We start from the raw sequence: 72,089 nt of genomic DNA on the forward strand, positions 1-72,089 counted from the left end.
GGTCACAACACTCTCCTCGTTCATCATCTCCGCACGCCACACCAATGAAATTTGCCCAGCTTGGCAGGGAAACTCCATCAAGCCAAATCATGGGAAAATTTCTAGTAAGGGACTTCTCTTGCGGCTCCCATCCTCTGTCGGCGGGTTGTTTCTTGCATGCTTGCATGCCATAGGAGTTTTGCGAGCTTACCATAGCACAGAGAGAGAGAGAGAGAGAGAGAGAGAGAGAGAGAGAGAGAGAGAGAGAGAGAGAGAGAGAGAGAGAGAGAGAGAGAGAGAGAGAGAGAGAGAGAGAACGAAGACCCATGCCTCCATGCTTGAGAAGTTCCGTATCTCCACGCTCCTCCCAGGTCCTCTCCCCTGAGCTCTGATACCGATATGAGACAGAGGGGACTGACACATGCAAATCACCACCCAACCATGCCCTATAAAGTCCCTTGGCCATGCTATTTATAGGACCCCCTTTATCACATGTCCGTCCTGGCCCTTGGCCTGCTGCCTGGTCTTACCTTAGGCCTGACCTCAAACACACACACACACAATAGCCTACATAGGAAGCTACTTAGTGGGACCACTAGCTTAGATACTTATTAGGAAACTCCTACAAAGCTTGGTTTAAACCCAATAAGGGCAGTGCATCATGGGGATAAATGGTTTTTGATACCAAATGTACCTCGTTATAGTACTACATGTGTGGACCACTCCACTACCTTGGATGTTGGCAATAACCCACTTCTTTTAACCCCATCATCCCACTTACCCACTACCTTGCATGGTGGAAAATAACCCACTTCTTTTAACCACATCGGCCCACTTACCCACAACAGATGCAAAAATCGTCTGCCCCTCAACCATGGACCTACCAACCATTTGGTATTTAAAAGTAGCAATGTGGAACCCTCTAATCCTAAGGATATAAGAAATTATCATTGGACCCTACACTGCCATCCGCTCTCTAACCATGGCCAATCAGGTCCCTAAAATCCTCAAACCTCTCTATGTGGACATTTATAACACATGATTTGATCTTTTGACACTTGTAGCCCATAAACTAATCCTAATGCTCTTGGTTTATGATGGAAGAAGGTAACAAGATAGAAACTTGCATAGTAGGATGTTTTTGGATCACTTGCAAGGGCGAACACGTACTTTTCATACTTATGTTCTTGTACACAGTAGCCTTCTTAATAAAAGCATCACCTTTTTCCTCTCATACTATATATAGACTTGAATGGTGTAGTCTTTAATTATTTATTGCTTACACACAGTAATGGTTATTGTGGTTTTAACACCATCAATTACCCTTTGATCAAACTACACTAAAAAGTTCTTATGGTATGTAGGAAATTGTGCAGACGTGGGATGTTGCACTACAACCCTTGGGTTATGGAGATAGGCTGCCAACGATCTCGAGCCTTATACAAGGGCTATGTTTATTCATCAAGGACCCATCTTCCACAATACCATTACCCATCATGATATGTAGAACTTGGATAATGAAGAGCATTGTGAGCTCATGCTACTTACAATACTCGACATACTCGCATGGCTCAAGCTATATACTATGGCTAAGCAGAATCCCATTACTGCTATTGCTAGATAACAAGATTTGATTGCTAATATCAATACCAAACAAAAGGAGTGGAGAGAACACTCCCCCTTTGTCATGCGTAGGTTCATGGAACTTCATGGGAGAAAATTGAGGAATGACCCTTTAATGAGGCAAAGAAGCAGAAGTATGCTGCAAGGGGCCCCCTAGTTCCCCTTAACCCCCCCTATGTACCCAACAAACAACCTCATCCTTGAATAACTTGAGGTGATGAAGTTGAAGTGGTCATGTAGGAGTTCACTGTCAATGGAGCCTACTGGAGAAGGTTACTCCTCCCAAGGATACCTACACTAACCCTTTCATCCTTGATCGGCTACTTGAAATAATGTTGCAAGATACGATCCAAAAGGTATGGGCATTCAGTAATTTTACCTTACTAGCACCAATAAATGAAGAGTTTCTACTTACAATTCTCAATGAAAATTGGGCTTAATCAACTTTTGATGACTAACTCTTCTGATGTCATAGAACCCTTCCTAATAGGATGCCCCTTCACCATGTCAATCTTTGAGACACAAAGATGCTGACAAGATCTAGGTTGTGTATTGGGGGTCAAAGGGGTGATCTCACTCTCTGGCCGAGTGGTTGTGAGTTCATAGGTGAGTCTTGTCCTATGGTTTGACCACCCCTTGTGGCTCATGATACACAAAATTTAGGTTTTTTTCCTATTGACTCTCTAACTGAAATTCTCAAGTGGGTTGCTACAGAGGGCCAAGAGGCCATCAAAGCTCTCCTAATACATGTGATGTATAGAGAAAGACTTAAGGCCTACATCAAGCATGTTGCCCTCTTCCAACAATCACCACCAAATTCCCCTAGAGGTGAATCGGGGTATTTCTAGAAAAAGCTATATTACCCTCGGGACAGGATAATAGAGGTGGAAAGAGAGCTAGGTGGATTCATACACTCGAGGGAGAAGTGCTATACCAAGGAACCAAAATCCTCGGTATCTGACTCAACCACCCACCCCTGCATGGAACCCCCCCCCCCCCCCCCCCCCCCTCTCCTGATTCATCGAGAAGCTACGCCACGGTCAATCGCAGCTCGTTGACCCCTGACCTCAATCTCCACCATGAATGAAACTCCCTCAAACCTACCTACTGCCTGCAACATATCTGTATACACCCCAGCATGTGCTCAATCGGCTATGAACCTCTTATATTTTTTATTGCAAGAAGTGATTGTCAGGGATGAAGTCGGGAGAAGAAGATTAACCTAACACCAACCTACAACCACCCCCTTGATATATCACCTCAAAAACTTGAACGCCTATTTAGATATCAACTTTGTAAGAATCTTTCTTAGTCTTTTTGTATATGGCTTGAGTATTAGGAATGTGTGCAAGCTAGACCAAGTTTGTTTTGGATGGTCTTTTATGGAGTCTATCAAGGATAAATTCTATAATGCTAAATCGGTCTTTTGTTTTGAAACATGACACATATGCTTATGTGAACCGGTACATAAAGGTTTCTTGGAAGAAGTGCAACATGTACTAACTTATGATCTTCCTAATGTTGATCCTTATATTCACAAATTTTAACATAAAGGATCAAACCACATACTCACCCAACCTTTATGTATTGATAAGACAAGAGAATAATTATGGACTATGCTCATCACTTTAATAACCAACAAATTGATTGTCATAGAACACCCTATGGATACCATTAAAAAACTCTTTTGGGACTTTTCCCACATTAACCTACCAAGGCCAAAGTCTGTCAAGAGCTAAATAAGGAGATCAATGAGATCAAAAGGAACGTCTTTGTCACATGCTTAGACAAAGCACCTAATAACTCGGTGCTAGTATGCAAAGCATATATGTTAGAGCAAGCCAAGGTTAGGCGAGCAAGGACAGACTTTATCCACATAGTGAAACCCAAATTGAGGCCCTACAAAGAATATATCTTACATGTGAACCATTTCTCATCAAGAACACACACTTACTACCCTACCTAATGGCCACATATAACGCTCCCAAGAAAGCCTTTAGATGGATAACTAATGGAGGAAATTGTTGCTTCTTTGAGTTATCTTTACTTCTAGCTTGCATCATAAAAATATGTATCCTGAAAAGAGAGCATTCACTTTAACCAAAAAGCTCTCATATGCCATAATATAAAGATCCAATCTTGGTGGATTGTAGACTCATTATATGATGTAACCTTGAATCTACCCACAACAACTAGTGCCAAAATTTTAGGTGACATCAATAAATGCTATGAGAATATCCCACATGAAGGGGTTATTGGACTTAAACGTAGAATAGCCCAGCACTCTGACATAGAGTACAAAAAAGGTATTTCCATTACTAAACAACAAGCTATCTTTATTAATTCCTAGCTTATTGACAATATTATTTTCCAATGTAATGGCAAAACCTATAGACAAATCAATGGAATTCCTATGGGACTAGCTTACTCACCGGTATGGTGCAATCTCTACCTACATTCCCTAGAATATGAATACATATCAATGAGACTACAAAACCCCATAACTAGACACAAGCTCACACTACTTCAAAAAGAATTCAGGCACTTTGATGATATATTATAGGTTGACAATCATAGCCATACCTTTTTTCTTCAATAAGATCCAATTAAACCCCCTTGTCTAGCAATAGACCACAGTGCAACATCGTTCAAAGTGGGATAGGAACTAAAACCACATTCTTAAGCATGCAACTTGAGATTGTAAATGACAAATTAGAAAGAACAAAGGTGGATAAGGACATCACTTCTCCAATACAAATCTTCAATTACATCCATAAAGGCAACAACAGACCATCAGGATGGGCCCACAAAGTGATACTATCCCAAATCAAACCCATCCTATTCTCCAATTCTTCACAACAAAAGACAGCCCAAGATTTTAAGAAGCTAGTACAAGGCTTTTGTGCCAATGGTTTTGAGTGGAGGCTAGTAAAGGGATACCTACTCAACTATCAACAATCAAAGATCCATGATACCTCAACAATCTTACAACTGCTCAATGGTGGGCACTAGGTCCCTTTGGGGGCCTAGTGCCCCCTCCGGACCTCCTACAATAATTCACTACGGGAAGGAAGGAGGGCCTATTTTTTTCACAATAGCATATAGGAAGCTACTTGGTGGGAGCACTAGCTTAGCTACTTATAAGGAAACTCCTGCAAAGCATAAGGGTAGTGCATAATGGGGATAAATGGTTTTTGATACCAAAGGTACCTTATGAAAATACCGCATGTGTGGACCACTCCACTACCTTGCATGGCGGCAATCTTTTAACCCCATCACCCACTTACCCACAAAAAATGCAGAAACCGCATGCCCCTCAACATAGACCTACCAACCATATGCTATTTAAAAGCAGTAGCATGAAACCCTCTGAGCCTAAGGATATAAGAAATTCTCCTCGACCCCTACACTGCCATCCGCTCTCCAACCATGGCCAATCAGGTCCCTAATATCCTCAAACCTCTCTATGTGGACATCTATAACACATGCTTTGATCTTTTGACACTTGCTATCCATAAACTAATCCTAGTGCTCTTGGTTTATGATGGATGCATGTAACAAGATTGAAGCTTGCATGATAGGATGTTTTTAGATCACTTGCAAGGGCAAACACTTACTTTTCACACTTATGTTCTTGTACATAGTAGTTTTTTTTTTTTTTTTTTGTAGAACTCACAATTGTGAGTGAACTATATTAATCAACCCAAAAAATTACAAGGTCTTGTCATTCTCGTGTTGAGCCATGACATCATCCAGGGACCATAATTACATCGGCAATCAGGGTAGTCATCCCAACCAATTCGCCCCCTTATGCTTGATACATAAGGTCCATTATCATGTTCTTCTGAGATCTTTTAATTACTGATAGCCAAGATTTTCCCCCATCCTAGGCATACCCTCTGCTGACAACAAGGCACAAGTAGTCCTAGACCAATCCTCTAAGTGTTGCTTGCGCCCGAGCGTCCAAATTAGCACTTTTCTTTCTTGTATAATTTCTGTGAAGCTTGCCACCTCAAGACCTCCTTCAAACACATGGCGGTTCCTTGTCTACCATACATTATGCAATAAGAAGTACCTGACGATTTGAGTGCTATAAGGAGCATGAGCTTCCATGGCAGCCCTCTCTGCCATCGCATTTTTCTAGAACCCTATTTGTAGTCTTGCACACATGCCCATTGCCTCCCCAAATGCAATCCAAGTAGTCGCCTACCGTATGAGGGCGTTGAATCTCTACAAGATTTTCCAAAGACAACATACATCCACACACTCACACCGCACACACACACACACACACACACACACACACACACACACACACACACACACACACACCTACATGATGGGTTGCTTTTTGGGAACACACGTGAAGAGATTTGTTGGACATGATAGCATAGGTGAAGGAGAAGGGCTGATGAAGCAGGGTTTGCAAAAGTTGTGAGTAGGGAGCTTTTCATGGAAGCTTTTTGTGCATCCATGAACACTTTTGGATGTATCTTAGACATTAAAATATTGTGCTCAACCATTGTGAAGGTGCGGCCACAACCTACAGGACATAGAATCTGGATAGTGAAACTCTGACTCTAAGGTCTTCTCTTCATGCATGAAAGCTAGACACTATAATTTCTACACAAATAAGGAAAGAAATCTCCTTGGTTGCTAGGTAGAGAATCCCTAAACCTTCTCTCACCTAAATGCAAATGTTTTTACTCTCGTTCTCCTAATTTCAAAACAGCTTAGAGTTCTACCATTTCATGCTTGGGCCCTGCCTATTCTAGTGAATGTGGGGTGTATGGACCTTGCTAAATGGGACACTTAAGAATTCATGGTTTGGATTGGAGCTCCTCTTGGTGATGATAGGGGCCTACATTTTTTCATGCTTGGGCCCTACCTTTCTAGTGAATGTGGGGTGTATGGACCTTGCTAAATGCGCCACTTAGGAGTTCACGGTTTGGATTGGAACTCCTCTGGGTGATGATAGGGGCTTGCATTTTTTATGCCCTTTTATAGTCCCTTTGTGCTCCGCTTGCCCTCATGACTGGGAAGAACCTTGCTTCGACTTACTCTCTTTTATTTGTTAATGATATTGTCTTTGTGTGAAAATGTATATGGCACAGGTCATGAGTACCATCTCTACGAACTGCCACTTTGGATATCGATAAAGTAGGAAACAAAATTGTCTTACCCTATTTGCACACTTGCAAGGTGTAGACAATGGTTAGTAGCTACCATTAGTAGCAATGCTTGATGATTCAAATCCCTGTATCTGTCCACTCATAGTTGTCTCCCACAATTCAAGCATTAAGGAGATTCGTATAGAGATGGGCCAGTTGTAATGGAGCTAGTCCCATGTCTTTGACTAGCTTGCATTTTTCCCTTTATTTGAGGGTTACACTGGAGGACACATACCAAATTGTAGTCTCCATAGGGGCAAGGCTAGGGATGTTGACCTCTCACAACGATGGGGAAGGGCCACTACAATACTAGCATGATGTCATATTGGTGAGGGTTCTCGGGCTCAACATGGAAGCTTAGCTGAGTAGTCTTTGGACTCTACTAATCACATATTTCCGATCCACAAGGCCACGCATCTTAGAGTAGTAGTAAGGTGAGATCAATTCACATTATTCGTATAATTATTTTGAAAGACATATTAGAAAAGGCCTCTCTTGTTTTCTGAAACTTGTACATAGAATGATGTATGTACTGTAGTGTTATAGCTTGCTATCAACATTCCCCCACTTTTTTTTGCTCTTAAGAATATGTACTTGAGCCCTTGTGCAGCTATAGACCATTGAAATTGTTGTTTAGGCACTCATGTTTGTCTAGCTTAACTCATCTTCTTTTGGGTCTTTTTTGCTCCATGCATAAATCTAATGGCAGGCCTCGTGATTTTATCACTTGTTTCTCTTAGCTAAAAACAATGACTAAAACGACTTTGAATTTAACTTGTTTTTTAGTATTGATTATAACCTTATATGTTTTATATTTATTTTTCTTAAGGAAGGCCATTTTAAATCTTCATTTAACTTGTTTTTTTTCGAACTAGCACAAGGGAATGGTACTGAGGGAAGCCATTTACAACACAAGCCATGGGCCGAAATTTGCAACCACATTGTTCTAATTTCAGGATGAATTACCGTGGAGGTTGGGACTTGAAGGCAAAGATTGGCCCTCTTGCAAAGCTGGGTGAGCTATCCCTTGCAAGCATGGCACAACCCCCCCTCCCTCCCCCCCTGCCCCCCCTCCAAAGGGGAGGGGGTAGATGCTAGTTCCAAATACATGGTTGCACGGGACTTAGGTTATGCAACCAATGACTCAACCGAACTAAAAGCTACACTTACTGGATGTTGCAAAGGTTTTTTGCAATGTGTTTGAAATGGCCACCCGTTTGCTATGGCCTTCACATACGACCAATGCCCACTGATGCACATGAAAAAGGCTTTTCTCCCAATCAATAGTTGTGTGGACATTTGGGGATGCACATCATGCTCGTTCTAAATGGTTAAGTAGCTCTCTTTGGACCTAGCCAAACGTTGCTATAAGCGCAACACGGAGGAGGTTTCAACATTGCCCTTCGATGACACAACGTTGTGGCTCGCATTTGTTGACACATTTTGATAATTCTCTTCATGGAGGTCGTGTGATGACAAGCATTTTACTCATTTTTGGGTATTTTGCCCTTTTCTTGAGCTACCCTTTAAAAAATACACTAACTTGTCCTTAGAAATAGATAATCTGCAAGGCAAGGGCACCGAGACATATCACAATATAAGTAACACTAATAAATTAAATATTTGTGAGAAAATTCACTTATAATGATAATGAATTTAGGAAAAATTACCAAAATACTTCTCTAAATTGTGGAAATTCCCAAAATACCCTTCAAAATATCCCAAGTATTTTGTCATAAATTCCCAAAAAGCCCTTCAAATTTTCCAAAACTCCCAAAATACCCATGGTTGTGAGTTTAAATTTCTCCATAGATAAAAAAATATGTAGCTTTTCATAAGAAGAATGATTATCTTCAACACAAGATGCTAAAATTAGAATTTGAGCTGGTTATGTAGGCTTTGGAGATGAATGGCTTCATTTTTTAAAGACATAATTGCCTTTTTTTGCAAGGTAATTTGTGACACAAGATGCTAAAATTAGAATTTGAGCTGGTTATGTAGGCTTTGGAGATGAATGGCTTCATTTTTTAAAGACATAATTGCCTTTTTTTGCAAGGTAATTTGTGACAAATTACATGCTAAGCACTCAAAAACGGATCTCAAATATAAAAAAGGAATAAAGATTAAAAAAATATCAAACAATTTAATCAAAATAGATACAAAGGTATTTCCACATATTAGAAGGGTATTTTGGTAATTTTCCTATAAAGTTATTAATTTCCCGGCCTCTCTATTTTTGGCTCATTTTCTCTTCACGCAACGAACGATATAAAAAAGGAAACTAAGCCCTTTTCTTTGCTTTGCCTCTCGTACGTGGCTTTTCCTTTTCTCCTTCCCACATTGCCATTGCCATCGCTTGCTTATGAGGGCAAAACCTCCAACGCAAGACGAACAACTTCTTCTACACACACAGGGACCTTGATCAGTGGCAGCGGACTCCTTCCATCGCCATAGCCAGAGCTCCTTTATGTAGGCAGTAATCCGCCCAAGAAAAATCCACCTTGATCACATCATCCATCTTCACAATCATCGTCTTCTTCTCCATCAGCGATCCGAGTCCTCTTCAGCGGAGGAATGCCCTTGAGATGCAGCTGTGCTTTTGGCATGTAGCTGCCGTGCTCCAGTTGTCTACCAGCTCACCATAGCCGGATCCCGCCATGAAAGCAAAGAAGAAACGGGGTGTTGAAGTGGTACGCTCCCCATAGCTGTTTTGATAATATACTGTTGTCTTTCTCATGAACGGCTATGCGAAGAACTTACAAGCTTTCCTGAGTGGTAAGAGCGGGGCAAGCGAAACCACGTATGTTTATGTGTAGCCTGGTTTTCAGCTGAAGGAAGGCAGGGAGACTATTAAACCCCCCCCCCCCCCCCCCCCCCCCCCCCCCCCCCCCCCCCCCCCCCCCACATACACACCCACACAGTGACATGCAAAAATTAGAGTCCCAGTAGCAATGCCTCTACTTGTTTGCCACGCAATCCACCAATCTCTTAATGCACAATGATATTTGGGCGTCCGTAGCCACCCTTACTAAAGTAATTGACCATGTTTACTGATCAGTCCTATGCAAAATGTTATTTAAAAGTTGGTATTCAATGTTTTAGTTGGTTACGACTTCTTTGTTTCTTCCTCATCTTTCTCTGGAGAATTTTCTATGACTTGTATCTCTTGCTCTTCTGAAATGTAAATTTGTTTTCTTTGGCAAAGAAAGACGATTTAGTTCACATGGAGGATCCAAAACCTACAGTCAAGTGATCTGCTTACAAGCCACAAAACGCTGTTCAGATGATGAGAGTGGTTTTATGGCTAGAGTATGGAATATCCGACCCAGATTTATGCAGCTTGGTAGGGAGTGTCACTGCACAGTCACGTGGGGCATAGAGTACTTCTCTATGATTTCGGATTGTTCATGAGGTCTTAGTGTGCTTCGAGTGAAGAATGATACATGAGCATAATCTGATTGCTAAAAGAGTGGTTTCTTCCTCATAAAAACTTTTTGGAAAAATCAAGTAGATGACTATAGATGAAATGAAGGTGCTAGCAGCCAAAGATGTGAGGCCGACAATGAAGATGTCTGTTGTATTGTCCATTGAAGAGAAATACTTCACGAGTGTAAGAGCAATCTTGGGAACCCCAAGTTTCAAGAGATATCCGTAGTAAGATGCATGCAATGTAATTTACCTGTGCAAAGGAAAGGTATGCTCCAAGAGGTAGGTCCCGAATTCTGTGAGAACTACTCCTTAGATAGACCTACCATTCCTAAAAGGATGTGCCATGTTATAGGCTTGGACTCTCCAAGCGAGAAATCGGCTCCAACCGAGTTTATTAAGGGGGGCTGGGAATAGCAACACATGAATAGAAACTGCAAAACCACTGAACTTGACGCGAGAGAGAGAGAGAGAGAGAGAGAGAGAGAGAGAGAGAGAGAGAGAGAGAGAGAGAGAGAGAGAGAGAGAGAGAGAGAGATGGCACGGCACGACACGACTGAGTTTCGCGCCCAGATGCACTGGCCCCATAGAGTGGTGCCACTTCCGGTATTTCTTTATTCTTGAGTCGCAACAGTACAACTCCCGAGGGTCCTCTGCTCTTAGACTTTGCGTCCAGACGCATTGCAGAGTGAGAGGCCCAAGGGTTCTTACAAGCAGGACAAGGGATGCCCTAAAGCAGAGCCCTGAAAAGCTTGAGTATTAAAAGCACAACACCCAAAAGCCTCTGCTTACAAAAAGCCCACATAAAATTGCAAAAATTTGTCAGCGCAAATTACGGAAATCCATACAGGTTGCCACATCAGCACAACAACGTAATACACGGAATTTCGTACAGTCTTGCCACGTCAACAGTCCGTGCCATTCTGCCACATCAGCAGTCAACACGATTTACGAAAGCGGAGTCTAGAGTTCAAGCTTTTGAATTTTTAGGGTTAGGCCCCTCAGCCGGTGCTCCATAAGTCCTATAGGTCAGTGGGTTAGGATTTTAAAAGCCTAATGCCTTTTTAGGCCCATCGGCGACAACTCTTCATGTTGTTCTGGGTTCAGTTTCTCCTTGTCCTCTCGGCCATTTCCCTTTCAGTTGGGCACACCACATCATCACTTTGTGACATTCCCCCCTCTTGAAAGAATTGTAATCGCCCTTGATTATACCTGCAAAACAACCATGGGACAGAAACTTTCTTTAGTAGACATTGACTCTATGTATTCATGCAGAAGACTCCACTAATCTAGTGCTTCTACAAAGATATCACTCATTGATCAATCACATTTGTCACGTGACACATCCAACCCTATGTGTCCGTGGACAAAGCTACAACATGATCAGGGTTCAGTTCAGTCAAGTCAGTCTAGAATAGGAAGTGATCTGGCACTTTTGTGAGTCTGTTTGCAGACGTATCCAGACACTTAGATTAGATGCATATTCTCTGGTTGCACGCAGCATGACCATCAGATTCTAGTTAGATCCCACCGGTAGCATTTTTACAGTGCATAGGCCTATTTTCCCTATTTTTTACATTTTCCACTTATTATTTTTAAGTGACTTTTGTTGGAAAGTAGGTAGGGCAATTTTGATAAGTTTGTATAAATAGAAACCTATTGCTAGCACCTTCTGGTAGAAGAGGTAGCAGGAGCACCTTGCTCAACAGGCAACTTCTCAGCAAGACCAACACCCGCAGCAGCCTAGCGTTTTCTCTCCACAGAATACCTAGCGTTTTTGCATCAGATCAGCCCTGGCGTTTTGTGCACAGCAGATTAGCCCCGACGTCCTCACGACACAGCAGATCAGCCTAGCGTTTTGCATTTGTAGAACATCCGGCGACAACAAAAGACAATTTCAGCCATAGCGTTTTTGGTTTGCATCACAACCTCAACGTTTTTGCAAATCATCGCCACGGAACATCAAGAACCACCAGCGTTTTCAGGTCTCAGCCTTTAGACATCGCAGAAGAAGTCCCGAACCTCGCAGATCTCACCTTCCCGTAGCAGTTCCTCGCCGCACAGTCAGTTTCCGCAAGGTTTACAATTTCAGCCGGGAAAACGCAGATTTTAGCATCTGCGTTTTCAGCGCGTCGTCGTCGTACCGTTGTCATCGACATCGTCACCGACATAGAGTTAGAATTCAGCAGATAGAAGATTTGCAGATTTCAGCCCTTAGAGTTTTCAGATTTCAACTTGTCTTCTCGTCCTCATTGTCGTCGACATCGTCGGCAAGTCCCAAGCATTGTAGAGATTTGTGCAATCATAAGTAGACCGCTCTCGCCATAGAGAGTGGGGCCTTCGGAGGAGGGTTTTACGACGTCTCTGGTGTCGTATTTTCTTCTCTCTTTATCTCTCAGCCTCATGCACTCCATTCACAGTGTCCATTCACTTTGTTTGTGTCCATTGCACTCTCTCACTAAAGGAACGAAAGGCTCTCCCTTCCGTAAGTAAAAGGAACCTTGAGCACAGTTCGGAGCACTCATCTTGAGCAAAGTTCAAACATTCATTCCGCTGCACCTAACATTGGTATTAGAGCTTTGACAGTGTTCTGTATCACTCAAGGAAAGAATCACAAGAACCATAGATTTTTTTTTGCTTGTTGAGGTCGCACGAACCCAATTTCACTTGGGCGTGTCGATTCCTAATTGTGTTTTTGAAGAGTGACAGGAATCCCAGGAAAGAAGGGCTTGTCCAGCCTCCCCTTGTGTCTCTTTTCACTCATTGAGAGCGGACTGTGCACTTAGCAGCCGGCCAATTGACGTGAGGTGGGAAAAAGAAACCTTGGTGTGAGCGCAAGACCGCCAAGGGGTGCGCCCGCGGAAAAGAGCAGAACTCGGGTGAAGAGAAGATCCTTCTCTAACACAGATTGCAAGCGAAAGAAGAACCTCAAGAACCTCAAGACCCGCAAGAACTCAAGAACCCCAATAACCAAGACTCCCAAGAACCCAAGTTCCTCGTGAACTTAAGAACCCAAGAACCCACAAGAACCCACAACTTCAGTGGATGGTCATCACTCGAAGTGGATGGTCATCACTCGAAGAAGAATTTTCCCCACCAGGAGGTTTTTCCGACCCTCCCCTGCAACCAGACTTGGACACTCCAAGTCTAGAATCAATCACGACAGCACCAAATAACCACTTCAAAACAATTCACATATCACAATAGACTTGCACTGGCCCGACGGAGTTCCGTGCCTAGAGATATTGGCCCCAAAGATTGGCGCTCCTTTCTGTATTTCTTTATGTATTAATCAGATCAAAGTACAAGAGAGCGGTTAGGGTTTCACTCTCAGACTTCGAGTCCAGATGCCCTGTAGAGTGAGCCCAAACCGCTTATTTATTATTGTTTACAAGGGATGCCAAAAGCAGAGCCCCAAAAGCTTCAAAATCAAAAGCAAAATCTTCTCTCTCATCCAGTTGCGGATTGAGACGGGGAGATACAACGGAGTACCAGCAGAGGACAGGACATGCCCCTTGTGTAACATGGAACCTGAGACAGAGCTACACTATACATGCCGCTTCCCCGTCTACTACGAGATACGAGGCCGCTTCCATTGCTTGTTCAGAGAAGGTTTTGGACCACCCTCAAGAGTCATGGGATACGAAGATCAGAGATGTCTGGGTTTGTTCTTGCTCGAGTTGCGCAGACACAGAGATAGCCTGATGAATGGCGAGGCTACCCAGTCTCAAAGACGGATCACAGACTTCTTCAGAGTAGACACGGGACAGCCGCAAGAGCCACTCCCACAGCAGAGCTCCCCCTCGTCTCATACCAGAGGCACACTGATTGACCGAGCGATATAACTGGGGAAATCCAGGCTCCCGCGACTGCGAAGAACTACACAGCATCGACGGAGGCTACGACAGAAAATTCGGAGCACGCTGGCCAGCCATGCACGACGCCCGGTCAGACTACTAACCATGGAGGAAATTGATGAGATTCGCCAACGACCGATGATTCAGCTATCCCAACAAGTCGCCCATTTTTTGCTTGGTCTTTTGCTTGGTTCACATAGATCAACTTAGGACCCCATAGTATATATCTTTGTTTGTACTGTTGTTAGGTTATTTTGTTACTTTGACTTTGTATCAGATCCACCACTTTGTAACTTTCGGGTCTCATAGGTCATTATGGCCTTTTGAAGACGTTAATATAACATTTCATTTCATTTCATTTCTCTCTCTCTCACACAAGAGAGCTTCAATAAGATAACGCAATGGAATCTTCTCTCTCTCTCTCTCTCTCTCTCTCTCTCTCTCCTTGTATTTATGTAGAAAATAAAGCATGGGCTGAAAAACAGCACCGCAAATTCCGGATGCTTTTTTCGTACGGTGCCACGTCAGCATGCCATCGTATTATCCGGAAATCTGTCCTTGTTGCTAGGGTTAGGGTTACGGTTTAGGACAGGTTTTAGGGTTAGGGTTACGATTTCTGGCAGGTTTTAGGGTTAGGGTTTGCAGAATTTAGGGTTTTCAGCAGCAGTCAAGGCTAGGGTTTCTTGCATGCTCTCGGGCAGACACGTCATCACTTTGTGACATACCCCTCTCTTGAAAGCATTGTAATCGCCCTCGATTACGCCCGCAAAACAGACAGAAGCCATAAACTGTCTAGTAGACACTGACTGTTAGTACCTACGTACTAGGAACACACATCTAGCACATGTACCAATCGACAGTCACATCACAGGACATCACTCGACATCACATGACATCACATGACATTCAACATTCATTCGGATCTTAGAGCATGATTTATCGGCAATGTAGCTAGCAATCGCATCTAGATCCAATCAGGACCTCATCGATGTTCGATTGACTAACCCCTATTGCAACCATGTCTATTTGAGATCAGTCAGACCAAAATGCTGCAAGTCATTTCGTCTATCAGTTCCTGCACTTAAAAGAAGTCAAGAACAAATCAGTATCATAATCAGGAATTCCATCTCATAAAGTCATATAGCAGAATACTGTCAGCTTTCAGTATCCTTGAAGCTCAAAGAGACATCAGTGACTCTAGTATCTAAATCAAGGCATTTGTTGACAAAGGAGCGGAGTGACTCCCCTCTTGTGCATCCCACTGCACCAGATCTCCGACCAAGCTGAATTCTGGGTTCCATTTGGAGTAGACTATGCTAAACCAAAAGCATTGAGGTAAAGTTTCACAATCTGAGGAGTATCTGCCAGGTCCTCCTCCTCCATCCACTTCGCATCCAATGCAAGATAGTTCTTGACCTTAACCAAGAACCGCCTTCGGACTTTACCTTTATTCTTCGTATCCTTATGTGCCAAAATCTGTTCAGGAACAAGGATCTCCTCGTTTCTTCCACTTCGGGTTGCTCATTATGCTCTCCATCATCAGGCACATCACCTTTAAAAGGTTTCAAGAGACTCACATGAAATGCATTGTGAATCCTCCAAGTGTCAGGCAGTTTCAGTTGGAAGGAGACATCATTTATCTTTTCAGTGATGTGGAAAGGTCCGTAGTATCGCATACTAAGCTTTAGAAAAAGCCTCTGCTTTCCCTTTTTCTTTCTCAGGCGTGCCTTCTCATATAAAAAGAAATACCGAAAAGGGCGCCAGTCTTTGGGGCCAATACCTTTGGGCACGGAACTACACTGGGCCGTGTCATCTTTGTGAACTGTTTTGAAGTGGTTCTCTGTTGTGTCGCGGTAGAATCTTGACTTGGGGTGTGTTACAGCCACTCCTCCTGAGCCTCGCCCTCTGTGCTTTGATCGTGTCTCCAGTCTACAGGCTGTCTCCCATCCGTATCCACTAATGTGAGGCATAGACTACCCAAGGGCCTAATTTGTCTTAGAGTAGAAGATGATGTCTCTCTGTAACAGACTTGGACACTCCAAGTCAAGAATCGACCGCGACAACACCAAATAACCACTTCAAAACACTTCACAGTTCACAATTGATTTACACTGGCCCGGCTGTAGCAGGGCTACAGTGTCACTTCACAGCAGGCAGACAGTTGGACAGTTAGTCATAGTTGGTCTGGTTCACACTGGACGGACCCTCTAGGCTTGGGGTGACGTGGCAGGGTACCGACGGTGACATCGTGGCCAGGTCACCACCACCACACAGTTTGGAGATAGACTTAGCTGACTGGACATTTATGAGCCGTTGGTGGTTCTTTATGGTTGTGCATATGAGTAGTCGTTTGGGTCATTTTTGGGATTATCTTGTACGTAGTCGTCTTGGTAGCGAGTCTTACACAGAGCACTGCTTCACCATCCCTGCACATCTGAGCCTCGACACCCCCATTTGTACCTGTGAGTCTTGGGCTGGAGCTGAGTGTGCTGCCACGCCAGAGTCTGTACATGGTTCTTTGAGGTAGTCGAGTCCACATGTTCGGGTCCACTGTTGTGTCTCTGTTGTTCAGTTGTTATCCATTGTTTCTGTGTTTCGTTCTGTTTGAGTGAGATTGTTACGCACATTGCACTGAGGGGCACCCACACTGTAGAGAGCACGACACATTATCCGCGCTACACCGGCGGAGTTCCGTGCGTAGAGATATTGGCCCCAAAGAGTGGCGCCTCTCTCGGCATTTCTTATTGTATTAATCCGAGTTCAAAGTACAAGAGTGGTTGGGTCTCACTCTCAGACTCTGCGTCCAGATGCTCTGCAGAGTGGGAGCCCAAACCACTTATTTATTTGTTTACAAGGGATGCCAAAAAGCAGAGCCCCAAAAGCTTAAAATCAAAAGCCTTGGTAAAAATAAAGCAAGGACTCTTTCTCTCTCTCAAGCTTGACTAAAGCAGAAAAGCTTCTCTCTCTTGCTCCTTTAAAGGAAAATAAACGTTGCCCAAAAAGTTGCCAGGCTGCCGCAAAATCCGTTGCAATTTCCGGCGCGATTTTCGGGTGTCCGTACTACTGCCACGTGTCATTTCTGCCGCTAGCAGTTAGGGTTTCAGCAGCAGTTAGGGTTTGGCAGAAATTAGGGCTTCTACAATTAGGGTTTTCAGCCACGTCATCACTTTGTGACATACCCCCTTCTTGAAAGCATTGTAATCGCCCTTGATTATTCTTGCAAAATAGACAGAGGCCATAAACCGTCTTAGCAGACACTGACTGTTAGTACCTACGCACTAGGACCACACATCTAGCACATGTATCAATTGACAGTCACATCACATGACATCATAGGACATCAGTAGACATCATAGGGCATCACATCACATTCAACATTCATTCGGATCTTAGACCATGATTTATCAGCAATGTAGCTAGCAATCACATCTAGATCCAGTCGGGACCTCATCGATGTCCGATTGACTAACCCCTATTGCAACCATGTGTATTCGAGATCAATTATACTAAAATGCTGCAGTCATTTTGTCTATCAGTTCCTGCACTTAAAAACAAGTCAAGAACAAATCAATTTCATATTTAGGAATTCCATTTCATAAAGTCATCCAACAGAATACTGTCAGCTCTCAGTATCCTTGAAGCTCACAGAGACATCAGTGACTCTAGTATTCAAAAATCGAGGCATCTGTTGACAAAGGAGCGGAGCAACTCCCCTCTTGTGCATCCCAGTGCACCAGATCTCCGGCCAAGCTGAATTCTCGGTTCCATTGGAATAGACTATGCTAAACCAAAAGCTTCGAGGTAAAGTTTCACAATCTGAGGAGTATCTGCAAGGTCCTCCTCCTCCATCCACTTCGCATCCAATGCAGGATAGTTCTTGAATTTAACCAATAACTGCCTTCGGACTTTACCTTTATTCTTCGTATCCTTAAGTGCCAAAATCTGTTCAGGAACAAGGATCTCCTCGTTTTCTTCCACGTCGGGTTGCTCATCAGGCTCATCATCAGGCACATCACCTTTAAAAGGTTTCAAGAGACTCACATGAATTGCATTGTGAATTCTCCAAGTGTCAGGTAGTTTCAATCGGAAGGAGACATCATTGATCTTTTCACATGAATTACATTGTGAATTCTCCAAGTGTCAAGTAGTTTCAGTCGGAAGGAGACATCATTGATCTTTTCAGAGATCTAGAAAGGTCCGTAGTATTGCATACTAAGCTTTGGAAAAAGCCTCTCCTTTCCCTTCTTCTTTCTCAGGCGGCCTTCTCAAAACGTAAGAGCACCCAATCATCCTCCTCCAATTCCACATCGCGACGATGGCGATCTGCTGCCTTTTTCTGTCGTTCTTGAGATTTCTGCAGACCTTGGCAAAAGCCGTGTCTAAGTCGCGCGTATACTCATCCGCTTCAAAAATCTTATCTTTCGTGCTTAGGAAGGGTGGAACCTTCACAGCACCTTCAATAATCTCAAATGGTTCCTTCCCCGTCGAAGAGTGTATCGTGTTATTGTAGGCAAATTCAACCAAAGGTAGATACTTTTCCCATTGACTCTTCTGATCCGAGATATAAGACTTTAATAAATCTAAAACCATTGAATTGGCAATCTCAGATTGCCCGTCAGTCTGCGGGTGGAACGATGACGAGAACTGCAACCGCGTGCCAATGTTCTCCCAAATTGCCTTCCAAAACAAACTCGTAAATCTGGGGTCCCTGTCGGAGACAATCGTTTCAGGCATTCCATGTAATATGAAAATCTGGGCCACAAACAGTCTCGCTAAGTGATCCGGCTTGACTGTTTTCTTCACTGGAATGAAATGAGCTTGCTTGCTAAATCTGTCAATAACAGTCCAGATACCATCGTGACCGCTCTGTGTTCTCGGGAGATAAAAAATGAAATCCATTGCAATACTTTCCCAGGGGTGGGTGGGTATGGGCAAAGGTTGGAACAATCCCTGTGCTTTATGCCTGTCAAACTTGACCTTCTAGCATACCAAGCAACTGCGCACAAACTCTTCCACATCCTTCTTGAGTCTCGGCCAAAAGAAGTATCTCTCTACCCCTTTCATGGTGGTAGCAATGCCGCGGTGACCCGTAAAAGGTGGACAGTGGCATTCAGTCATAACCTTTTCCCTCAATGGCCGTGTAACGCACAACATGGTTTTTCTCATAAGTAGCCATCCCGAATGGAATATCCCGCTACTGTCTCCCCTTGCTGTATTCAACTGAATACATCTGCAAAATCTGTTCTGTGGCGTACTGACCGACCATATCCTTGAAGTTCCTATGATGTATCTCGGAAATAGCCAGAACCAACGGCTTTCGGAACAAAGTATTTGCCACCAATTTCTTCTGTCCCTGCACATGGACAATCCGGAAGTAAACCGTGACAAGAAGTTTTGCCCACTGCATCTGCTTTTTTCCCATAGCTGCTTTCGTGACAAGAAGTAGTGTAAACTTCCATCATCTGTGAAAACCGTAAAATCGGCTTCGAGTAGGTAATGTTGCCACTGAATAAGAGCATGGATAGCCGCCAAAATCTCTTTCTCACAAATCTGTGCTTTCAATTCTTGCCTTGAGAACAATCGGCTCTCGTAGGCAATGAGATTGGCCTTCTTGCATTAAGACCGCATCCAGACTACGACCACAAGTATCACAATATACTACAAACGACTTCTGCAAGTCCGACAAAGTCAAAACTGGTCCTATAGTCAATTTCTCTTTCAAAGTTTGAAAGGCAGTCACCTCTGTGGGTCCTCATGAGAAAGGGACTCCTTTCTGTGCCAAGATATGCAAAGGGGAAGCAACCTCTGCAAAATTTCGAATGAACCGCCTGTAGTACGAACATAGTCGCAAGAAGCTTCTAACTTCATGGACATTCTTCAAATCGGGCCAATCACGGATAGTCTCTATCTTGGTCGGATCCATTTGCACTCCTGCTGCTGACACAATGTGTCCCAAAAAGTGTATCTCTGGTAGGAAAAATTCACTTTTCTTTGCATTAATCACTAACTTGTGATCTCGTAATGCATGAAAGACCTGAAGTAGATGATCTCTATGTTTTGCCTCATTCTTGGAGAAAACAATGATATCGTCAAAGAAAGTGCCAACAAATAGCGTGTACTCTCGAAAAATCCTGTCCATCATCCGGTTAAATATCGCAGGAGCATTGGTTAAGCCAAAAGGCATCACCAAAAACTCAAATAACCCAAAAGTCGCCCGAAAGGCTGTCTTGTAGACGTCTTCCGACGCGATTCGGATCTGATGATATCCACTCTTCAAATCAATCCTGCTAAAACACGAGGAGCCCTGTAATCTGCCGAGTATATCATCGATCCTAGGAATCGAAAATTTGTTCTTGATGGTGATTTTGTTGAGAGCTCTATAATCGATGCACATTCTCCAAGATCCCTCTTTTTTCAAAACCAACAACACTGGAGAGCAAAACGGTGAAGTACTAGGCTGGACAAGACTCTTTTTCAAGAGGTCTTTCACTTGGTTTATAATCTCTTCGTTCTGGGCTCGGCTCACACGGTAAGGTGGCCGGTTCGGTGGTGTGCTTCCTGGCATCAATATAATCCTCACGACGAGTTGGTGGTAACTCACCTGGTAGGCCCTCTGAAAAGCAATCGGTATGAGTGTGGAGAAAATCTTGGCGTTCTTTTGTTCAGGTAAAACATATCCGACCTTCATCCATTGTTCAATTCTCTCCCAAAAAAAAGTGAGTAAAGAAACTGAAGTTCATCAAGTCCAATCTCTGAGCCCTTCATTTGTCAAAGTCGCATTCTCGGCCGGTAGTCAACCACGGCGTTGTTCTTGTGGTACCAAGGGATTTCGAGTAGAACGTCACAACCTTCCAAGGTAATTACGTAAAACTCCGCGTGCTCTAAACACCCCTGTCATTGCAAACGAAGTTTGTCAATGCTCGGTGTAATGGCAACATCCCGTCTGGGTGCCCTCTCGAACTACCTCCGCCTGTGGCCTCAGCCTATCGGGCGTAATTCCAAATCGAGCCGCCAATTCAAGAAGTTGGCCTTGGCTCCTTCAAAAGAGCTTCCTGATCTTTCACTTTGCCCTAAAAGCAGCAAAGTTTGTACTTTCATTCATTTGATTCGGTTCAGGCCCCACGCGATGTGGTACCAGTTCTGCTTTTTATCTGCCTTCTCTGCCACGTCTCTCAACTGCTTTAGAACTTTTTGGCCTTTCTTCATCCTGTTCATTCGGTGCCTTGCTAGGGTATTTCACGGAGATATGGCAAGTTTCCCCGCATTCAAAGCACTTCCCCTCCTTTATGTAGAGAGCCCCGTTTGCCGTTTGCCTGCCCGTAGTAAGCTTGGGTCGTGCATCCTTATCTTTCTGTTCTGGGTTGCTCTTTCTCTTTCTACTTTCATTTTTCGAAGTCTGTTCGACTCTGTGTCATGATCTCATATGTGGGGTAGGTTAGACTGCCAGAGTGAATGGCAAAACCCCGTTTCGCATGACTCATCAACTTCTGAATGGAAGCTGACTTTTGTTCTAAGCAGTGATCTCGGATCTTTGTAGGTAGACCCAAGGTAAACCGCTCAATCTGCTCCTTGAACGAGATCTTCTTTGTCTTTTTCTTGCCCTTTCCGAAGCGTTGCTTTTTACTTCGCTTTTTGTCTTTTCAGGCTTCTTCGCTTGAGTTAGATGAACTAGAAGAAGTATCAGAAGGAGAAGAAGAAGAAGAAGAACTTGGTAATCCTTCAAATCGAACACGCTTCTTCTCTTTCTTTGCCTTTTCAAATGTCGACTGACGACCCAAATAACCTGAGAAGTCAGTGCCTTTCTTCTGCTTTTTGCCGTGCTTTTTAGCTTTGTTTTGCGCGTCAAAAAGCTGAGCAATCCGTGCATCAACCACCTCTTCTAATTCCTTCTCTGAATACTTCTTGTGAGCAGAAGGTTTCTTGAGAGCGGGTTTTGGGGGTGGTGGTGTGGTTTTCTGCCACTGCGCATGCACCTCCGGGAAAGAAGTCTCGGTCATATATTTTGCAAATTTTGGGTCCTTCGTAAAATTGAGCATCATCTTTGTTGCATCGCCGATCAATTGACAACGCTTCATCTCTAGACGCTCCGCCTGAGTAGGCCGAGGTGGGCCATTATCCATACTCCTTGCCTGAATTGTGGTTGTGATTCCTTCGCGCATCTCCGGATGCAAAGGGAGTCCACTGATCTTTGCTTGAAGCCATAGGTGCCGCGGAAAAAAAATTCGGATCGGATTTCCCGTAGAAGAGAAATCGGCCGTGCTCTGATACCACTGTAACAGACTTGGACACTCCAAGTCAAGAATCGACCGCTACAACACCAAATAACCACTTCAAAACAGTTCACAATTCACAATTGATTTACACTAGCCCGGTGGAGTTCCGTGCCTAGAGATATTGGCCCCAAAGACTGGCGCCCCTTTTGGTATATCTTTTTGTATTAATCTGAGTTCAAAGTACAAGAGTGGTTGGGTCTCTCTCAGACACTGTGTCTGCAGAGTGGGAGCCCAAACCACTTATTTATTTGTTTACAAGGGATGCCAAAAAGCAAAGCCCCAAAAGCTTAAAATCAAAAGCCTTGGTAAAAATAAAGCAAGGACTCTTTCTTTCTCTCTCAAGCTTGACTAAAGCAGAAAAGCTTCTCTCTCTTGTTGCTTTAAAGGAAAATAAACGTCGCCCAAAAAGCTGCCAGGTTACCGCAAAATCCCCCGCAATTTTCGGCGCGTCCGTATTGTCGCCACGTGTCATTTCTGCCGCTAGAAATTAGGGTTTCAGCAACAGTTAGGGTTTGGCAGAAATTAGGGTTTCTGCAATCAGGGTTTTCAGCCACGTCATCACTTTGTGACACTCCCGGTAAAACTCTCCTCAAAAGCACCCACATCAAGGCGCATAGATCCATTACAATTCTAGGTAGCAACTCTGAGTGTGGTCCCATAGGCCTCACACCGTCATGTGGAGCGTGGCTCCAATATCACCACTCTGTCATCTCGGTAAAAAGCAATCTTACCTTTTTCTCCTGCCGCTCTAATCTCTGGCATTACCTCCTGCCTATGGGCGACCTGTGAGACGGTAAGGTCATCCTCGAGAACGATACCGGTCTTCTTAAGAGTCGTTTTTTCTTCAAAAAGTCCTTCGCTTCCATGGAGGGAAAACGAAGGACGAGTGCCCTTTCTTTCGAGGGGGTTTCCCCCTTGCTCCCATTTTTCTTGTTGCCCACTCTCCAAGCTCTTGAGTGCATCGGCTCATGAATCCCCATCAAAGCCATGCGTTCTTTTACCTCTTCGTCTTTGCCTTTAAGGCTGCAAATTCTCACATGTAGAGAGCGTACACGTTTGCTTTGCTCCTCTTCTAGTGTCAAGTTGATAATGGTGGGTGTGAATGTTGTTTCCTTGCTTTTCCCATTCTTGGCAATGTCAATCCATTTCTCAGCCTCATTTGCTTTCTGTTGAGTCTTTGTAATAACGACCACCCAAGAAGTCGTCATTTCTTTATGTTGCTCTTCCCCCTCTTTGTGGCTTGCACTTGCTCTTTGATTGTGTTGAGTTCTTCTATTGCATAGGGTGGCAATTCTCTCTCTTTAAGCGTGTTTCGTGATCTTGCCTCTGCGAGCTTCTTCTTGAGTGACGCAATCTCTTCGTCTTGGGCCGTCACACGATCTTCCATTATAGTAATCTTGCTTTCTTGGGCCAAAATGCGATCTTCGAGCATTTTTATTGTCCCTAATAGGTTGCGGTTGATCTTGTTAATGGTTTCGGTCATTTCTTCTTTGCACTTTTGAACTGCATCTCCTAAGGGGTTGGGCTTATCATTCTGCTTCCTCATGTTTGGTCGTTGCCAAAAGCGAGAGGAAGTTTTGCGGTGGAAGGAGACACACGCACAAGTGCTTCCACATTATGCATACATGTTCTCCCATATTAAGCATACATGGCGAACATTTTCTACAATTTTTGCAAATTACAACAAAAGCCCGCTTTATGTAATTTTTGCAAATTTTGCACCTCTGCAATTTCTGAGAAAAGACTGAATTTTGAATTTCGAAATTCTGCAATTTTTTTGAAAAGCATCTTCTGCTGTAGCTTTGGGGGGGGGGGGGCAAAGGGGGAATGCGAGTTGGACGAGGCTAGGTAGGAGGCAGCATAGAGAGAGACGGGGGGGGGGGGGGGGGGGGAGGTTGGGCAACATGAGGGAGCGGGGCTGTAGGGGGAGTGCGAGGGGGTGGGGCTGAGAGGGGAGCGCGAGGGATGCGGGGTTGGACGGGCAGCGTGGGGGGGGGGGGCTGTAGAGAGAGAAATGAAATGTTATATTAACGTCTCCGAAAGGCCAAAATGAGCTATGAGACCAAAAAGTTACAATTGGTGAATTTGATATCATGTCTGAGAACGGAAAGTACAAAGAACTAACACTAGAAACATTAAGGAAATGAATCTGAAGCTGATTCGGAATTGAGATTGAGGGGGGGGAGGGGTTCTGGTGGGTTCAAATGAAATCTCTCATCTGTCGTTGTCGAATATCATCAACATCCTCCATGGTCAGCACTCTGGTTGGGCGTCTTGCATGTCGAGCTAGAGTAATCTCTATCTTTTGCTGCAGCCTTCGTCGATGGTGGGAGACCCCTCTAGGTCGTGGGCGTCTGGATCTACCTAGCTCAATGGCTCGGTCAATCAACGTACCTCTAGGATGGGTGGGCTCTGAGATCTGCTGTGGTGACTGCTCCTCTGCCTCTCCCCTGCCTTGTGTAAAGAAATCTGTGATTCGTCTCTGAGACTGTCTCTCCCCTGATGTCCTCAGTAAGCTTGCCGTGGGTCTGCGTAGCTCTAGCAGGAACAATCCGAGACATCTCTGATCCTCGTATCTCATGACTCCAGAAAAGTCCGAAGCCCTCTCTGAACAAACAATGGAAGCGGCTGCGTATCTCATAGTACGTCGGGCAATGACGTGTGTAGTGCAGCTCTGTCTCTAGTTCTAAGTGACATAGGTGACATATCCTAGCCCCTGCTGGCTCCCCTCGAAATCGGCCAATCTTGATCTGGAGCTGATGTTTGGGAGGGGGGGGGGGGGGGGGGGGGGTGGGGTTGGTGGGTTCAAATGAAATCTCTCATCAGTCATTGTTGAATCTCATCAACATCCTCCATGGTCAGTACTCTGGTTGGGCGTCTTGCATGTCGAGCTAGAGTGATCTGTATCTTTTGCTGCAGCCTTCGTCGATGATGGGAGACTCCTCGAGGTCATGGGCGTTTGGATCTGCCTAGCTCAATGGCTCGGTCAATCAACGTACCTCTAGGGTGGGTGGGCTCTGAGATCTACTGTGGTGTCTGCTCCTCTGCCTCTCCTTTGGCTTGTGTAAAGAAATCTGTGATTCGTCTCTGAGACTGTCTCTTCCCTGATGTCCTTAGCAAGCTCTCCCTGGGTCTGCGTAGCTCTAGCAGGAACAATTCGAGACATCTCTGATCCTCGTATCTCATGACTCTAGAAAATGGTCTAAAGCCCTCTCTGAACAGACAATGGAAGCGGCCGCGTATCTCAAAGTACACCGGGCAATGACGTGTGTAGTGCAGCTCTGTCTCTAGTTCTAAGTGACATAGGTGACATATCCTGGCCTTTGCTGGCACCCCTCGAAATCGGCCAATCTCTATCTGGAGGTGATGTGAGGATGTGCGTATCTGCCCAATAGTGCATCGTATCCCATGAGATAAGTGCGTATCCATGTATGCAGGCCTAGTCACAAAACCGTCCTCTGTGAGTTGGAGAAGATGCTCTCTGTAAAAGGCCATCTTCGTTCCCAACTCATGTGTCGGCTGTATCCATGTGCTCTTGGTATCTAGCTGAATGAGATCCTGGCGTATGAGTTTGGTGATCTCTGTCCGTGTGAGACAGGGAGGGTGCATCCAGGGAGTATTGAAACGGAGGCAATCTATTCATGCTGAAATCATGTGACTGAAACCGTGATGTTGTATCTTAGCGCTAGTTGTTGAGATGACTCTAAGGCAAGCCGAGCATATCTCTCCCTGGGGAGATCTCATCAACTGTTGATAAAGGATACTGATCTAGTAAATGCCTTAACCACGGGGGGGGGGGGGGGGGGGGGGGGGGGGGGGGGCTAGCTCGGCTCGAATAATCTCATGCGGCATTGAGGCCTTAGCCCGAATCATCCGAGCGATCATAGAGATCAGAGGCCTCTCCATACATCTCCATCCATCTGTGTTGCTAGATCTCCCATGATGGTCTATTGAGGGACCCCATACCTGAACTCCGTAGAGCATAGCTGAGGTCACTAGAGTGTCAAAAAGCCATAGCTTTGTTTGCGGTTCCTGAAACTGAACCTGCGAACACATCCTCTCCAGTCCTCCCAAGGTTGCATATGCTCTCTTCAGTCTAGTCTCTGATGCTCTCGTCGGTGAAAACACCAGTCCACCGAAAACTACTCCAAGATAGGTATATGGATCTGTGTACTCCACAGTCTCCTGGCCATACGTAAATGTGGGTGCTGGCCTCCTGACCCACTGTGGTGTGGTGTTGAACACCATAACCTTGGTTTTCCCAAGGTTGACAGACAATCCACTGTCTGCCGACGATGTCGTTGATGATGAGACGGGCTGAAATCTGAAAATGCTAAGGGCTGAAATCTGCAAATCTTTATCTGCTGAATTCTGACACTATGTCGATGACGACGATGCAACGACGACGCGCTGAAAACACAGATGCTGGTATCTGCGTTTTCCGGCTGAATGTGCAAACTTCGATGGATCTGACCGTGCGGCGAGGATCTGCTGCGAGAAGGTGAGATCTACGAGGTTTGGTGGTTCTACTGCGGAGTCTTGATGCTGAAAGCTGAAAACGCTGGTGCTACTATTGATTCTTTCACGATGGAATTGCAAAACGCCGAGGCTGATGTGCAAGCCAAAAACGCTAGGGCTGAAAGCTGTCCTTGCTGAGGAAATTTGCTTACGCTAGGGCTGATATGCTATCTCTGTGGAATCTGCTAATGCTAGGGCTGATCTGTCCTTTGCTGTCGCCATGCTGATGCAGATGCAAAAAAGCTGGCTGATCTGGGTTCTTGATCAAAAAACGCTAGCTCAATTGTTGTGATGCAAAAACGCTAGAGAATCTTGAGGGTCCTGTTAAGAAGTTGCTTGTGAGCAAGCGCTCCTGCTGCCTCTTCTACCAGAAAGTGCTAGCGCTAGGTTTCTATATATACAAACTTAGGAAATTTGCCCTACCTAGTTTCCAACAAAAGTTACTTAAAAATAATAAGTGAAAAATGTCAAAAATAGGGAAAATAGGTCTATGCACTGTAAAAATGCTCCTAATGGGTTCTGATGGAAATCTGATGATTATGCTGTGTGCAACTAGAGGATATGCATCTACTCTTAAGTGTCTGGACATGCATGGTCTACTGCGAACAGACTCACAAAAGTGCCAGATCACTTCCTATTCTAGACTGACTTGACTGAACTGAACCCTGGTCATGCTGTAGCTTGTCCACGGACACATAGGGTTGGATGTGTCACGTGACATCCCCTCCTTTTCAAAGTGAGTTACTGGTATCGACCTGTATGGCGTAGAGGGAGATCGCCAATAACATCCGGAATCCTGGAAAGGACTTTCGCCGGCCCACTCTGTTGTGTGGGTCATGCGATACTTGAACTTCATAAAGGTCTGCAACACTTGCTTCTTTGGGCAGCGCCGAAAGTGACACAAAGTCATCTGTGGCTCCTTCAATGCTTCAACTCGTCGATAGTCATACGTCTACCTTCTTCAAGAATCTCTGAGGATGAAAATTCCTGAAACCACTTTCAACACAAAAACATGAACATACCCATTCCATGTAAAGTGACTGGAAAAATACTATTCCTTCGGACAAACTGTGCATGCAATGCAGATGAACAAAGTGGCGGAGTGCTGAACCGTTCATCAAACACACGCAAACAATAGGGGTCGAATCTTGACTTTCTGATCTAAATCAATCAACTGTGGCAAATCACAATGGAAATGCCGATGCTTGATGCTCAATCCTTCTTGTGCTCTTTCTGATACTGTGTCATATCAAGAAAGAGACATGGAATGTGAATTCCTTGGGTGCAAACATTTCATCTTTTCATGAGTAATCCGCATACATTCGTGCTCATTCATGAGGGAATCGTGCTCAGCGTACAATATGTCATGCTTGTGAAAAGGGATCACATAAGGACGGTGACTAAAATACAGGAAAGCATCACGAATGAAACACTTGAACAATGCGTGCTGACTAATCATTCGAACACATGTGGACCTCGACTCGAGAGCCAAGATTGGTTCTTCGTGAGGGGGTTCTTTGGACCTAGGCTCGAGAGCCAAGTTCGGTTCATCTTGATTGATCGAATCTGCAATGAGGTTAGCGTCACTAGAAAAAACTAAACCATCATCCTTGTGAACAATCACGTCTTGATCATGCAAATCATCATGCTCGTGAGAGATCACATCTTGATCATCATGCAAATCAACATGCTTATCATTGTCATTCAAATCATCATGCTTGTCATTGTCATCTAAATCATCATGCTCATCATCGTCATTCAAATCATCATGCTTATCATGATCATGCAAATCCTGTGTGTCTTGCTTTGGAGAAGAAGAGATTGAGAGTCTCCTTTTCCCGAATCTCTTGCATCTGTGCCTGAACTTGAGAAAAGAATCGTAACAAGGCGGTGCTCATGCTCTATTGCTGCCATTCTTTCTTCAGCCGCCAAGCGCACTTGCTCACACTCACGCTCAATAGCTTCCTTTCTTTCTTCGCGTTCTAACTTCATTTCCATAAACAACTGCTTCAACTTCTCCATAGGAGCTAGTGCAATCCTTGGCGTAGATGGGGAAGGGGGAGGATGGGAAAAATCTCATGGCGGGGAAAATTCTTCTTCACCACCCTCATGCTCATCACCTCCATGCGAAGTATCCATGCCGCTTCGGGTGATGACCATCCATTGAAGTCTTGGGTTCTTGTGGGTCTTGGGTTCTTGGGTTCTTGAGTTCTTGAGGTTCTTCTTTTGCTTGCAATCTGTGTTAGAGAAGGATCTTCTCTTCTCCCACCCGAGTTCTGCTCTTTTCCGGGGGCGCACCCCTTGGCGGCCTTGCGCTCACACCGAGGTTGCTTTTTCCACCTCACGTCGATTGGCCGGCCGCTAAGTGCACGGTCTGCTCTCAATGAGTGAAAAGAGGCACAAGGGGACGTTGGACAAGCCCTTCTTTCTTGGGTTTCCTGTCACTCTTCAAAAACGCGATTAGGAATCAACACGCCCAAGAGTTCTTGGGTTACGTGCGACCACAACAAGTAAAAAAAAATCTGTGGTTCGTTCCTTGAGTGATACAGAACACTGCCAAAGCTTTGATACCAATGTAAGGTGCAGCGGAAGTGAATGTTAAACTTTGCTCAAGATGAGTGCTCCGAATTGTGCTCAAGGTTTCTTTTACTTACGGAAGGGAGAGCCTTCCGTGCCTTTAATGAGAGAGTGCAAAAAGTGGATAAACACTGTGAATGAAGGTGCATGAGACTGAGAGATAGAGAGAGAAGAATACGACGCGAGAAAAGTTGTCAAACCCTCCTCCGAAGGCCCCACTCTCTATGGCGAGAGCGGTCTACTATTGATTGCATTAATCTCTACAATGCTTGGACTTGCCGACGATGTCGACGACGATGAGGATCGACGAGACGGACTGAAATCTGAAAATGCTAAGGGCTGAAATCTGCAAATCTTTATCTGTTGAATTCTGACTCTATGTCGTTGACGACGGTGATGACGATGCAACGACGACGCGCTGAAAACGTAGATGCTGGAATTTGCGTTTTCCACGTTGAATCTGCAAACTTCGATGGATCTGACCGTGCGGCGAGGATAAGCTGTGGGAAGGTGAGATCTGCGAGGTTTGGTGGTTCTACTACGGAGTCTTGATGCTAAAAACGCTGGTGCTACTACTAATTCTGTCGCGATGGAATTGCAAAACGCCGAGGCTGATCTGCAAACCAAAAACGCTAGGGTTGAGGAAATCTTCTAACGCTAGGGCTGATCTGTCCTTTGCTGTTGCCAGGCTGATGCAGATGCAAAAACACTGGCCGATCTGGGTTCTTGATCCAAAAACGCTAGCTCAACTGTTGTGATGCAAAAACGCTAGAGAATCTTGGGGGTCGTGCTGAGAAGTGGGGGGGGGGGGGGGGGGGGGGGAGGGCATCCTACGCGTAGAGGAAGGGGGGACATCCTACGCGTAGAGGGTATAGAGAGAGGGGGGTACTTTACGCGGGCAGCGGGGGAGCAGCTAATGGCGGGGCTGTGCAGGCGGGAGGGGGGCGGGGTTGCGAATGCAGCGTGAGGGGAGGTGCGGCAGAGGAGGGGGGGAGCAGGGCGCAACAGAGGACCAGCGCGGCAGAGGGGCAGCCGGGAGGAGGCGCTCAGAGTGCGAGGGGCAGGGGAGGGCAGCGCGAGGGGGCAGCAGAGGAGCGCGAGGGGGCGGCACAGAGAGAGAGAGAGAGAGAGAGAGAGAGAGAGAGAGAGAGAGAGAGAGAGAGAGAGAGAGAGAGAGAGAGAGAAATGAAATGAAACGTCTTCAAAAGGCCACAATGACCTATGAGACCCGAAAGTTACAAAGTGGTGGATCTTATACAAAGTCACAGTAACAAAATAACCTAACAGCAGTACAAAACAAAGATATATACTATGGGGTCCTAAGTTGGTCGATGTGAGTCAAGCAAAAAACTAAGCAAAATAATGGGCGGCTTGTTGGGATAGCTGAATCACAAGAGATCTAGCATTGGTCGTTGGCGAATCTCATCAATTTCCTCCATGGTTAGTAGTCTGATCGGGCGTCGTGTATGCCTGGCCAGCGTGCTCCGAATTTTCTGTCGTAGCATTGGTCGATGCTGTGTAGTTCTTCGCAGTCGCGGGCGCCTGGATTTCCCTAGTTCATCGCTCGGTCAATCAATGTGTCTCTTTTGTGAGACGAGGGGGGAGCTCTGCCGTGGGAGTGGCTCTTGCGGCTGTCCCGTGTCTGCTCTGAAGAAGTCTGTGATCCGTCTTTGAGACTGGGTAGCCTCGCCATTCATCAGGCTATCTCTGTGTCTGCGCAGCTCGAGCAAGAACAAACCTAGGCATTTGTGATCTTCGTATCCCATGACTCTTGAGAGTGGTCCAAAACTCTCTCTGAACAAGTAATGGAAGCGACCTCGTATCTCGTAGTAGACGGGGCAGCGACATGTATAGTGTAGCTCTGTCTCAGGGTCCATGTTACACAAGGGGCATGTCCTGTCCTCTGCTGGTACTCCGCCCAGTCTCAATCCGCAACTGGTGAGAAGATGTGCGTAACTGGCCAATAGCACATCGTATCCCATGAGACAAGTGGGTATCCATGTATCTGGGTCTCGCCACAAAACCATCTTCCGTAAGCTGGAGGAGGTGGTCTCCGTAGAAAGCCATCTTCGTGCCCGATTCCTGTGCTGGTTGTATCCATGTCCTCCTCGTGTCTAGTTGGGTCAGGTCTTGGCGGATGAGCTTGGTGATCTCTGACTGTGTAAGAGTGAGAGATGGTGCATCCAATGAGTACTGGAATGGTGGTAGCCTGTCTATGCTAAACCCATGTGCCTGAAACCATGATGTCATCTCCCCATACCAACATGTTGTATCTCCTTGTATGGCTAGCTGTCGAGAGGATTCAAGTGCTATGCGAGCATATCTGTCTCTAGGAAGTGCCCATGTGCGGTTTATGAAGGAGACTGATCTGGTGAGCGCCTCCACCACAAGTGGGGGGGCCGCTAGCTCTGCTCGGATAATGGCCCGTGGTACTGATGCCTTGGCTCTAATGAGCCGCGAGAGCATAGAGACGAGAGGTTTCTCCATGTTCCCCCATTCGTCTGAGCGACCCGGCCTCCCGTGGTGATCCAGTGAAGGTCCCCATATCTCGGTTCCATAGAGCAATGCTGAAGCCATCAAGGTGTCAAAGAGCCAGAGCTTCGTTCGGGGCTCCTGGAATTGAACCTTCGAACACATCCTCTCCAATCTACCCAATGGTGCGTGGGCTCTAGTAAGTCTGGTGTCTGCTGCTCTTCCGAGTGAGAATGCAGGTCCGCTAAAAACCACTCCAAGGTAAGTGTAAGCGTCTGTGTACTCCACAGTCTCCTGGCCGTATGTGAATGTAGGTGCTGACCTCCTGATCCACTGTGGGGTGGTATTAAACACCATAACCTTGGTTTACCCAGGTTGATAGACAAACCACTTTCGTGGGCAAACGTATGCAAAGCATCCAATTGACGTTGCATTCCTTGTGGGGATTTGGAGATCAACACTATGTCATCAGCATATAACAAAAGTGGAATCCATGTCCCTGCCAACTGAGCACCTTTATCCCCATCGCTGTCAATGTAGTCAGAAACCTCATCCACATACATACCAAAAAGAGTAGGAGAGAGCGGGCAGCCCTACTTCACCTCAATAGTGGAGCGAACCGGTGTAGAAAGTCCCTCCGGGGTGCGTACATGCCCTACGAATGATCTGTACAATGCCATGATCCCCCAAATGAGTTCTGTGGGTACTCCCATTTCCTGTAGTCTGCGCATCAGTCTAGCTCTGGGTACCGTGTCGAAAGCTTTGCGGAAGTCCACAAAGCTACAATAGATCCGTCTGCCATGAGATCTGCCTTCTTCGATGATGGCCTTGAGTGTTAGGATATGGTCAAGAGTAGAGAAGCCTCTCCTGAATCCTGCTCGCCCAGTTGCACGTATCCCTTCCCTCTGTGCCCATCTACTAAGCTGTTGCTCCAGAATGGATGCATACAACCGTGGCAGTGTGTGCCCAATCATAATAGTGCGATAATTCCCAGGCTCCATGGGGTCTCCTGATTTGAAGATAGGTACGATCGTAGATAGGCTCCAAGAGTCTGGTAGGCCCTCACGCATGGCCCGGTTAAACATAACTGCTAGAAGCTCTGCTAGTAGGTCTTTGGCATGCATGAAATGCTCAGCGACTAGGCCATCATGATCATATGCTCTCCCAGTCTTCATCCTGTCAATAGCTTTCTTCACCATCTCAGCAGTGAAAAAGACACATGCGTATGGGCATGGATTGGGGAGGTTGGGGGGGGCCGGCTGTCCAGGTACTCTGTACAAAGATGATGCGTACTGCCCCCACGTCTCTGTGGAGGAAATAGCAGGGGGGGGGGGACTGCTCATGAAAGAGCCGCCACGCCCCACGCGAGTCCTGACTCAAGAATAGCTTATATAGATCCTGCTCGAGTCGAGCCAAAAAAGCCCTCTTCTTCCGCCGCACCAGGCGTCGGAAGTCAATCTGTGACTGTCTGTGAGTGACGTCCCCCAACAGCACCTCCCTCTGAAGTCTGGCTCTAGTCTGGTGGCACTCCTCATCGTACCAGCTGTTCTGAGGCATGCTCCCTGATCGGCGGCTCTGCTCAGGTTGGGTGTGTGGGTATGCTTCTGCTGTTGCCTCATGTAATGTCTGTGTCAGTATAGTAGTTAGCTCCTCCAGAGGTCGCCCCGGGTCTTCAGTGCATAGTCGTCTGTAGATTCCGTCCATGTATACAGAATCCGTCTCTCGTGTGAATCTGTAGCGAGTAGGGGCTGCTACTCATGGCGTGTGTGCTACACTGAACTGGAAGGAGATGGTCATCGACACCAGAGCATGATCCATTGCCACCCCGATCGGTCTGGGCTCAACTGTGAGATCCTGGATACTAGAGATGAGATTCGGGTGTGCCATGACATAGTCCACTGTGCTGGCTCCATGTCTGTGTGGGAAGCATGTAAAACCTCCCGAAGCAGGAAATCTTTGTAGGCTGTTCAAGATGGCCAATCCATGTGCAGTGCCCATGTCTATCAGGTGTCGCCCATACTCAATACATTCCACATCGTGTGATAGTCTGGAAAGTTCCGTCTCTGCAACATCTAGCTCTCTTAGCATCTCCTCTGAAGTATCATAAAACACTGCCTGGTGATGGGCAGTCCTAGCATTGAAGTCCCCTAGGATGATAATGTCACCGTCCCTGGAGAACTCCCATATGTCATCATCCAAAATAGAGAAAGGGGATTGTCCTCTGGGTGATGCATAAACTGATGTACTCGGGGGAAAGTAGCAAATAGCTAGATAGAGGTATCTGCCTATCTCTGCTTTCAGTCTCACCCACATGTACCTAGCTTGCTCGTCCCTGCGGGCTATATGTATCAGTGGCTGCAGATCCTCTCTAAATAACACTGCCACTCCCCCCGAGCCCCGCCCTCTGTGCTCTGAGCGTGTCTCCTGTCTGTAGGCTGTCTCCCACCTGTATCGACTGATGTGAGGCATGGATTGCCCTGGGGCCTGGTGTGTCTGAGAGTAAAAGATGATGTCTCTTCCAGTAAAGCTATCCTCAAAGGCACCCACATCAAGACGCATAGATCTTGCAGTTCCAGGCAGCTACTTTGAGGGTGGTCCCATAATTCTCGCACCATCATGTGGAGCGTTGTTCTAGTATTACCACTTTTCCGTCTCGGTAAAAAGCGATCTTGCCTTTTTCCCTTGCCGCTCTAATCTCCGACATTACTTCCTGCATATGAGCGATCTGCGAGAGGGTGAGATCATCCCCGAGAAAGATGTGTAACAGAATTGGACACTCCAAGTCAAAAATCAATCGCGACAGCACCAAATAACCACTTCAAAACAATTCACAGATCACAATAGATTTGCACTGGCCTGGCGGAGTTCCGTGCCTAGGGATATTGGCCCCAAAGACTGGCGCCCCTTACGGTATTTCTTTTTATATTAATCAGTCAAAGTACAAGAGAGTGGCTAGGGTTTCACTCTCAGACTCTGCGTCCAGATGCTCTGAGAAGTGAGGCCCTCACCACTAATTTAAAGGTTACAAGGGATGCCCAAAAGCAAAGCCCCAAAAGCTTGTAAAATAAAAAGCATCAGTTCTCTCTCTCTCTTAGAGAGTCTTTTCTCTTTTTTTATAAAAAAAAGCAAAATTCGCGTCGCTCATCATTTTCCAAAATTTTTTTTTTCAAGCCTCCGCGATTTCCGGAAATTAGGGTTTTTGGCAGAAATTAGGGTTTGCAGGAATTTTAGGGTTTCTGGCAGAAATTAGGGTTTCTGCTGTCCGCCACGTCATCACTTTGTGACATACCGCCCTCTTGAAAGCATTGTAATCGACCGCGATTACGCCTGCAAAACCGACAAAAGCCATAAACCGTCTTAGCAAACACTGACTGTTAGTACCTACGTACTAGGAACACACATCTAGCACATGTACAAAATCGACAGTCACATCACACGACATCACAGGACATCACATGACATTCAACATTCATTCAGATCTTAGACCATGATTTATCGGCAATGTAGCTAGCAATCACATCTAGGTCCAATTGGGACCTCATCGATGTCCGATTGACTAACCCCTATTGCAACCATGTTTATTCGAGATCAATCAGACCAAAATGCTACAGTCATTTCGAGATGTTTGCCCATCGCATGTGCTTCTCAGACAACTTCGTCTGTGTGAGAAAATATCGCAAGGTTTGATGATCCGTTTGGACAACAAAATCAGCCCCTAGCAGATAGTGTTTCCAAAGAGCATGAATTACTGCCAGCAATTCTTTCTGATAGATTTGCAAGTTTCTTTGAGTCTTCAAAAGAATTCTGCTCTCATATGCGACTACTTGGCCATTCTGCATTAGCACTGCACCAAGACTATGGCCACACGCATCACACTGAACCACAAAAGGTTTCGAAAGATCTGGCAAAATGATTACCGGATCTAAAGTCAGCTTCTCTTTCAAGTGTTTGAACGCTAAAATTTCCTTGGCTGTCCACTTGAAAGTAACTCCTTTTGCTTGTAGTGCATGGAGTGGAGAAGCAATCTCAGCAAAATTTCGGATGAACCTCCTGTAGTAGGAACATAAGCCTAGAAAGCTTCGAATGTCATGTACGGATTTCAAGTCTGGCCATGACCTAGTTGCTTCCACTTTAGCGGGATCCATGCGTACCCCATCCTTTGAAACAATGTGCCCAAGGAAGTGAATTTCTTGCAAAAAGAATTCACTCTTCTTCGCATTAATGAGTAGCCTGTTCTTACGTAACTCATTGAAACTGCAGTCAAGTGATCCCTATGCTCCTCTTCGGACTTCGAATAGACAATCATGTCATCAAAGAAGGTACCCACGAAGTTTCTATGTGGTCTAAAAATTCTGTCCATCATTCTATTAAACGTGGCCGGAGCATTTGTGAGACCAAATGGAATAACAAGAAACTCATAGAGACCAAATGTTGTCCTGAACGCAGTCTTATGGACATCTTCTGGCCTAATGCGTATCTGATGGTAGCCACTCTTTAGGTCTATCCTTGTAAACAATGACGCTCCCTCAAGCCGATCAAGAATGTCATCTATCCTCGGTATGGGGAACCTGTTCTGGATGGTATTCTTATTCAAGGCGCGATAGTCAATGCACATGCGCCATGAACCATCCTTCTTCTGCACTAAGAGTACAGGCGAACAAAAAGGGGATGAATTGGGCTGAATCAGCCCCTTCTCTAAAAGCTCGTTGACCTGACTCATAATCTCTTTCTGCTGGGCTGCACTAACCCTGTATGGTGGTCTATTCGGTGGACTAGAACCTGGCACAAGATCTATGGTATGATCCTCAGGTCTCTCAGGAGGTACCTCCCCTGGCAAAGAGTCCGAAAAACAATCACTGAAACCACTCAAAAAAGTTGACCTGTCTTTATCTAAGGTAGACAAATCAGATACAACTTGAGGTACTTCTTTTGCAAAGATCAAGTACGCAGAAAGATTATTCTTTATTACAGATGAAATAGCAGAAGCAGAAACAATTGGAACAGACTCGCCTTTAAGCTTTACATCAAGGACATGAGTCTTTCCTCTATGTACAAGGGTAATCTTTTTGTTGTAAGTATCCACCATAGCATGCAACCTGTAACACCATGGGATGCCCAGTAACACATCACAACCCTCAAGTGGCATAATATGAAATTCTTCCGCATCCACATAGCTCTGAATGTGCAGACGAAGCTTCCCCAAAATGGGAGTAGCGGGCTCTGAATCACCTGGGCATGCCAAACCTGCTTCCCCTGTCATACCCATCTCCTCTGCACGAATGCCCAACTTTGATGCCAATTCTGGTGATATGAAATTTGCACGGGCTCCTGGATCAAAGAAAACCAGCACTGTCTGGTCTCTAACTTTGCCCCAAGCTCTGCACAGCTCTGTGGCTGGTCTCCAACCAAATCTGGAACAAGTCCTGCACTTGGCTTTGGCTTCTTCCCTTTATGGTCTGACTTGTCATCCTTATCCTGTGACTTCTTCTGTGGGCATTCATTTGCAAAATGTCCTTCGTGTTCACAAATGTAGCATTTCTTGGCCTCCCTAAGAGCTTTCTGTTCTTCAAAAGTTTTGCCAGAAAAATGCCTCTTTTGTCCTTGTCCTCGTCCCGAAGAAGACTTAGACTACTTCTTGGACGTATCACCTTCTTCAGTGGAGGGCTTCTTTGTGGGAGGCTCAGAAGGCTTTGTTGCAACATTGCCCTTGGCAGAAAACTATTTGCCCTGGGATCCTTTCTTGTGGCTATTAAATCCATCGGAATCTACCTTCGACAGATTGCTGGCCACTCTTGCATTCTCTATCAACTGAAACATATTCGTGACAGTAGTCTTTGTGCAATAGTCCCTGATTTTCTTGGGCAATCCGCAACAGTACTTCTCAATCTGTTCTGACAATGGCACAAACTTGTAAGAGGTGATTGGCAGCAGTGCGGCCCAAAACTGTTTATTGTACTCTTCCAGATTCGCACACTGTTTAGCATTCAACTCGTGCCATTCTGTCATCACATCCACTTCAAAAGTGTTTGTCAACCATGCAGACGCAAAAAGCTGTTTGAATTGGACCCACGTTGTTGGGGCTTGACCCTGGTTCAACAATGCGGTCCACCATTGAAGCGCATTCCCTTTCAAGAAAGTGGCAGCCTTGCGTATCTTTGAAGATTCCGTGAAGTTTCCTCCAGCATAAGCTACATCGAACTGCTGTATGAAGGTCAAAGCCTTCAATTGATCCTCAGTTCCTCTGAAAGTTTCAAACTTCACTCCCTGCCCACCTTCCTTGTAATCCTTAAGCTGACTCAAAGGAGCCACATTATCATAAACAGGTACTTGTAACAGTGGTGCTCCATGGTTGTTCATTCCAGCACTCGCATCAACTGTTTTACCTGTGGTATCTGCATTTGGTACGTATTGCTGCGAAAAACCAGCCATACCAAATTGTGTTCCAGGCACTCGAAACTGGCCATAGGCATCTTGAAAACCTGGTTGGACACCCATGTTCGCGTACATAGGGTTACCCATGCCTGTTTGCATTGTCCCGAACACATTCCCTGGCATATAACCTGTGGAAGGTCCAGCCATAGCTTGAAACACTGAACCACCTCCAAAATAACCAGGATGAGTATTAGGTAATGGAAGGGTCTGGCGCATAGCGTGTTCATTACTCCCTTGACCATTCACAAACGGTTCCTGTCTAGCTAAAGCAAGCTACTTTGGATCATTGGACTTCGCTAGTTGCTCAACCACATGGGCTTTCCCTCGAGCATCATGAGTCCTCTGCGCATTGGAAATCTCCTTTTCCTGTAACGGCTCAGTCATGCCCTGTGTAGGAGGCTGAAAACCCTATGTCAGAGCTGTAAAAACTCCTATATCCTTGGGTTGTTAGCCAACTGCTGAAACATGTCCATGCAGCAACGCAGTTGAGTTCTAAACAACCTGTCCTCTTCTTGAAGAGTTGAAGGAACTTTCTCCGTGCCATGTGAGGAAGATCCCTCTTCAGGTACTTGGTCTCTCTTCTCTGCCATAACGACAAGCTCTGTGTTGCTTTCACCCACAACAATCCACGCTGCACTTTTTGAAGAAAAAGTGACTATCCCGTCGATGGAACCATATAACCGGCCTGTACAACGTAGAGGGCGGTACTATTTCAATCACCTGTTAACTTTACACAGAGCATTGAGAAGGGAAGAGAACACAGTTGCGTCCAGCGACTAGAATGTCACTGCGCACACGAGACCGACACCCTGTAGGCCCCAAAGACTGGCGCCCCTTTCGGTATTTCTTTATTCAAATTAAGGTAGACGATCCGACCACTTCGCACAAGCTTTCACAAAGCTGTCCAAACCTGGCGAGGGCTGAAAACGCAGGTTTTCGACCTGATTTTCGCAGCATAACGGTACAAAACCCCCTGTACGTCAAAAGCACCTGTCTAGGACGGATTCCCTCGTATCTGGAAGCTTTCTAGTGAGCTGTCACAGAAATTCAGCAGGCTGTAATTCCTTGTTTTTCACTGCCGGGTGCCCAAAAGCCTGTATACGCATCCCAAGGCTCTCACGAGGCTCCCCCGGTGTTCCCTTGCAGTTTAGGTGCGAAACCCTAAACCTACAGAAAAACACAGCAGGCTGTAATTCGCTGTTTCAGATCGTTTTTAGTGGAGCGAACGCGCCTACGCGTGTCCCAAGGGCTCCCGCACGCAATGGGACAGTTCCCCTGTGAATTGGACGAGTTTTCACGCGAGAAAACTCTCCGAACTTGCAATCTTTCGCGATGGAACTGTGCGTACCTGCGGGAGATTAGCAATTAGCTAATCCGGTTCCTGTTCAGAACGCTCTTGCCTTGGCAAACGCGCATAAACCCCCAGAACTGTACATGTTCAACTGAGTAGCCCAACTAGTGGGGCATTACCATATGTGCCAAAGGGGAGAGAGAGATGCACGAGAGCAAGTCATCGTGCTACATGAGACAGAGGAGAAGGCAAGCTTTCCATAAAAGCCGTAGACATGCACCCACTACTCACACACACATTGTAGCTCACTTATGATGAAAAATCAGCCTCCTCTCTCAAATTGGGCGCCCCCTCTTCAGCTGGAAGTAGCAAACTCTCCAGAAGCCGCCATGTGTCCAGTTTGCCCCTTTTGAGTTAATTCTCTAGTTCCCACTGACTTATAAAGTTATAAGTGACTTTCCGAGTGGCCCAGACTTCATTTGGCGCACACAGGCTTCCATACTCATCAGAATTCAGTGCTACTTGGCTCGACCAGTTTGAGACTGACCGACCCAGACTCCCACTGTGAGAAACCTATTCGGCCACAGCCGTTTCACACTGGCCATGCAATGTCCACTTGCACCTTTTCAAGGGTTCTGGGGAAAACAAGTAAAAATAAAATAAATAAAAATATCTAGTACTTATTTACGGAAGGCAACAGGAAAAATACACCTCCTGGTGACACTCCCCAATGCCGAATGGGCTCTGGTCAGTCTAGTCTCTGCTGCTCTCCTCAAAGAAAATGCTGGTCCACTAAAAACCACTCCAAGGTTAGTGTAAGCATCTGTATATTCTACCGTCTCCTGGCTATATGTGAATGCGGGCGCTGACCTCTTGATCCACTGTGGGGTGGTATTAAAATTTTAAATACCATGACCTTGGTTTTACCAAGGTTGACAGACAAGCCACTCTCATGGGCAAACCTATGCAAAGCATCCAAGTGACGTTGCATCCCCTTCGGAGAGAGTCGGAGATCAACACAATATCATCAGCATATAACACTAGCAGAATCCATGTCGCTGCCAGCGGTGCACCTCTATCACCATCTCTCTCAATGTAGTCAGGAACCTCATCCACATACATACCAAATAGAGTAGGAGAGAGCGGGCATCCCTGCTTCACCTCAATAGTGGAGTGAACTGGTGTAGATAGACCCTTTGAGGTGCGTACATGCCCTACTATTGATTTGTACAGTGCCATGATCCCCCAAATGAGCTTTGTGGGTACTCCCATCTCCTGTAATCTGCGCATCAATCTAGCTCTGCGTACTGTGTCAAATGCTTTGCGGAAATCCACAAAGCTACAATAGATCCGTCTCCCACGGGATTTGCCTTCCTCGATGATGACCCTGAGCACACATTCCCTCCCTCTCTGCCCATCTACTCAGCTGTTGCTCAAGAATGGATGCGAACAACCGTGCCAATGTGTTTCCAATCATGATAGTGCGATAATTTCTAGGCTCCATAGGGTCTCCTGACTTGAAGATAGGTACGATCGTAGACAGGCTCCAAGTATCAGGCAAGCCCTCACACATGGCACGGTTAAACATACTGCTAGAAGCTCTGCTAGTAGATCTCTGGCATGCATGAAATGCTCAGCCACTAAGCCATCATGATCATATGCTCTCCCATTCCTCATCCTGTCAATGGCCTTCTTCACCATCTCAGCGGTGAAAAAAGCACATGTGTGTGGGCATTGATCGGGGGGTCGGGAAGGGGCTGCTGTCCAGAAACTGTGTACATACTACAAAGATGATGCGTACTGACCCCAGGTCTTTGTAGAGGTAATGGAAGGGGAGGGGAGACTGCTCATGAAAGAGCCTCCATGCCTCACGCGAGTCCTGACTCAAGAATAGCTGGTATAGATCCTGCTCTAGTCGAGCCAAAAATGCCCTCTTCTTCCGCCGCACTAGGCGTTGGAAGTCAATCTGTGATTGTCTGTGTGTGATGTCCCCCAAAAGGACTTCCCTCTGAAGTCTAGCTCTAGTCTGACGGCATTTCTCATCATACCAGTTGTTCTGAGCATAGTAACAGGGAATGGCCGTTTTTAGGTCTCCGTTCCGCGTTCCCATTCTAAGTTTCCATTCCGAATCCCTGTTTCGTGTTTCAAACATGAGTACTCGTAACAGGGAATGGCATTTTGTGGCAGTTGCCGTTCCGCGTTCCCCGTTCCGACTTCCCGTTCCTTGTAACTATGGTTCTAAGGCATGCTCCCAGAATGACGTCTCTGCTCAGGCTGTGTGTGTGGGTATGCCTCTGCTGCTGCATCTTGTAATGTCTGTGTCAGTATGGTAGTAAGCTCCTCCAGAGGTCGTCCTGGCTCCTCAAGTGGATAGGCGTCTGTAAATCCCGTCTATGTATACAGAATCCGTCTCCTGCGTGAAGGTGTAGCGAGTAGGGGCTGCTACTCGTGGAATGTGTGCTACACTGAACTGGAAAGAGATGGTCAGCGACACAATAGCATGATCCATTGCTACCCCCACAAGTCTGGGCGCAACTATGAGATCCTGGATACTAGAGATGAGGCTCGGTTGTGCCATGAAATAATCTACCGTGCTGGCTCCATGTCTGTGTGGAAAGCATGTGAAGCCTCACGCAGCAGGAAATCTTTGTAGGCCATTCAACGTCTTCAAAAGGCTAAAATGACCTATGAGACCAATCCGTTACAAACTGGTGAATCTGAGACCATGTCTGATACAAAAAAAGAGAGACTAAAATGGATCTAGAAGTGCTACTAGCTGGAACTGTGTGGGGTATGTGTGATCATTGATACAATGGGTGCCCAATATGGGTCGTGAATCTATCCTCACCTGAGAGAGGGGGGGGGGGGGTGTGCGTAAACTTTTTCTGTTTTCCTTAAACTTTGTCTATTTTCCTTGTTTGTGGCTCTGCCGATTTGCCAGTGCTTTTTTATGACCTGCTTTTTCCCTGCTTGAGTTTTGTTCATCCAGCGATTCCCTTGTGACGTGAGTGGCTGCCACTTGGATGCAATGCACCAGTAAGCAATCCTGCGCTTATTGTGTAAAAGCTGGGTTTATGTATGTTCTCTCACTATACAGATTTTTTGCAGCTGTCAAATGTCTTTGTAGCCGTTCCATTTTGATTCGTAATGGATGGTGCACTCTGAAATTTTGAAAAAGCACTTAAAATAATCATGCTGCTGTTTTTTGTCCGAGCTCTTTTTTTTTTTTTGTTTTACTAGCTGATTTTCCGATCGTGGTTTTCTTTTCTCTTTTCACAGCCCCAAAAGATACAAGCATTCATCATTAGTGTGACAAGTCTTCCATTGGAGGACATCGAAGCTCCTCTTGCAAAATTTAGTTGGGATTATGACAAGGTAACTTTATCATTATTGGATGGCTTTTGATTACAGGATATTTGCAGTGGAGAGAGACTGCTTTATATATGTGCAAATAAACCCCTCTTAACTTTCTAATTTTGTCCAGGGGGACTTCTACCACTGGGTGGAACTTATGAATCATTTCGATTCTTTTTATGAGAGTCACATTCGGCCACGAAAGGATCTTCATCTAGAAGGAGAGTTCAGTCAGTCTCATGCATTTCCGAGAGAAGCTGTTTTGCAAATTCTCAGGGTGACACGCATCATTCTTGAAAATTGTATCAATAAACACTGTTACAGCTCTTATGAGGTACATTATACCGAGGATGTTGGTTCCCTTGCTTTAAAATGCAAGGCTATTTTTAACAGAGAATCTTTCTGTTATTGACAGCACCTATCTTCTCTCCTTGCTTCCATGGATGCTGAGGTGGTGATTGGTTCACTGCAAACCCTTGCTGCGTTTGTGAAGAAGCCAGTACAGTCCAATCGAGCAGTCCGATGGCACGGGGATCATACGCTGAACTCACAGTTGTTTTCGCTGTGTCAAGGCTGGGGGGTTAAAGAAGAAGGTCTTGGATTAGTGGCTTGTGCAGTAGAGAATGAGTGTGATTTGAATGCTGCTAGGCTGGCCTCTACACTACACTTTGAATTTTATTTAGATTCATCTTCAGAATCTGATAGTGATGAGAATGAGCCGAAGTTGTATGGGCTGCAGACTATCTATATGGAGGATCTGCATGATGATGATCGAAGTGACCTTGATCTTTTTTATGATCTGGTCAATCAAAATAAAGTGCCAAGTCATCTACGGTTCTCGTTTCTCACTCGGCTGCGCTTCGCAAAGACGTTCTCTAATATAAATACTCGGCGGCAATATCTTTCGATTCGTCTTCTGGCTTTTACAGTCCTCGTGCAGTCTAATCCTGATTCGGAGGATCTGACTGCTTTCTTTAACAATGAGCCTGAATTCATCAGTGAGCTCGTTTCATTGCTCCACTGTGAGGACACTGTGCCAGAGGACATCCGTCTTTTAGCAGTTTTAGCATTAGCAGCACAGGCACATGATCGCCAACGGCAATCAAGTATCTTGAGTGCCATTAGTGCAGGGGGTAATCGTGGTATTCTGCCAACTCTTGTCCAAAATGCAGTTGCCTTCTTAAGGGGCTTAAACTACAGTTGCTCTATTTGTTTTGTGGAAGCCCTTCTTTACCTCGTTACAGTTTTGGTTTCTTCTTCTGCTGGATGTGCTGCTTTGCGAGAATGTGGTCTTATTCCTACCCTGCTTCCCCTTTTGAAGGACACAATTCCTCTACACACGCATTTGGTTGCTTCAGGTGTACATATTCTTGAGGCATTTATGGATTATAGCAACCCAGCAGCAACACTGTTTCGAGATTTGGGAGGACTCGATGATGCCATCTTTAGACTCAAGTTTGAAATTGCATCTGTGGAAGAAAATGCAAGCAGATGTCAACAAGAAGTAGCTAGGTTGGAAAGAGGCAAAGTGCCTGTCTCTGATGATGGGCAGCAGAGCCCTCTTCCATCTCCAGAGGCAGTCGTGTCATATCATTCAAGATGGCTGCTCAAGGTATTATTGCGAGCCATTTCTCTAGGGACATATGCACCAGGCAATGCTGGAAGAATCAATGGATCTGAAGAGAATTCACTGGCTTCATGCCTTTGCACTATTTTTAGGCATGCTAAGGAATTTGGTGGTGGTGTTTTTGCCCTAGCAGCATCATTGATGAGCGATCTTATCCACAAGGACCCAACAGGTTTTTCAGCTCTTGACTTGGTAGGATTGCCCAAGGCTTTTCTGGAGGCGGTGACCAGTGGAGTGCTAACATCGTCCGAGGCTGTTAGTTGTATTCCTCACACCCTTGATGCTTTATGTCTCAACAACAGGGGATTGGAAAACGTCAAGGAGTGTAACGCTTTGGGGTGCCTGGTAAAGATTTTCACTTCCAAGTTATATCTCAGAGCTTTATCGAATGAAACTCCCAGTTTACTAGCCTCTGGTTTGGATGAGTTGATGCGGCATGCACCAGTTCTTCGAGAAGATGGTGTAGAAGCTTGTATAGCAATACTGGACACTATTTCTGTAATTGGAGGTGCTGGTGACCATGCTGCTGCACCTTCACAAGAAGAGAGGAATGGAAGTATCCCAGTTCCTATGGAGTCAGACATCAGTGAAGTACCACAGCAAAAGTCTGAAGGGGCTACAGCTGAAACCTCAAATTCAGACTCTTATGTTTTGGAGTACATGCAAAATGCTGCAAGATTGCTTGAACCACTGTTACAAAACGCAGAAACGAGTAGAGTGTTTGTTGAAAAAGGAGGAGTGGAGGCATTTCTTAGACTCTATTCCTTGCCTAATCTTCCTGTATCATTTGGTGGGTCCACAGTTGCTCATAGTATGTCATCAGCTTTTAGAGCCTTTTCACCCACCCATGCCATCTCTTTGTCTTGTGCTGTCTGTGCTGCATTGAGGGACAGTCTCACTTTAAGTGTAGAGGCACTGAGTAAGCTGGATTGCGCCAAGCTTTTTGAATTGGAAACTCTGGAAAAAGAAAGATTGATACGTCACCTGTCCTCCACAGAATTGTATCTTTCACTTGCGGCAGTGCTTGTGAGGAGCACCAATACCATGATGACTGAGCTGAACACTGGTCAGGGAAATATTTTGTCTGATGTCGGCAAAGTCTATCAAGCAGTCCTTTGGCAAGTTTCTTTGCTTGATGATGAGAAAGCTGATTTAAAAAAGGAAGAGTCAGGAAATGCTCCAGCTGCTATTACTCATTTTCCTGGTGGTAGGGAAGGTGCTGAAGATCTTTTCACGACTGTGCAGTATATCAATCCTGTGTCCATACGGGATGGTACAAGCTCTCACTGGGATCCGGAGCCAGAAATTTTTCCTTTACTGGCTGCTGGTGATGGGTTTCACCGTAGAACACGAAGGGAGCAGGGCTCAGTTTCTGAATTTTTTTCACAAAGGCTACGCCGTTTATCTCGGCATGCTCCGGTTCAAGCTCCGCAAGTGGATATGGAGGCAGCCACCAGTACTGGAGAAGGGTCTCAATCCTTGGATATTCTTAAACGCAAATCTCCTGAGTCTGTCAACTTTGAGGTAGTAACACGACTTGTTTCTTCTGCCCGTGGTTTATTTGCAGCATTGGGGAAGTCAATGGTGGTGCCATCACGCAGACGTGATGATGCTGTTTCTCCTGGATCAGTCCCTAGGGGAATTGCATCAAGTATGGCGAAACTCTTACACGACAATTTGACTTTTTATCATCCTTATAACTCCATGAAGTCTGAGATACCCAAATGCCATTATCTTAGGAAACTTATCGAAGATATACTGCTCCTATTGTTTGACAATCGTAGGCATACTTGTAATATGCTACTTCTGAACAGCTTCTATGCACATGATGTTTTTGGATGTCTGCTGCAGTCTTTTCAAGAAGTAAATCTATTGCTGTGGTCAGTTTTGCAAGCACCTGAAATGCCCTTAGAGGATGATAGTGAGTGTAAAAATGGTTCTGCCAACCAGAAAACATCTGTGCTGGAAACCTTGCAATGTTTCTTAAAACTACTGGAACATCTTGTCACCCCTTCATTGCTGTTGTCTTCACAGTCTCAGATACTTGTTCAACAAGTTGCAGATGGGGCAGTTGCTCTTCCAAGGGATCCAGAAACTTTAGTGCAAAGATTACAGTCACGGGTGCTGGAGGCTGTACTTCCTGTTTGGAGTCATCCCTTATTTGCCAAATGTGGTGTCAATTTCATTTCTGGTGTAACTTCTATCCTTACACATATATACTCGGGATTAAATGATTCAAATGATCATAGGAATGCTGGCAACCGAATGTTAGGCCCTCCACCAGATGAATCCTCCATTTCCATGATTGTTGAGATGGGATTCTCAAGGGAGAGAGCTGAAGAGGCATTAAGGCGAGTAGTGACAAATAGTGTAGAGATGGCTATGGAATGGCTGTTTAGCCATCCTGAAGAACCGCAGGAAGATGATGAGCTAGCTCGTGCTTTGGCTTTATCTTTAGGGAGTTCAGATGCTTCAGCTGATGCTGAAGGTGAGGCCAATGTAGCTACAGACAACACGGACGAAGAGAATATTACACAGACTCCAGCTGTGGAGGACATATTGTGCATTTGCTTGAGTCTAGTGCAGAATACTGACGCTGTAGTGTTTCCTCTCACAGACCTTCTTGTAACAATTTGCAATCGCAATAAGGGGCAAGACCGAGTCAGGGTAGTGAGCTTTTTGATTTCTCAATTGAAATCATGCCCAAAAGATGATCTTGATTCTGATACTTCAGTGCTTTCTGTAGTCTCACATTTTTTGGCAGTAATTTTGAGTGAGGATGCGGCAGCACGAGAGATAGGTGCAGAACAAGGTCTAGTATCCATTGTTTTGGATATCCTATCAGGTTTTAACCCACAGGTGGTTTTAGAAACATCAGTTGCTGCTCCAAAATGGACAACTGCTTTGCTGTTAGTCCTTGACCTTTTTCTGCAATACAGACAGAATGCATCAAACGATCAGCAAGAATCTGCTATTACAGTTGCTGCTAATGATTCCTTATCAAATGAGAAGTCTAAGTTCAATGGTGCGGACAGTGCAGACTACTTTATGACTGCACTTGGGAGATTCACTGGCTTTATGTCCCTGGATGAACAGCATCATGCCATGACCATTGCCTGCAATTTTCTCAATTCTCATATTCCAGCAACCTCAGTGCAAGCTGTTCTTCAGCTTTGTGCAAGGCTAACTAAAACAAATTCAGTGGCAATGCAATTTATGGAGTCAGGAGGCTTGACTGCTATTTTGAACCTTCCAAGGCGATCGCTCTTTCCAGGTTTTGATAATGTGGCGGCTGTAATCATTCGCCATCTCCTGGAGGATCCACAAACTTTACAGCAGGCCATGGAACTAGAGATAAGGCATACACTCACAGCCTCACCTCAGCACCATGGACACATGACTCCCAGAATGTTTCTGACAGCACTTGCACCTGTTGTTTTACGAAATCCAGCTATTTTCATGGTGGCTTCGGCTTCAGTGTGCAAAATTGAGAATGTTAATGGGCAAACTCAAATTATTCTCCATAAAGAGAGGGAAAAAGACAAGGATAAAGACAAAGATGACAAAGAAAGAGAGAGAGAAAAGTCAAAATTGGATGGAACTTCTAAAGCCCAGGACCTTGCAAGTAAGCCTAGTAAGAGCCATCATAAAAAAGTTCCTCAAAGTTTTGCACAAGTCATTGAACAACTTCTTGAAGTGGTTCTCCATTCGCCCGGACTAGTTTCGCCAAAAGTTGTGGAGGATGAGGACAAAGGAAAAAGAAAGTGTGAGGAGTTTTATATGATTGGTCAAGGAAGTATATCAGAAAGGTCTGCTGGTTTAGCTAAGGTGGCTTTCATTTTAAAACTCATGACAGAAATTCTTTTAATGTACTCTGGTGCAGTTGGGGTTGTGCTGCGCCGTGATTCGGAGAGTGTTCAAGGCAGGGTAGGAAGCCAAGAATCTTCTGTTTATGGTGGCCTTTTGCATCATATCCTTCACAATTTGCTTCCATCAACAGCTGAAAGGGTGGCAGAAAAAATTTCAGAGGATGAATGGAGAGAGAAACTTTCGGTCAAGGCTGCATATTTTCTGTTGGCAATCTGCATTCGCTCTGCGGAAGGGAGAAAAAGAGTTATCTTTGAGATTTCCAGGGCACTAACATCTGCAGCCAACAATATAGTGAAAGGGGGAAAATACATGCGTCAGCCACCTAGTAGAGAAGCAACAGCATTTGTGTTTTTGATCAATATCATTTTATCTGCTCATGCATCGAATCATGCTCAAGCTCCCGGATTTTCAGCTGACATGGCAAAAACGATGATTGATGCTGGATTAGTGCAGGCATTGACTAGCACTCTTGATGTGATTGATCTGGACCATCCAGAAGCAGTAAAGTTTGTTAATGCTCTGCTGAGGGCTTTAGAGGCGTTAACCAGAGCTGCAGCTACTAGTGACCATTTGCATGCAACTGCAGGGATGTGTGAGAACATGGGGGCTGTAGAGGAGAGAGGCGTAGCTCAAGGCACTGAAGCAGAAGAGCAGCCTCATAATGGCGTTCTTCAATCTGGAGCTGTTTCCACTCTGAATAATTCTGATCTTAATGAAATGCAGTTAAGTGACCAAGGGGCAGTGGAGACTCGTATTGTCAGTGTCGACCTTATGGAGTCTGACCTGCCAGTTCATATGGATGGAGTAAGTTCTGAGACAGAAACAGGAGTCCTTTTACGTGAAACTGATGTGAATGTTTTGGAGCGTGCTGAGACAGAGGCCGCTGAGGTGTCATTCCGTATTGAGCACAGACCAGAAACTGGGCAAAACGATGATGATGATGATGAGATGGATGCAGACGAGGGTGAGGAGGATGAAGAGGACGACGATGAAGATGAGATGGAAGGTGCAGAAGATGTCACTCATCTTTCTCCGCCTGACACTGATGTCGATGATCAAGATGATCATGGGCTTGGGGACGAATATGGTGAAGATATGGTTGAGGAAGAAGAGGATGATTGGCTGGAAGATCAAGTCATAGAAATACGATGGAGGGATGGCTTGACACGGATCAATAATGTGCCGGTTTTGGGACCTGATGGATCTGCTTCCTTCATTGACCTTCCAAGAGACCCTTTTCAAGGTATGAATGACATATTTACCTCCTTTCGAAGATCGACTGCAGCAGATCGCCGCAGACCTCCTGGTGGGTACAGGCCTCATTCTGAGAGACCAGGGGGTGATCATGGTGGTGCTTTTCAACATCCATTGTTGACAAGGCTGTCTGCACCCATGTTAAATGGTGGAGCATTGAGTAGCAATGCAGGATGGACATCATCTGGCAGTTTCACAAGTAGTGCTGATGCATTGCTTGGGCTGGGTGCATATGATGTAAGTCCATTCTATATGCACAATCATGTTCTTTCAGCAAGTGCAGGAAATCGACTTTTTGGAGAGCGCTCTGTAGGTGTCCCACTTCCCCCATTATTGGATTTTTCTATGGAGGCTGGTTATATGATGGGCAGAAGGGGAGCTCGGTCAGAGAGCCGCTTAAGAACCTGGACGGATGATGGCCAGCCTCAAACAGGGGCCCATGCTGCAGCCATTGCTCAGTGCATCGAGGGACATTATACATCTTATATGCAGAGTCTTATCCCAGCAGTACTGGAGCAAGCTGATGCAGGACAAACAACTGTGGCAATGGAAGGTCTTGAGTTTGACACAGTGGACAGATTGACAGAGACCTCCCCACAGCAAGCTGCTGTCAACAGAGATAGCATTAATCTGCGAATGGAAGCTCAAGCAGGTTCCCTTGAAGACATACCTATGCCACCTTCAGAGAATCAAAGTGTGGCTTGCAATCCTGAATCTCAAGACGAAAGGTCTGCAGCTGTCTCAAGAGAAGGAGGGGCTGAAAACCTAGATGCAACTGCAGCTGATCTTTGTGGAGTGGATGCACAGATAGGCATTGCTGCAAACCGTGGTGATGGAGGTGAACCAAGCGACCTTGAAAGAAGGTCAACTGTAGAGAGTGTTCAAACAAATATGGACGTAGATGGAGCTAGGGAAATGGAAACCAATGTAGATGTGCCTAGCGATATGGACACCACTGATGGGAATGTGCAGGCAGGGCATGGCATATGTGCTCGACAAAGCGAAGAGGGTGAACCTCCTGCCCTTTCCTCCTCTCCGCAACATGATATTGTCTGTGGAACAACAGAGGAAGGTGCTCAACCGGGTGAAGACGCTTCTAGAAATGGAGGTCAAGATGTGAACACAATTGACCCAACATTTTTAGAGGCCCTTCCCGACTATCTTCGTGCCGAGGTTTTAGCTACTCATGAAACCCAGAGCATGGGAGCTGCGGCTGTTCATCCACCTCCTTTACCGACCGAAGATATAGATCCTGAATTTCTAGCTGCCCTCCCGCCAGACATTCAGGCGGAAGTTTTACTGCAGCAGCGGAATCAGAGATCAATACAGGCACAGCAAGCGGAAGGACAACCTGTGGAAATGGATAGTGCATCCATCATAGCAACTTTCCCAGCAGAGCTTCGAGAAGAGGTGATGCTCCTCTGGTTTTATTGTTTTGCATGGTTGCTAAGCTTCCACTTTATAGCAAGCATCTGTTTGTTCAGGTTTTATTAACTTCAACAGATCAAGTTCTGGCTGCTTTACCACCGTCCCTTCTTGCTGAGGCACAATTGTTGCGTGAGCGAGCAATGAATCAGTATCAAGGTAGTGGCCTGTTTGGAGGAGGAAACAGGTTTGGAATCAGAAGACATGATCCTCCTGGTGGTCTGGATCGTGCCATTGGAAATACATCCGGTTTGTCCATGGAAAGAAGAGGGGCAATTACAGACATAGGTGTCAAGTTCAGACAAGTCGAAGGAAAGCCACTTGTCAATTTAGATGGATTGAAGTGTTTGCTTCAGTTGCTGCACCTTGCCCAGGTTGGGATCTGAAAAAATGACTTTGTTGGTTTTTCAATGTTGGATCTCCAGTAATACCCTAAAAATGGTCTAAATTGTTGCAGCCACTTGGTAAGGGGCTACTGCAGAGGCTCTTACTGAACTTGTGTGCTCATGGTCTTACAAGGATCCGTTTAGTGAAGATCTTGCTGGACTTGCTCAGGCCTGGAGCACATTCTTTTTCAACTAGTCGTGAAATCTCCCGTCTTTATGGTTGCCGCTCGAATGTGGTCTATGCACGGTCACAAGTTTCTGATGGTAGGTGAACAAAACATGAACATGTGTAGCCAAAATCCAGCTTAAAAGAGGGGTTCATTTCTTGCCGTCTTATTTTATCTTGCAGGGGTTCCGCCACTAGTCTCCAGGCGCGTGTTGGAAATTCTTACTCATCTTAGCAAGCACCTTGGGTCAGATTTCAATATTGTTACTTACCTGCCACGGTCTGCCCATAGTCTTGGTGATGAAGAAAAGGACAAAGGCAAAGCCAAGCTGGTAGATGATCCAGGATCCTTTTCTGGCGGCTCAGAAGGAGATATTCCACTTGTATTATTGTTAAAACTGCTGAATCAACCTTTGTATTCTAGAAGCAGCGCCCATCTTGAACAGGTAGTTTGGTAAAATTACTGTATCCATCTTTCTGACCCCAATTTTTTGTGCTACTCTCATAATGGAGGTATTTTAAAACCAGCTTATGGTGCTGCTTGAAGTTGTGACAAATCACCTCAGTACTGAGTGCCAGTTGCTTGATCGATCCAAAAGAGGAGAGATTGCAGATAAGGCTCCGGTTCCTGACCCTTCGACCTTGGATGTTCCAAATACATCTAGGCAGGACACAAATCTTGATGACCTTCAGGCAAGCATCGAAAGAACCGCAGAGTCTTTTAGGCACGGTAAAGGTGGTGATGATCTACAGTTCTCAAGTTGTGAGGCATCAACATCTGGAACAGAGCGCATGCAACACATTTCAGAAACCCTATGTATTCTCCCAGAAGCTGAACTTCGGAAGTTGTGTAGCCTTCTTGCTCAGTCAGGGTAGGTCTATTCTTTAACGGACTTCATGGAAACACCTTCAATGTTTTCTGTGTCATTGCTTTGTTATCTACCTAAAGAAATGGTTTTCTGTTTCCCATCATTAATATGCACTGAGCACAAACGTTCAATATCATCAGAGGGCAAAAGCTCTCTTTGTAAGGTTTTTCTAAACAAACGTAGAATGAGCATTATGCTTGGATAGTTTATTAGCGCAGTACAGTCTCTTCCAATATTATGACTAATGAAACTGTTTTTTATAACGTGTGTTCACAACATTCCACCATTCTTTCTGACAAAAATAACATAACTATGCAGGCTATCTGACTCAGCTTACACACGTGTGGCAGAGGTTTTAAAGAAATTAGCTACTATTGCTCCAGCGCATTGCTGGCTCTTCAAAGAGGAGTTAGCGAATTCTGCTAGAATTCTCTGTGGTCCAGCTCTCTGTGAACTTGAAACCCTGAGCTGTAATGAGGCTAAGGTTTTGAGTACAAGTTCCTTGGCCGGTGGAGCTATTTTGAGAGTATTACAGTGCCTGAGTAACCTAACAGAAGATTTAACGCAACAATTGAGTTCAACAGTTTGGGATTTGAATACAGATTTGGAACCCTTGTGGCAGGGGCTTAGTTCATGTGTAGCCAAACTTGAGGGCTGTTTAGGCAGCACAATTGCCACTTCCAGTGTGTTAACTGTATCAACAGGCAGTAGCAGTACTCCACTTCCACCTGAGACTCAGAGAGTTTTACCTTTTGTGGAGGCATTTTTTGTCTTGTCTGAGAAGCTTAGGGCAAGCTCTTTGCAGTATCTGCATCCGGAGCCCGGGATCGCTACTGCCCGGGAGATCAAAGAAGCAAGTGGCTCTTCACTAAGCACTCAAAAGAAAGCTGATGGGGACATGTCATTTTTTAAATTTGCTGAAAAACATCGAAGGATGCTGAATGCTTTTGTTCGCCAGAATCCATCGCTTTTGGAGAAGTCTTTCTCTGTTTTACTGAAAACTCCTAGGTTGATCGAATTTGATAATAAAAGAGCATATTTCCGTTCTCGTATCAAGCAGCAGCAAGAGCAACATCATCATCATCCCCTCCGTATATGTGTTCGACGGCCGTATGTGCTTGAAGATTCTTATAATCAGTTGCGGATGAGGACAGTTGATGAGCTGAAAGGTCGCCTAACTGTGCAGTTCCAGGGTGAGGAGGGAATTGATGCAGGTGGGCTCACAAGGGAATGGTATCAAATCTTGTCACGCGTGATATTTGACAAAGGAGCACTGCTGTTCACCACTGTAGGGAATGAATCCACATTTCAGCCCAATCCCAACAGTGTCTTCCAGACTGAGCATTTATCATACTTCAAGTTTGTGGGACGTGTGGTATGTTGGCCTTACATAAATAGTGTCAATCCTTATTGATTGCATTTTGTTGTTTTGATTACTACCATCTCCAATTTGCTCTCATTGGATAGCTGCTTGTTGACACACCTAGGTTGCAAAGGCAGTGTTCGATGGACAGCTCTTGGATGTGTACTTTACAAGGTCCTTCTACAAACATATATTAGGGGTGAAAGTAACTTATCATGACATTGAAGCAGTGGATCCAGACTACTACAAAAACCTTAAATGGATGCTAGAGGTTAGCTTGATTGCTTGGCTTATGAACCACGTGCTATAGAAAATTTGGATTCGTAGCTTATGTGATTTTAGATGGTGCATGCTTTTTCATCCAAACCATTTTTATAAGAGGCAGCTCTTTCAGGCCCCTAGTGGGATTGCACATTTTCAGACTGTAACCTGCAATGTGACCAAGACCTGTTTTTGTCCCATTAACTGGCTCGAATAGAGTGTTCCCATTCTGTGCTCAGGGCTTCCTTGTGTACAGCACCTTTTTGATGATTTTTTGCAGAAGCAAGCTGTTGCATTAGGCAGTTTTCCCAAGAGGATTAAGGGTGGAACTGAGCCTACAATCTGAACTATGTTGGTGTCTGACATGCATAGTTGCAGGTAGAAACTCTAGCACATTGGGGCGAGATGGTCTTCAATCTACATAAGAATGTGGATGCCTGCACTTGGGTTTTATAAACAGTTTGAGACATCAGATTTTGTTCAAGCCATGTGAACTTTCGTTTCGTCACAGAGTCTTTTTGCCAGATGACTTAGATAATGAGCTCGCCGTTACGACGCAGTCCACACGAGTTTCAGCGTTTGCACAGCATGCGCAAGTGATTAAAAATTGTTTTGGTATGTCATCAGAATAATGCTGACAGCATAATCTTCCTAAATGGTTTTGTTTTCATAATCGATGGACTCAAGGATCGCTCAAGAACCCTTCACCATGTTATTACTTAACCTTCCATCCAATTGAGAAGATTATTACAACATGACAACATGTATTTCTTAGTGGTATTCTTGGTCCTGTTTTGACTGTCAAAGGAAAGGTCATATTGCTTGTAAGGGTACTTGACCATCAAGAATCAAAGACGGAAGGTAGTTCTAGAAGACAGATACGCGAAAGCTTATTGTAGTGGAACAATGATAACAAGGATGACACCACAGTTAGTCCCACAATTTGTTCTTACTTTCATTCAATTCACCGCAAATCAGCCAACTTTGTTCCTCCTGTAAGCACATCAGACTTGAGGATTGTTGAAGGGTGCGTGAGGTGACTGATGACGGCGTGAAGCCAATACTGGCTCCAACAGTCACTAGATCTCTCTGTACTCACCACAGAAATGATGGAAACCGCTTTGCTAGATGGTAGCGACTCAGCAGAAATATTAGTGTGTCGAGATAAAGCTCCTTACCGTCATCTTGAAAGTTGTTTGAGAGTGAAACTCATGTTTATAGGCTTCAAAGGCCTCCCCATGGGCCTCCTGGTTATAATTCTATGGTGTTTCTCTGACTGCATGGTCTCTTTGTGCAGAATGACATCAGTGACGTGGTTGGGGTATTCTTTAGTGTCGATGCAGATGAAGAAAAGCATATACTATATGAAAAAACCGAGGTACTGGTTCTTTTGAAGGAGGTAGTTGCTTTATTCCTGAAATTCCCTCTTATATAAGCATTTTGGTGACAGGTAACAGACGTTGAGCTAGTTCCTGGAGGCAGAAATATTCGGGTCACAGAGGAGAATAAACATGAATATGTAGACCTCAATGCTGAGCATAAGCTGACTACTGCCATTCGTCCCCAAATAAATGCATTTTTGGAAGGCTTCAATGAGCTTGTAAATAGAGATTTGATCTCAATTTTCAATGACAAGGAGCTTGAGCTCTTGATTAGTGGTCTTCCTGAGATAGACCGTAAGTCATTCAATAGAAAGATATTTTTCAAAAAAAGAAGACCCATGCATAGTCTTAACATTTATGTTGAACCTGCAGTGGAGGATTTGAAAGCCAACACCGAATACACTGGTTATACAGCAGCATCCCCCGTTGTACAGTGGTTCTGGGAGGTGGTGCACGACTTTAGCAAGGAGGACATGGCTCGCTTGCTGCAGTTTATTACAGGCACTTCTAAGGTACACACGTTTCTAGCAGCTTGTTATTTGCCTCAGCATGTTTCATAGAGAGTGAACACCCTTCTGTGCTTGCTGACAGAAGCATAGCTTCTTGTTAAGGTACTTCTAAGGTACACACGCTTCTAGCAGCTTGTTATTTGCCTCAGCATGTTTCCTAGAGAGTGAACGCTCTTCTGTGCTCGATGAGAGAAGCATAGCTTATTGGTTCACCACCAATTGTTTCGGGTTGAAAAGCGTAAGAAGGATCTCTCAGCTACCTGGACTGCCCATGGACGCACTTAGGATGACCACCCAACCATAGGTAGCACCTGCTACCTGGGGCAGTGTTTAAAGACGTAGCTTATGCACCAATAAAGATAAGTGACCCAGACCTCATAGATTTTGGGGAAGGGTCTTCCTACCTTGCGTCACCCCCTCAGGGTGACCTTGTGCTTTAACATCACTGGCTCTCCACTAGCACTCTTCCTGTGGTGGCTCATGGATGAGACCTATGGGCCTCCTTTTACAAGTGATCGGCCACATTGGTCGGCCTTTTCGCATTGATATCCGCCTGTAAACCCAACACTCGTCCATAGATTATATGCCGTCACTTATGGCATGGACTATAACAGTTGTCTTTAAAGATGGGAACTTGAATATCGCATAGATCATATTGATTGTAATTTAGAATTTTGTGCATAAATTCTTGGCTTGTTTAATATTCTGTCTGTGTTCAATCTTTATGTTGCCTGGTTGAAGCCTTCATAGCTTCGGGCTTCTCTAGGTATTCCTCATAGTTTGTATAACAAGAGTCATGGTACAGGTTCCTCTCGAGGGCTTTCGAGCATTACAGGGGATATCTGGCCCCCAAAGGTGCCAGATTCACAAGGCTTATGGTGCTCCAGAACGTCTACCAACAGCGCACACCTGGTATATATGTGTTAAGAGTAAGACTGGATAATTTGGTTCGAATATACATTTCATGGGCGTAATTGTTGTGCAGCTTCAACCAGCTTGATCTTCCGGAGTACTCATCAAAGCAGCAGTTACAAGAGAGATTGCTGCTTGCGATCCATGAGGGTAGCGAAGGATTCGGTTTTGGTTGACAGATTTTTAGCTTGTGCATGTTGAGCAACTTGGGCTGTAATGTAATGCTTTCGACATGGCTTCTGTGAAGGCCTCATATTGGTCTATAGCTCCTCGAACTTGTTGCGGGGTTGCCTGATAAGGACCATGCATCTGGATGGAAGAAGTGAGCAACTCATGTATGACTGTTGCCATCAATTTTGGCCGAGCTCTATAGGGAGGATATCTATTAAAACAGAGATCTCCTCGACATACGTGCAGTAGCACATACACGGTTGAGAATCAATTGTATAAAAGGTTTGGAGGACCACCAGCATTGCAATGCAGGATTCTATTTGTAGAAAAGCCTACAGAGTCTTGCAAGAGCATGTCCTCCATGTAATCTTTGTAATCTAATAGTTGAGGTAGTTTTTCCCTGAGCGATCGATTGTATTTTCTTTCTTTGGACAGACGTGTCATCTGCTTGTATGACGTGCTGTGTGTTCATGATGGCAAGAAATAGCTCTCTTATCTTTTCCCTTTGTGAAGGTATCAGCCAATTTAAGAAACTGCAGTGCTGTAGTTCTTCTCCAACAAAATTGAGCACGCTGTCTCCACCATTTGAAAGTTGATCAAACTTTGTCAACAAGCATTGCAAAGGCCAAAGTAATGTGATCCAAAGAATTCTGCATTCGTCCATGAATGTTTAGTGCCCTCCCATGGCTATGGGCAGTTGACCTGATGATTTGAAATCATTTGGAGTGAAGTTTTCTTTAGAGAGACTGTTGAGAAGGAAACCTTTTTGAATGTCCAAAGATACCTACGTCTAACAATGAATGGGTTCGACTGGTAATTTTATAGGCTAGGCTACACTCCAACATAAAGATGCATCCTATGAAATCGGAAGCAGAAAAGAACAGAAGGCATAAAAAGGGGAAGAAGAGTTTTTTTTTTTTTTTGGGTTGGGTGTGCGTGGAGGGACTGCGAAACTTACTGGGTGCTGTTAACTCAGAGAGAATTCACAGATATAGACTTGGGCTCTTGTTTGCGCTTGTAATAGTTTTAAGAATGAAAAGTCTCTTAGCTTAGGAAGATTTTCCACAACCTCTAAAAGCCATCCATTGGACTCAGAAGGTACCAAGGAAACCAATACATGTTAGGTCTCTTTTTATCCTTGATTTTTGATTACCATTTGGTGTCGCAAGGTGGGCATATAAATTCTCGCTGGAAGAAATTGTGGAAAGCGACTTCATTGCAAAGCTAGTAGATCAGGATGGGCTGGGAGCAACCGCTGGCCTTGATGGTATCATGCATGATGTGGACGAAGGCATTGATTCCGCGAGATTATTCGAGCAGAGATGGGTGTAACGCCTATGGTCGTTGAAGCCTCGGTCCATGCAATGGTTTTCCTCGATAGACTATGGGAACTTCCTCGAGATAACTATTCACGAGTAGCACTAGCATCCTCTATGTAGCTAGCAGTAGAGGCACTGCTGATTTGCTCATATGAACACTTACACGATATCCCTTTGTGTACAATTTGGACTGCTCAACCAGAGACTTGGTCGATTTGAGCAAAATCGGGTGATTAAACTTGTTGGAGTGGGATATGGAGGACTAGGATTAGACCCCTTTTACCCCATGGAATGAGGATGGCACATTACCACACTCATTTTTCAACTCTCCACATAGATGGTTTCATGGTACGATTGAGGTTAAGAGTTAGGTGGGTGGGTAGATAAAGAGGATTCGATTAGCAAGCTCTATGAGGGAGCCGAAGAGGATGTACGGTGTATTATGATATTAACGGGCTATACCACTGCTTATTTTGGGAGGGCTTTGGACCCACAGCTGTTTGGGGTTCTTTCTCTTGGAGCTTTAGAGATGTTGAACAGCCAACTTGCAGGAAAAGAGTCTAAATATGCTTACCAACTTCTTTTTGGTCACGTGGTTGACCGCTACACACCACTCGTGCTTCATTGACTCTGACATAGACTCAGCATTTGGGGCCTTCATCTTAAAGAGTTGTTCCCTTGGATAGCATAGTAAACTCTTTGTTTCTTGTCTCCTTCTCCGTAGCACGTGCACGCTTCTTGCTCCCACACACTCCACAGTTGGTATGCTTCAACGTCTTTGCGTGCACGAGCGCTTCACACCAAGCTAAGGCTTGATTTGTAAAGAGGTAGCGTGGGAATTCATAAGAAGTAGGCACTTGAGCTTTTGGAGCATCAAGCACCTAAGCAGGTAGCGTTAAAGAATAATGTTGCTAAGACTTTCTCTCAAGGCAGCGTTAAAACCTCAACATTGGGCAATTACACAAAGAACTTTGCACTATTGAAGGAAATTTTGTGCACCATAGCAAGCAATTGTACCAGAGCATTGGACACCACACTCATGCGCATCTTAGCTTTTCTCACCCTTTAACCGGTGAAGTGTGTAGATTGGTGCATTAAAGCACACAAGGCTAACTTCGTAATTTTGCTGTTCAGCTTTGAAATGAATACGTGCACAAACAACTATCAAATTAACCTTTGGCCGGAGTACTTTTTTGTCAGATGTACAACATTCCCACATCTCATCTTTCCGAGGTGCGTTTTCCCATATGGTGGCACAGGTTGGGCTTACCCTAACGTTTGTCATATTCCAAAAATTGTGCATGTTGAAATTTTGAATTTTTATTTATAGAAGATTAGCCTTAAAATAAAGTCCACTTTTTGATTTTTTTAATTCATCTCATTTATTTGTATACAAATACTTCTTAAAGACACAATAGGGGAATCTATATGTACACTTTCATTGGTTTTTCATAGCAATGTTTGTTTTGTAATAAAGTATGTATTATAAATTTTCGAAACCTTGAAAATGCTTTGTTGATGGGTGTTGGCCTATAGATACATTATAGACCTTAAGTTTTGTCCTATAACCTCATCATGTTAATGAAAGAGGCTTTGAAAGACTGAAATTTTCCTCTTTATCAGCGTTATCAAGATTTGGTTTTTTTATTATAACAAAAAATGGTTTAAGAACTAAGTTACGAAGCATGAGTTCTTATTATAATAAGTTTTTTACTATTCATAAACCTTGAAATCTATGCAAAATCTTATTTTGATAAGAAGTTTGGAGATTTTGTTAAAACTACACTAGATTTTTATGATTTTTCCATGTTAAAATTTGTCATTATAATCTTAATATGGTATAAATTTTGGTGAAATTAAAAATTGGCTATGTTCTTCACCTCATAATTGACCTAAGGCATGAACACGACCCACAAAGTATTCTTGTGTATTATTATTCAGCGTCATAACCCTCAGAATACTAGCTTCACCAAGTAATTATGATGTTGAAAAAATAGAATACTTTAGTGTCTTACAACACTTGAGTGTCCAATAACAAATCTAGTATTAAACTCATTTAATCTCTAGTTGCCAAAATCTTCTTTCAATCGGCAAAGACCGGGCTGACACTGATTCATGCATCCACCTAGACACATAAATAGACATAGCCACTTATTTAGGAGTATACGTTTCTGTAAATATTAGTGTTTTTGACAACCATATGCTCGTGGCTTCTATGTCTCCCTTTGTGGATGAGATTGAGTTTCTAGTGATTGTGTGCATAGCCATAGATTGGCTTTGTAAACTACTTCTATAGGTCATAGGTACTTTTGGATACAAGTTTCACAAGTAGAGGTTTATAGGGACAAGTCACAGGTTTCATATTTGTTAATTACTTAGATTTGCAACATATTTATTGACTGTGGGATGAATACAAACTTTTGGTCGCTCAATGGTTTATGCGTTTGTTTATACGTGAGCAATTTTAAATGCAGTATGCTCTTTTGAGAATAGTTTATCCCTGCAAGGTTTTGCTTATGCTTGCATCTCCATTGGTGCTTGATTATGCATAGATATCGCTTCCTACAGGAGTGATTACTCTAGTACATGTACGTTGAGTGGCAGATACTGGCCATTGTACATTGATTGTGGATCCATATTGGCCTTCATGGAAATCCTAATCATTTTGATACTTGATCAATAGATGTTCATTGTTAAGATCGACCATAGTCTCGAGTCTTTGTTGACCTTTCAAGAGTCTTGGTGGTGAGATTTTATTTAGTTGGTTGATTCTTAAATACTGAGATCCTTTTAGTGCTACAAGTTGTTCAAGTACTCCTTATACGAGCCTCACCAAAGGATATATATAGAGAGGACAAAGTGATTTTGATGCCATGTTTGTAGTCGTTTATGGTCAGAGATTGATACGTTACATGCAGTTTTAATTAGTGGTCACCTTTAAGTGTATGTTCTATGTTTTGATTGCTTTTATGCTCATGCTAATTTCAATTTGAGATTTTTACTCATTTTATCCGTGAAACTCTATCAAAACTTTCCCATATCCTCGCCATAATTTTGACTCTTAGCAATTTTGGCTTCTAATTGTGAGAAGTGAGAAGGACATTTATAACATCTAGAAGTTTGATGGCACAAAATTTAGTATTTGAAAGGAGAAATTTGAGGATATTTAGATCCAGAAGGACAATTGGAGCCATTTTTTGAACACCAAGAAGGTGATGGTTACACAAATGCCTAGTGGAAATCACTTGGTGCTAAAGTTAGATTCACTTTTTGTTTACACCTTACACAGTCAGTGTATATCACTATTGTTAGTCAAACTACTTCTCGTGTCTTATGGGAGAAGTTATGCAACAACACATTTGAGTGCAAGAGTGCAAGTATTAAATTTTACTTGATGAAGAAGATATTTGAGCTTCATATGAAAGAAGGTAGCATCATTTTTGGACACTTGAATGAGTTCAATGTTATCTTCAGTCAGTTGATGTCACAAAGATTCAATTTCAATGAAGAGGTTCAATCTATCTTGTTGTTATGCATTCTACGTCCTCATAGGATACTTTTTGCACAACAATAAGTGACTTTACGTTTAAAAGCAATTTACTCTACAATGATGTAGTTGGTAGTTCTTTCATCGAGAATATTCATAGGAAATATATTGAGCCTACCAAGAGTATGATGCTTATGTTGCACAGTCTCACAAAGAAAGAGGTTGCACTCATGATCGTGCTAAGTTAAAGATCACAAGAACTCTTGTAGTAAGTCTCGTGGCTCCATGCATAGTGTTGAATGCTACTATTGCCATAAGAAAGGGCATGTGAGAAAAGCTTGTCATGCTGCACAAAGAGACAAGAAGTATAAGCTAAGCTTAAGAAAATCAACGTTGTGGAGTTTCCTAAGACTCATGAGATGTCTCATAACTTAGACATCTTGGTTTTCACTTCAAAATTTCACTGTAGATGCCCTTGTCACACAAGATGTTAGTTATGCACGTTATACCACATAGAGAGTGGTTTTCGTCTTATATGAATAGCTATCAATGTATAATTAAATTAAGTGGTTATTATACACTTGAGATCATTGGAATTGGAGACATAAAGCGGTACTTCCAAGTGGCATGGAATTCATGATAAAGAATGTCAAACACTTGAGATCATTGGAATTGGAGACATAAAGCGGTACTTCCAGGTGGCATGGAATTCATGATAAAGAATGTCAAACATACTCCTGAGTTAGCTAAGAGTTTAATCTTTGTTGAACAACTAGATGACTTGGGATACAACTACGTTTAGGAAGACACCATAGTTTGTCAAGTTACAAAACCTTGTAGTTCTCAAAAGGTTAGACACATGGTACTTTGTACTTTGTACTTTGAACTCCATGCATGTTTTTGTAAGAGACAATTTTATTTCTATAGCCGAGCTACCGTCTACTGAGTTGTGGCATAGCCCACTAGGCAATATAAGTCAGAAAAGAAAAAAGCCTCTAGCATGTTTTGGTTATTTTCTTATGTTTAGTTTGATTTTTTTGTATATCAACATTGCATTTTTGGTTAGCAAACCAACACTGTTCATTTTCCATAGAATAGAAGGTGTATTGATCCACTAGAGGTTGCATATAATGATGTATGTGGTTCTATGTTGGCCAAGTCTCTAGAGGGTTTATATATGACCCTACTCGAAAGGTGTGGGTTTACCCTTTGAAACATAAGGATGATTATTCTCCATGTTTCATAAGTTTCTTGCACTTGTTGAGAATCAGTCAAGCAAAAATGTTAAGGGATTGAAGAATAATATCATTGGTGAATATGTCTCAAAATACATGATAGACTTCTATGCAAAGAGAGGGATTTGGTAGCAGTTTACTAGAAGCATATAACAAGTATGCTTTCCATGGAAAAATTTGAGAAAGCTTTTGGGTTGAAGCTGTTTTGATAGTGGTTCACATTATGAACAGATTACCAAGTACACCATTGAATTACTAGATTCCGGAGGAGTTGTGGTCAGAAAAGAAATCACACCATGATCATTTACGTGGTTTTGGTTGCAAGGCATATGCTCATGTGCCAAAGGAGCTTAGAAACAAGCTTGATCAAAAGTCACACAAATACATCTTTGTTGGCTATGGTGTAGATGGAGAGATATACTTTCATCTCTAGCACTTGGAATCTCATAAAAATATTCACAATTCAATTGTGATTTTCAATGAGTCGAAGATGCATAAAAATCCTATCAAAGAGGTTTATAAAAGAGTCACATTTGAGGAAATTGCCTCAAATTTGGTAACAACTCAAAAAGTTTGGTGAGGAGCCTTTCACTAGCAACACTCCAAAGAGCAGTAAAGATGCTCTAGTAGACCTCATATCCGCTTGATTGATTTCAACTAAATGTGGATTATGCCATGCTGACTGATTGCAAAAAATCATTATCCTAATATAAGGGAGCATAGCAGATTGTTGTTTTAAGTTCCACACACTCTCTCTATCATGTTTCCTTATTCTCCACAACATGCGCACACGCATGCTCCTGTGTACTCCACAAGTGTCACCTTAGGGTATCATATTTGAGAATAAATGTGTATGTAGGTGCTATCAAATCATAGAAAAGGGCTACACATACACTGGATTGACACGCTACTATCAATCCAATAAGCTCTACAATTCAGCTGCTTATGGGAAACCATGTTGGGGCATGAAAATCTACACACACACACACACACACACACACACACACACACACACACACACACTATGGTGTCACATATGCTTACTCGAACTCTACGTAGCTGCAAGCTCATGAAGAGTGAATCTTTGGCAAAGATGCCTCTTCTCAATCAGCGCTAACACTCAAATTTAATCATCCATTTGTTCTCTAATCAAAATTAGTGCACCCATACTCAAAAGAAACAATCGAGATATCATCTCTATTTACACGTAGGTACAAGCAAGATAGATGTGTCATGAAGTGAAGGAGGGAATGCAAGCACTCAAATTTGAGATCAATAGAGAAGAGCGGAGAGAAGCCCTTCATTGTCTAAAGGTAGGCTACATCTGAAGCAAGCAAGCCATGTAAGCTTGAGCTTGTTGCCAAGAGGGCAAGAGATTAGGTACGGATAGAAAATAAATCCCTTTCACATCTTGAAAATACTATCCACTTATGGGATTCAAACTAGAAAATATTGAACAAAAACCATACAAAAAAATCCAACTCTAGGTAACATTCAAGAGATGTGAAAGTACAAGATGGAACCCAAGTGAGCCCAAGGTAGTGTAAGCAAATACATATTCCTCCATCTCATCACTTGCTACTCTTGATGATGTACTAAATTACCCACATAGTATGAAATTCGGCTCAAAATAGGATGAGAAGGTGAAATTCTTTAGCGAAAATGCCCCAAACCTACTCTTTGTATTCTCATACACTAACCAATGACCACATGGATCCATAAGCATATTACCTACCGCACAACTGGCTCCTTGTACAACAATATGTGGTTGTAGAAGTGTGTTTGTTGTTTACTTTATATGATTTTATTAGTCTCTTTTACATCTCTAGCAAATATATACATTTCGACAATAAAGACTAGTAACCAGTGAAATGTATTCTGGAGGTATTTTTAATGCTTTTAGTTGGTGAGCTTCTCTACAGTACAAGTGCTAAAGACTGCCAACAAAAAGAGGGTCTTTCTTTTGCTACCACTTCTACGTGTGCTAGAAGAGTGCCAGATAAGAGAGAGGTTTTATTCTACTATCATTTTTATAGTGCACTAGTTCTGTGCATGGCTTTAAAATGTTTCACTATCTCTCCCTTCTCCCTAAGGATAGCCACAAGTATCTAGGTTTTGCCTCTAAACCCTTTTGTTGTAGATTAAAGCTCCATCAAGGAACTCAAAAGTAATTGTGGACAAATTTTGTGAGAATGTCTTCATGCCTCTCTATGTATTTATCGACTTCTTTCACTTTGAGAAAGATGGATACATTGTTCATTTGCAAGTCTTAAATGTGTTTGGATTTCATAGAGGATACATGGACGTTAATGATTTGGATGTAATTTTTTGTGTGGTGAAAAAAACATTCTATTGTGTGAGTGCATGATAGCCTCTCAAAACTTGTCTTACTACATGAGATTGCATCAGGTCAAAGGATTTTAATCAACATGTAGTGAATGATGCCTATAACCATCCACAATGCTAGAACTGTGGTGTGATGATGATATGTGATAGTGCATAGTGTCAAAGGAAATGCCTCTCTTTTACAGGTGTGGAAACATCTAGAGGAATACACCAAACTTAATATGCCCTCTAAATTATTATTTCAATGCTGCATATAAGAGGTTGCAAGACTAGAACTATGTCTTTTGCTATCAAAAAAGAGAGGAATGCTTTCTTGCACACTACCAAAGTATTCAACATCTTTAATACCTTTGTTGTAATCCCTTTGATGGGGTTGTCTTGGTGAGTATCGAGGGACAAAAAATGTATAGATATATTTGTGCTCACACATCTACCTCTCATGGAAACTAGTCTTGCTTGGTAGGCTTTGCTATAGAAGTTATGTTTAATACAATCTAGTAGACATGAAATAGAGGACATCATACTGATAAAAAAGTTAATAGACATAAAATTGAAGAGCTCTATAACTCGTGTATATCAATCCAAAATGGTATATGCGTGCTGCCTTGATGGCTCAATCGATGTCTACAAAATTGAAAAATTGTTCTAGTTCTACATCTAGAAATATAAAAATCATTCACAAACTCTAAAAAACTAGAGTGCTTCGTTAGCTGAGGGTAAGAGAAAACAAGAACCTCTAGAGTGCTTTGGGCTTTATTCCCTCTTTGTGCTTTGTTCCCTCTTGGAGTCGGTTAGTCTTAGGACATTCCATAAATCAGCTCGCGAAGTTGAAGCTCGAGAAGTGTCGACTCTACAATATCAACAATCAGCACGATAGAGTGAAACGAATGATAATTGACACTAGAGTTGTAGATGCAAGGATATTGGTTGGACAAATTGCCAATGCTGAGAGACTTATTTATCAAATTGACGATGTTATTCAAGCCTTGCTTCTGATCCAATTTAAGAAAAACTATTTTTGTATGCCTCTCTTAGGACAACAACTATGTAGCTTGGGAGTATACCGTCCTTTTGGATATTGTAATATCTTGAACTTTGATCTTGAACATGTAGTTTTGTGTGCCAAAGAACTCTATGATAAGCATAGGACTTGAGACATGTTACAAAGAGGAAACCAAGATACCAAGCTACCACTTGGATGATAAAGAAAGAGAGAGACCTGCTTAACTCACCTTAACAGCCTTATCAGCAGCTTCACACCCCACAATTGTGGCCTTTATGTCATCTGTATGACCCACCATGTCGACATGCCTCACCCTCTCCACGTTCCTTACCTTTTTTGTACTCTTTCGGCTTAAGGCTCGCTACTTCTATTTTGCAGATAAAGCAAGACTTTGAAAGATCGAAGATTGTTGTTTCAAGCTTCTATTTTCAGAAGAATTCTACAAGGAAAGGAGATTGTAGCTAATGGGCACTTTTTGTGTAGACATTTGGGAAAAGAGGACCAAGGGTCGCCTTCTCTGCAAGCAGGCGCAATGGATTGATGTTTGTGTGATCAATCTCCACACCTTTTTCGACCCTGCAAAAACAGCATATGCATGAGCTACTTTGAAGGGGCGAAGGAGATTTTGGAGTTTGCAAGTCGGTTGGACCTTGAAGAAGAAGCGGAGGCAGAGGCCAAAATAGCAACATCACAACTTGATTCACTCAAGAATGACAAGAAGCCGGCTTCGAAGACTTTCACCAAGCCCATCCAAGGCAAGGTACATTCCCATGTCCTCAATATGACTAACTTGTGTTAATGGAAAGCAAAAGCCAAGGGGAGAAGTCCAACACTTGCATAGACCCCCCTTTGATCTACCTTGCTCATTGATTGAAGGCAGAGCAGTGGTGTATGGTGAGAAGCATTTCACTCTTGTTATGTAGATTTATTTCTGTGGCCAAGTAGGTGCATCAGGGTCATTTTATACTTCTTTGTACACACATTGTGGTTTTGTGACCGTTGATTCTGTACATGGGATTGATGAGGAGGAACCTAGTTTTGAAACAATCAACATCGACAATTCCTATTGATCCTATCTTGACTCTTAAGGTGTTTGCATGGATGCATTAAGACCCATATTGAAATCTTAGCAAGCTCTTTCAGACCAAAAGGCAACTGTCGGTATTTGGTAATCACAAGGTACCTTGTAGCGATTCATAGTTACATGCATACGCCCCCCTCTAGATGCCAGTGAGGCATCCACTCCTTATTGCCGTAACTCTTCTAAATCTTTCTTGAGCAAAATATTGGAAACTATATATGCCATTTCAATACTTCTCAAGTGAAAAAATTTATGAAAGGATGAGAGAGAGAGAGAGAGAGAGAGAGAGAAATGAAATGAAATGTTATATTAACGTCTTCAAAAGGCCAAAATGACCTATGAGACCAAAAAATTACAATTGGTGAATCTGATACCATGTCTGAGTACGGAAATTACCAGGTTACAAAGTTACCAAGTTACAGAGAACTAACACTAAAACACTAAGGCAGTAAGGAGAAAGGGAATAAAAAGGGGGGGGGGGGGGTTTGTGGGTTCAGATGAAATCTCTCATCGGTCGCTGTCGGATCTCATCGACTTCCTCCATGGTCAGAACTCTGGTTGGGCGTCTTGGATGTCGAGCTAGAGTGATCTGTATCTTCTGTTGCAACCTTCGTCGGTAGTGGGAGACCCCCCGAGGTCGTGGACGTCTGGATCTGCCAAGTTCAGTGGCTCTGTCAAGCAGTGTACCTCTAGTATGAGTAGGCTGTAATGACTCCTCCGTTTGCTCTCCTCTGTCTGGTGTAAAGAACTCTGTGATTCGTCTCTGAGACTATCTTTCCCCTGATGTACTCAGCAAGCTCTCCCTAAGTCTGCGTAGCTTTAGCAGGAACAATCCGAGACACTTCTAATCCTTGTATCTCATGACTCTAGAAAAAGGTCCGAACCCTTCTCTAAACAAGCAGTGGAAGCGTCCGCGTATCTCATAGTATGCCGGGTAGTGGCATGTGTAGTGCAGTTTTGTCTCTGGCTCTAAGTTACATAGGTGACATATCCTGGCTCCTGCCAGCACCCCTCGGAATCGGCCAGTCTCAATCTGGAGCTGATGTGAGGATGTGCGTATCTGTCCAATAGCGCATTTTATTCCATGAGATAAGTGTGTATCCATGTATGGTGGCTTAGTCACAAATCCGTCCTCCGTGAGTTGGAGAAGATGCTCTCTGGAGAGAGAGAGAGAGAGAGAGAGAGAGAGAGAGAGAGAGAGAGAGAGAGAGGCTATCGATTGCTGTGGTTCAGAGGTGTAACTCAAAAGAATGAGATGATATCGATCGTAGTGCTTCAGAGGGGTACCTTGCAAAAAACCACGAGGAGGGTTAGAGGTTTGTCAAGCTCAATGTTCGTAATCATACAAAATGGCAATGTTATTAATTGTTTGTTGTTCCATTTTTATGTTTCAAAAAAAAACAAAACATGCAAGTTTCCTTGCACGCGGAGTTTTCACAGTCCTCCCCAATTTTTATAATACGAGGGAACGTGCCATTCCCACGACAACGTGCAATTCTCAGTGTGTTCATTAACTGCGTTCTTAGTGTCAAAAATGTCAAAAATCACAGAATGATAATGCTGACTCACCGCGCGATTGAAGGAAGGCCTTTCCTTCGCATCTGCTAAAAACATCTCAATGCTTCGTTGCGACAGCCATGTTGTGCATGTCTCATGAAAACATCCTAGCCATGAAAAAGCGCCTTTCTTTTGCATATGGCAGAAAATCTGATTACTTCGTTATTGTCATAGCCATGTTGGGTATATCTTGTAGTGCACCACATTTGGCAACATAACCTGAGTGGATACATGCATAGAGCACATTGACATAAGTGATTGCATTGGGGGAAATACCATCTTGCTGCATGCATTGAAAATAGTCCAGAGCTTCGTTGGCCCGCCCTTGCTGGGCATATCCTCCTATAAGTGCAGTCCAAGAAACTACATTTGGGGAGAAACCCTCCTTGTGCATTCGCTGAAAACACCACTTAGCTTCCTCTCCCTACCCTTGTCGGGCATATCCTGTAATGAGTGCATTCCAAGAGACTTCGTTCCGGACAGAAAGCTGGTCAAGAACTTGTTGTGCTTTCAAAAGTACACCACACTTGGCATACTTGTCAACCAAAGCATTGCCAAGCACGACATCTTTTTGTAACAGTCCTTGCCTAACAATCTCATCATGACTCTTCTTGCCCATGATAGTGTTTTGCATAATGCCACATGCCTTCAAAACACAAGCATAGGTGACCGCATCCGGAGAGAAGCCCTCACTTTGCATCCGATGAACACAACCTGGTGCTGATCTTGTTGGGCATATCCTGCAATCAATGCATTCCAAGAGACTGCATCACGGACATAAAGCTCATCAAGAACTTGTTGTGCTACACTACACTTGGCATACATGTCAACCAAAGCATTACCAAGCCCCCGACTAACAAGCTCATCATGAATTTGTTTTCCTGTGTCGACGTCTTTCAAAGTGCCACATGCCAAACGTCAATAGGTCCAGAGGGTTCCTCCACATCTGTAAAGGATGATTCAAAATTTTTGAGCAGCATCACATAATACCGGAAAGGGTCCTGATTGTCAATGGCCATGTACATTTTCATGTTCGGGAACAGTTCAAGAGCAGAGGGAGGACTAGGAAGCAGTTGAAGACGATCACGTCGAACTCTTTCGGGTCCGGTGGAGCTGTTTTAATAAGGGTGCAAATCAGACCACCTGCAGAGGGCATATAGTGGAAGGTGGGACCTTCCAACACCCCAACCATGCGAGTCCAATTTGAACCACCAAGGTAAGATGAAAATTTGGCACTAGCTGAAGGGATGCAAACAGGAGAACAACAAGTCCTGCCATAGCTGCTCCAGGCAGTGAGGGAGCGCTTGGGATGCCACAGAGAGAGCATGAAGAACCATGAATCCTCGGCCTTGTCTGACAACGACTAGTCCTTGCAGACACACCGGAGCTGGAAAAGCTCGTGAACAGACAACCTCGAGAATATGTGCATGACTAACACATCTAGAGGTAGAGGGTCAAAACTGGCCGAGTTCAGATCAAGCTGAGGCATCCATCTCCTTTTCTTGGTGTCTGGCCACCGCCAACAACTTTCCCCCCTCTTCTCAGGAACACTGTTCTTTCTGAGATCATGCCTGCTGCCTGCTTTCTTGCCAAGACGAATGCGTGCTGCCTGCTTTCTTGCCAAGACGATGATGCATGTGCCTTGTACGCTGAGTAAGCTTCAATCTGTCCCTTTTTTTAAAAATAGCGCTGATGGCGTAACTTTTTGGCAGGGCTGGCCACGTGGGTGAATGCCAGGGGAGGGATCCGAAAATCGCCACTACGCTAACGAAGTAATGAAGTGCACTACTAACCTGGTAATCATGTAGGATGTCATCCAAGCATGCAAGATAGAGGACATTGTTTGTGTTAAGATACATGGAAACAATGTGAATAGTTTAACATGTGATAGAGTGAAAATGTGATAGAGTGAAAATGCTAAACGTATAGTGCAAGTCATGCAAAGTGTCATACAAAAGTATGGTGGAGAGTCGGCACTGTGGTATCTCTAGAAGTTGTAAAAAACAAAAGCCATGCCCTACCCGATAGTCTTTAGGTGTTGTCCAAGCAAACACATATGCATGGAGGTTGAGGTAGATTATGAACCTTGCAGTTTTATCAAGTTGGAGGCATGCTTGTCCATTTGAGACATCCAGTGATTTGAATATAAATGGTTCCTATATCACACATCACAAGAACTAAAACAGATAACCAAAAGTCGATGTAGAATCTAAGCTACTCTTGATGAGGAGGAGAGTATTTATTATGAATCAAAATAAATTAGAATGTGAAAGTTCCTTTTTAAAACAGATAACCAAAAGTCAATGTAGAATCTAAGCTACTCTTGATGAGGCGGAGAGTATCTATTATGAATCAAAATAAATTAGAATGTGAAAGTTCCTTTTTAATGGAATCAAAATTGTAGACAACGTTTAAGAGATCAAGCATTGGCAAGCACAACATGTTTCTCCAAACACCCTTGTCTAGTAATCCCATTATGTATTTTTCCACCCTTAAGAAGGTCTAATGTAAGGCCACATGGTTGCAAGATGTAGGCATAGGTGATTGCATTTGGAGAGAGGCCATACCTTCACATTTGTTTATAAAAGCTCAAAGCCACATCCATGTTGGACACATCTTGCAATCACCAGCCTACAGCTTCCTTGCACTTCCATGTTGGGTATATCCTACAATCAACACAATCTTGAAAGACTACTCATCAAGAACTTTATGTACTTTCATAAGGGAACCACATTTTGCATAATTATAGACGAGATCAAAGCATTGCCAACCACACCATGTTTCTCCAAGAACCCCTGACTAGCAATGTCCTAAGGAATTCGCTCACCCATATAAAGGTTTTGTGTGAGGCCAGAGATCTTCAAGATGCAAGCATGGGCGACTGCATTTGGCA

General features: G+C 44.1%; 1 protein-coding gene across 2 annotated transcripts; it reads left to right on the plus strand.

Moving 5' to 3' along the window:
* The first annotated feature begins 9,083 nt into the window (after nt 1-9,083).
* LOC147438625 (E3 ubiquitin-protein ligase UPL1-like) lies at nt 9,084-57,674 on the plus strand. 2 transcript variants are annotated; one of them, XM_086484671.1, is made up of 15 exons: nt 9,085-9,463; nt 42,899-42,994; nt 43,104-43,307; nt 43,389-51,134; nt 51,209-51,523; nt 51,607-51,799; nt 51,885-52,147; nt 52,230-52,573; nt 52,889-53,945; nt 54,058-54,204; nt 55,492-55,572; nt 55,645-55,870; nt 55,949-56,088; nt 56,891-56,997; nt 57,071-57,674. In XM_086484671.1, exons 1-15 carry the CDS (start codon nt 9,431-9,433, stop codon nt 57,171-57,173), a joined length of 11,055 nt encoding a protein of 3,684 aa, XP_086340797.1. In that variant the 5' UTR covers nt 9,085-9,430; the 3' UTR covers nt 57,174-57,674. The 2 variants fall into 2 exon arrangements, with proteins under 2 accessions (XP_086340796.1, XP_086340797.1); XM_086484670.1 differs by having other exon boundaries at nt 9,084-9,463; nt 55,645-56,088.
* Nucleotides 57,675-72,089: the final 14,415 nt, after the last annotated feature.

The sequence above is a fragment of the Adiantum capillus-veneris genome, chromosome 16, assembly GCF_014529385.1.
Source record: "Adiantum capillus-veneris isolate H3 chromosome 16, ASM1452938v2, whole genome shotgun sequence".
NCBI classification, from domain to species: Eukaryota; Viridiplantae; Streptophyta; class Polypodiopsida; order Polypodiales; family Pteridaceae; genus Adiantum; species Adiantum capillus-veneris.

Bases quoted from the DNA above. Each gene is read 5' to 3' on its own strand.
- LOC147438625 (XM_086484670.1), top strand. From the start codon at position 9,431: ATGAAAGCAAAGAAGAAACGGGGTGTTGAAGTG. The intron at 52,574-52,888 runs GTAGGTCTATTC...ATAACTATGCAG, and splicing joins AGCCTTCTTGCTCAGTCAGG to GCTATCTGACTCAGCTTACA. The intron at 53,946-54,057 runs GTATGTTGGCCT...TGACACACCTAG, and splicing joins TCAAGTTTGTGGGACGTGTG to GTTGCAAAGGCAGTGTTCGA.